This window comes from Lissotriton helveticus, chromosome 3_1 (genome assembly GCF_964261635.1).
Source record: "Lissotriton helveticus chromosome 3_1, aLisHel1.1, whole genome shotgun sequence".
NCBI lineage: Eukaryota > Metazoa > Chordata > Amphibia > Caudata > Salamandridae > Lissotriton > Lissotriton helveticus.
The window spans coordinates 885944431-886016519 of NC_136061.1; positions in this window are offsets into that span (position 1 = coordinate 885944431).

Below are 72089 nucleotides of genomic sequence, written 5' to 3' on the forward strand. Positions count from 1 at the left end.
TTCAATCAATTCAGTGCCGTTATAAAAAGTATATTGGTAAGAATCGAGCAACCATGTATGTTACTGTTCAGTTCTGAGTTCACAATACTGTCCACCCAGCTAGGGAATCAACCCATCCGCCGTCTGTGGGGTCATGGAGGGAAACATAGCTACGCTCCCATCCAATCCGATTTCTGAGTGTCCACTTCAGAAGTGGTCAAGTCGCCGATCTGCGCTGTAGTACGGCAGGAAGAAACCGTAAGGATCGCTGTCTCCTTGTCTGGGAGGCAGCCCACGACTGTCTCTCTGGCTCCATCACCTCCAGCCATTCCTCCGCGTCACCAGGACTTTCAAAGAAATATCTTTTCTGCTCATAAATGATCCTTAACCGTACCGAGAAGAAGATGGCATATTGCAGATTAATTTCCCGTAGTTTCCTTTCAACTGTCAGGAACGAGGAGCGTTGCTTCTGTACCATAAATGCATAGTCCGGGTACAACGAGACCTTGGTGTTCTCGAAGTTGATATAAGGCACCTCTCTTGATTTCTGTAGCAGTACGTCCCGGTCTCTGTAATTTAGCAGTTTCATTTTGAGAGGTCGCGGTGGTGCCCCCGGTTTTGGACGGCCTGCAGGAATTCTGTGTGCAAGTTCACTGCAAAATTGACCTGAAAGACCCTCCGAAGTGACGTGTTCCTTGAGCCATTCCTCCATATATCGGGCAGCATCAGCCCCCTCACTTCTATCCGGCAACCCAATCACGTGATATTGTTTCTGCACGCTCGCCCTTCTGCGTCCTACACACAGTCCTTAGGGTGGTGACTTGGGTCTGTAGTTGTTTGATATGGGTGGTGTTTTGGGTTTGCTGAGTGGACAAGACATCCAGCTCCACCGCGTGGTCCTTCACCTTGTCGGAGAGTTTGGCATGATCAGCCCGGAGCAGCGACAGACCAGTCGTGAGGGCGCCAATTCGGGTCTCTATAGCTTTCCTAGAGTCTCACACTTCTTGTAAGATTAAGTACAGCTTGTCCGTTGTCTCCACTGCGTTAGTTGGTGGTACACAGCTGGCCTGCTGGGAGACGGGAGCCCAAATGTTGCTCTGATGAACGGCACCAGTTCCGTTCTGCGGCGCCCGGTCTCAGTAGACGGCAAGCACTGCAGAATATGGCTGTTACACAGGAAATTTACTGCCCGGGTCCGGAGCTCCCTCAAGAGGCAACCGCCATGTCCAGCAGTTGGCCAAGCCCCCTTATTTCTTCACTTCTCTTGCCTCTTTCTGTGCCCCTCTTGCCTCTGTCTGCAATGCTGTTGCTTCCTTCTGTACTTCTCTTGCTTCGTTCTGCACCTCTCTTGCTTCTTTCTGCATCCTTTTTGCCTCTTTCTCCACTCCTCTACCCTCTTTCTGCACCTCCCTTGCCTTTTTCAGCACCTCTCTTGCCACCTTCTATAGCCCTCTTGCCTCTTTCCGTACCTCTGTTGCTCCTTCTGCACTTCTTTTGCCTGACAATAACTTTGGCGTAGTTTGACCAATCTTCATGACATTTTCCCAAAAAAGTGTCAAGGTATGTTCTGGTTAATGCAAAAACAACAGTTGATGGACCGAATGCAGAACAATGTCATACATTCACCCCTGTACAGAGATCTGGGCCTAAATCCATCGTTTTTTTGCTCACCACACCACCCCAGTTCAGACATGTACATATGCAAATCAGCCTTGATCCTGTGCCTCATGGGAACAGTCCAGCCCGAACTGCCAAGCCATATCTTCCCTGAACCGGAATCAAGCATCCTAGGCCCTGGTTTCCGGCTATCAGCTGTCATCAGCCAGGATAGCTTGACTCGAGTGGCGTGGAGAGCACGGGACTCACGTCTGAGCATACCCGTCCCACTCGGGGTGAAAAATGCAAAAACAACAGTTGATGGACAGAATGCAGAACAATGTCATATATTCACCCCAGTACAGAGTTCTGGGCCTAAATCCATCGTTCCTGTCGTCAATGCATCAGAGTCAGTGAAGGAGATCACAATTGCTCTACTTTTATCCCACCTTTTGGCGTGCTTAACTGCTCATGCTGAGATTTTTGGAAAATACAATTGTCACTTTCTCTTTTTAGAAACTCATGGCATGGCTATTCTCATGCTCTGTTTTGCACGGCTAGTAGAATACTAATATAATTTCAGGAAAAAGGGCGGTAATGATTTAAGTGGGCAGTATCCAGGAAGAGCTTCCACAACCTCCTGAGGCATTTTTTTCAATGTAATGTCAACATCATTACCATGAAACTGAAACAGAAATGAGCTGATCGGCTTATTTCAGTCTGACTTCTTTGGGGCACGTGGGGCTACCTCAGCACAGAAATCCATGGGAGGGGTATCATTGGGAGGAGAAGAATCTCCCCTTTCCAATGATATCCTTCCCTAGTGGATCCCTTCTTTGGAGATTTCTGAAGGAGGGCGATCCCCGTGAAGGGATCCACCACTAGACACCAGGAAGGGGTAGTGCCCCATCGACAAGGGCCTTTGCTACCCCCATTACTATATGGCCATATTCAGTCTTTCTGCCCCCCGGAGGCAGATGGGCGTTATTACCCACGATCTGCCCCCGGGGGGGAAGAAAGCCCACTAGACACCAGGGATTATTTTTTTTGTTAGTACTTAGGGGTGGCACTGCCCTAAATGGGCACTATAATGCCCCCACCCCTCTCCAAAATCACCACAGTATTTCTGCCCTCCGTGTGCAGATGGGGACAATAGCCCACTATCTGCCCCCAGGGGGGCAGAAAGCCCACTCAGCACCAAGGATGATTGTTTATTTTATTAAAGAGGGGTGGGGGCTGTTCACAATGGGCATACCAATGGCCTCACCACCAACACAAAAGGGACAGTATTTTTGCACCCCCCCAGGAGGCAGATGAGGGTTATTACCACTGATCTGCTCCCCGGGGCGAAGAAAGCCCACTAGACACCAGGGATTTGTTTTGGTACTCCGGGGTGGGGGCTGCACTAAATTGCACTACATAATCTTTCTGCACCCCCAGGGTGCAGATGGGGGCAGTAGCCCCCCTTCTGCCCCCTTAGCGGGGGAAGAAATCCCACTAACCACCAAGGATGATTGTTTTTTTTATAAAAGAGGGGTTGGGGCTGCCCATAATGGGAATGTTAATGCCCCCACACCAACACAAAAAGGACCATCTTTCTGCCCCCCCCCCTGGTGTTGTGGGCAGATGGCGAGGCAGAATGCCCACTAGGCACCAGAGATATGTTTATGAACATGTCAGGGAGCAGCCCCTTAGGCAAGGGTTGCTCCCCTTTTTTTTGTGAACACACTTTGGCTGCTTCTGCCCCCCCTTGGGGGAAGATCAGCGATGTTTTTAGGCACATCTGCTCCAAAGGAGGGAGCGGCAGAAAACCACTAGATACTAGCAAAAGTATGTGTGTTTGTGTGAACTGGAGTTCGGCTGACGGTCTGTGTTTACTTTTGTTTAGCTGGCCGTGTGTGAACCTGCATTTTGCTGGCAGCGTGTGTGGACTTGTGCTTAGCTGGCAGTGTGAGTGGATTGTCGCTTGGCTGGTGGTGTGTGTGGATGGCACTTGGCTCGCGTTGTGGCTTGCGTGGATCTTCAAGCATTTTATTACCCAGAATCCCCAGCAAATCTCAAATTTAGCTAACAATTAACTCTTTCCTCACATTTCTGTGTGGAAAATGTGTCGGATCACTGCGCTGGCACACAAAAGGGTCAAATTTCACTGAAAAAATGTGATGTGTTCACATTGCGTTTTGGGCATTTACTATTAAGAGCACTAGGCCTACCCACACATGTTAGGTACCATTTGTTTCATCAGCAGACTTTGGTAATGCTGGGTGGGTGAAAGTTTGTGTCTTCCCACAGATTCCAGAACTTTTCATCACAGAAATATGAGGAAAATGTGTTTTATATTTAACAAAGTTTGAGGTTTGCAAGTGATTCTGGGTAACAGAGGATGGTGAGAGCCATACAAGTCACCCCATCCTGGATTCCCCTGGGTGACTAGTTTTAAAAAATGTACAAGTCTGCTAGATTTCCCAAGGTGCCGACTGGGCTAGGCCTCAAAATCCACAGCTAGGCCATTAGCAAAAAAAGGGTCAGTTTTCACTGGAAAAAGTGTGATGTGTCCACGCTGCGTTTTGGGCCATTTTCTTTTGCGGGCACTAGGCCTACCCACACAAGTGAGGTACCCTATTTATAGGCAGACTTGGGCAAATGCTGGCTGGGTGGAAGTTTGTGACTCCCCACAGATTCCAGAACTTTCTGTCACAGAAATGTGTGGAGAATGTGTTTTTTTTTACAAAGTTTGAGATTTGCAGGGGATTCTGGGTAACAGAACCTGGTGAGAGTCGCAGACGTCACCCTATCCTGGATTCCCATGGGTGTGTAGTTTTTAAAAATGTACTGGTTTGCAAAGTTTCGCTAGGTGCTGGCTGAGTTAGGACCCAAAATCCACAGCGAGGCACATTACAAAAAAGGGGTCAGTTTTTAGAGGAAAAATGTGTTGTCCACAATGCGTTTTTGGACATTTCCTCTTGTGGGCACTAGGCCTACCCACATAAGTGAAGTCCCATTTTTATTGGTAGACTTGGGAAATGCTTGTTGAGTGAAGGTTTGTGGCTCCCCACAGATTCCAGAACTTTCCATCACAGAAATATGAAGAAAATCTGTTTTTTGACAAAGTTTGAGTTTTGCAAGTGATTCTGGGTAACAGAAGCTGGTGGGAGCCACACAAGTCACTCCATCCTGGATTCCCCTGGGTGACTAGTTTTAAAAAATGTATGAGTCTGCCATATTTCCCTGGGTGCTGGCTGAGCTAGGGCTCAAAATCCACAGCTAGGCCCATAGCAAAAAACAAAGGGTCAGATTTCACTGGAAAAATGCAATGTGTCCACGTCGCATTTTGGGCCGTTTACTATTGCGGGCACTAGGTCTACCCACAGCAGTGAAGTACCATTTTTATCATCGGACATAGGGGAATGCTGGGTGAGTTGAGGTTTGTGGCTCTTCACAGATTCCAGAACTTTCCATCACAGAAATGTGTGGAAAATGTGTTTTTTTTTTTTTTTTTTTTTTTGTCCTCATTAGCCATAAAGTCGATCCAACTATGCTCTTAGCCTCTCAGACACGAGGACCGTCCCCCCCATAGCACCAAGGAGCCCAATGCTGAGCCCCAGGTGCCCAGAGAGCCGGCCCCCATGCTTCCAGCAGAGCTTGAATAGACGTACTCCCTTCAGACCAGTTCGGCCAGATGTCCTGTTGCTGTACGATACCACCCTTTTGGACAGAGAGATTTTAGGCCTAATCATCGGACCCGGGGAAAAAAAAAAAAAAAAAAAAAAAAAAAACAAACCCCGGGTAGGCTAACTATCCCTCCTCCAATCGATCAAAAGGTGCCAAAATGTAAGAGATCAAGGGCTGCATGTTCTCATTAAGTCCATCTTTGAGGTTGCGTATAATGAAGACAGCCACTCTGCATGCGTTGGGGGATTTATGTTAATCCAGTTTCTACAGATCTCTCTTCTAGCCAGTAAGATGGCATAAAACAGAAAATCTCTCTCTGATCCCTTGATGTTATGATTTAATCCGAAGATGACCAAAGACCATGACCACGGGATAGTGACACTAAGAATAGATTCGAGTGTTGTTCTAACTTCATGCCAAAAGGTGGCAATACTCGGACAGTCACAGAACATATGCAGGTCTGACGCTGCCGGTAAGGAACATTTACTACAGCACTTCCCTGTTTGGAATTTCGACAACCGTTTAGGAGAGTAATATGCTCTATGAAGTGTGAAGAAATGATTGCGCCTCAGCCATGCTGGCTTGACGATTTTATAGAGGAGGATAAAAGATTCCTCCCAAATATCTCCCCTATCTGGTTCTCCCTCAGCACCCCAAAGTTTTTCCGGGAGGTTAAAGTCTCGCTCTCCATCCTCTATAATATGCCAATAGAAGAGCGCAACTTCTTTTTTCCCCGCCGGTCTATCCACTAGGATATTCTCGAGAGGGACCCAGCCGAATGTGGATCATATCGCCCAATCTCGCTTCTCAATAATGATTACAAGATTTTTACTTCAATTTTGGCTGCGAGATTGGGAAGCGAGATTGGTTCGATCATCCACCCTGATCAAAAGGGGTTTATCAGAGGTCGGCAATTGGCTGATTTAACCTATGATTTGGTGGGAGCCTCGGATATTGCCTCAACCTTCGGCCTACCCCTGGCTATCATGACCCTCGACGCCACCAAAGCGTTCGATAGGGTAAATTGGGCATACTTAAATTTAATAATGACCAAATTTCACTTGGGACCCAAATTTTGTAGGACTATAGGCTTACTATATAGCAACCCCAGAGCATCTCTACTAATAAACGGTACACGAACAGTTCCTTTTAAAATCAGCCGAGGAACAAGACAGGGTTGCCCCCTGTCCCCCCTTCTCTTTAATTTATATGTAGAACCGTTTGCACAATCCATTAGGGAGGATACCAACATCCCACATTTTAATTTTTCGGGCTGGGAAAAGAAGATTGGCCTCTATGCCGATGACATTCTCATATACACAACTGATCCTACATTGGCATTTCCCATCATTATAAAGAAAGCGGAAAATTTTGGGAAATTCTCTGGTTACGAAATCAACGCAGGAAAAACCGAAATTATGGTCTGGAACATTCACAATTCTCAACTTCCGACAAAATCCTCAATGAGGTACCTTGGCATCACAATAACTAAAGATCTGGATCACTTGGCTCAAAACAACTTAGCCCGTATTTCCCGAGAATCCCAAATTCTTATGAAAGCCTGGTCTTTTCTCCAGCTCAACATTTATGGGAGAACTAGCCTGAAAAAAATGAGTATTCTCCCGAAATTCACTTTTATTTTTAATTCCATTCCATTAATTTTTGACACCAAGCAGCTTGCAAAATGCCAGCAAAACATTAACTCATTCATTTGGGGATATAAATCCAGCAGATTAGCTTGGAAAAAGCTGAGAAGGAGAAGAGAAAAAGGGGGGCTCGCTTTGCCAGACCTAGAATATTATGCCTGGGCATTTCATCTGACCCACTCTAGGATGTTACTTAAGCTCCCCTGGGAAAATGCAAATGGGCTTATGTACAAGGCAATGTTATTGGGTTCGGACCTTCCAGTGAATGGTTTTCTCTTCAAGTTCGGCCACCAGAAGTTTTTAAAAAAAATTAGACTAAAGACACTATTGAGTAGCTTAAAAGAATGGTTCCAAATAAAATCTAAGATCGGGATAGGACACTTATCCGAACACGCCCCAATTTGGGACCTACCTGGACTAGCACCACAGGAAGCCAACACAGTCAAAAGAATCCTGCTGGACGCAGGGATCACAAAGTGGGGGGATCTGCTGATGGAAGGAACAATCTTGGGCTGGGATATCTTCAAGCTTAAAGTAACATCACCACTCTCCTGGATAGTATATCTACAAATAGGAAGTTGGATTCGAACTCAAATTAAGAAGAAAGGAATGATGGGACAGGAAAGCCCTCTCGAGAATATCCTAGTGGATAGACCGGCGGGGAAAATGTGTTTTTTACAAAGTTTGAGATTAGCAAGGGGTTCTGGGTAACAGATCTTGGTGAAAGTCACAGAAGTCACCCCATACTGGAGGCTTCTGTATGTGTAGTTTTACAAAATGTACAGGTTTGCTAGGTTTTTTCTTGGTGTCGGCTGAGCTAGGGCCCAAAATCCACATCTATGGAAGATTGCAGAAAAGTGGACAGTTTTCACTTGAAAAATGTGGAGAATGTGTTTTTGTTTTGCTAAGTTTGAGCTTTGCAAGGGGTTATGGGTAACAGAACCTGGTGAGAGCCACAAATGTCACGCCATTCTGGATTCCCAAGGGTGTCTAGTTTATAAAAATGTACAGGTTTGCTAGGTTTCCTTTGGTGCCGGCTGACCCACGGCCCAAAATCCACAGAAATGCACATTGCAAAAATAGGGTCTGTTTTCACAGGAAAAATGTGATGTGTCCACTTTGCGTTTTTGGCCATTTCCTGTCGTGGGCACTAGGCCTACCCACACATCTGAGGTGCCATTTTTATCAGCAGGCTTGGGGAAATTCTGGGTGGGTGAAAGTTTGAGGCTCCTCACAGATTCCAGAACTTTCCATCACAGAAATATGAGGAAAATGTGTTATGTTTTACAAAGATTGAGGTTTGCAAGGGATTCTGGGTAAATGAACCTGGTGAAAGCCACACAAGTCAGTCCATCCTGGATGCCCCTGGGTGTCTAGTTTTAAAAAAAAGTACAGGTTTGCTAGGTTTCCCTAGGTTCCGGCTGAGCTAGGGCCCAAAACCCAAAGCTAGGAACATTGCAAAAAAAGGGTCCATTTTCACTGGAAAATTGTGATCTGTCCAAGTTGCGTTTTGGGCTGTTTCCTATTGCGGCACTAGGCCTACCCACACAAGTTAGGTACCATTTTTATTGGTAGACTTGGGGGAGTGCTGGGTGTGTGGAAGTTTGAGGATTCCCACAGATTCCAGAACTTTCCATCACAGAAATATGAGGAAAATGTGTTTTGACAAAGTTTGAGGTTTGCAAGTGATTCTCTGTAACAAAAGCTGGTGAGAGCCACACAAGTCACCCCACCCTGGAATCCCTGGGTGACTAGTTTTAAGAATATACCAGTCTTCTAGATTTTCCTAGGTGCTGGCTGAGCTAGGGCTCAAAATCCCCAGCTAGGCCCATAAAAAAAAAAGGGTCAGTTTTCACTGGAAAAATGTGACGTGTCCACGCTGCGTTCTGGGCCATTTTCTTTTGCGGGAACTAGTCTACCCACACAAGTTAGGTACCATTTTTATTGGCAGATTTGGGAAGGTGCTGGGCTTGTGGAAGTTTGTAGCTCCCCACAGATTCCAGAACTTTCCATCACAGAAATATGAGGAGAAAGTGTTTATTTTACAAGATTTGAGGTTTGCAAGTTATTCTGGGTAACAGAAGCTGGTGAGAGCCACACAAGTCTCCCCATCGTGGATTTACCTGGGTGACTAGTTTATAAAATGTATAAGTCTGATAGATTTCCCTAGCTAGGGCTCAAACTCCACAACTAGGCCCATAACAAAAAAAAGGGTCAGTTTTCACTGGAAAAATGTGATGTTTCCACGCTGCGTTTTGGGCCATTTTCTTTTGCGAGCACTAGGTCTACCCACACAAGTTAGGTACCATTTTTATTGGCAGACTTGGGGGAGTACTGGGTTTGTGGAAGTATGTAGCTCCCCACAGATTCCAGAACTTTCCATCACAGAAATATGAGGAGAATGTGTTTTTTTACAAAGTTTGAGGTTTGCAAATGATTCTGGGTAACAGAACCTGGTAAAAGTCACAGAAGTCACACCATCCTGGATTCCCATGGGTGTGTAGTTTTTACAAATTTACCCCTTTGGTAGATTTCCATAGGTGCCGGCTGAGCTAGGGCCCAAAATCCAAAGCTAGGCACATTGCACAAAAGGGGTCAGTTTTTACTGGAAAAATGTGATGTGTCCACATTGTGTTTTTGTCCATTTCTTCTTGTGGGCACTAGGGCTACCCACATACGTGAATTATCATTTTTATTGGGAGATTTGGGGAAAAGCTTTGTGCGTGAAAGTGTGTGGCTCACCACAGATTCCAGAACTTTCCATCACAGAAATGTGAGTAAAATGTGTCTTGTTTGCCAAGGTTTGAGGTTTGCAAGAGATTCTGGGTAACAGAACCTGGTGAGAGCTATACTAGTCACCACATCCTGAATACCCCTGGCTGTCTAGTTTTAAAAACAGTACAGGTTTGCTAGGTTTCCACATGTCCTAGCTGAGCTAGGGCCTAAAATCCACAGCTAGACACATTGCAAAAAAAAGGGTCAGTTTTCACTGGAAAAATGTGATGTGTTCACATTGCATTATAGATCGTTTCCTGTAGCGGGCCCAAGGCCTATCCACACAAGTGAGGCACCATTTTTATCAGCAGACTTGGGGAAACACTGGGTGAGTGGAAGTTTGTGGCTCCTCACAGATTCCATAACTTTCCTTCACAGAAATGTGAAGACAATTTGGTTTTATTTTTAGACAATTTGAGGTTTATGAGGGATTCTGGGTAACAGAACCTGTTGATAGCCACACAAGTCCCTATCCTGGATTCTTCTGCTTATCTAGTTTTTAAAAATGTACAGGTTTGCTGGGTTTCCCCAGGTTCCGGCTGAGCTAGGGCCTAAAATCCAAAGCTAGGCACATTGCAAACAAATTGTCAGTTTTCACTGAAAAAAATGTGATTTGTCCACGATGCGTTTTGGGCCGTTTCCTCTTACGGGCATTAGGCCTACCCAAACAATTAAGGTACCATTGTTTTGCAGATCTGGAGGAATTCAGAGTGGTTGGAAGTTTGTGGATCCCTGCAGATTCCAGAACTTTTCTTCACAGAAATAAGAGGAAAATGTGTTATTTTGACAAACTTTGAGGTTTGTACTGGATTCTGGGTAACAGAATCTTGTAAGAGCCACACAAGTCACCCCATCCTGGATTTACCTGGGTGTTTAATTTTCAAAAATGTACAGGTTTTCTAGGTTTCTCTAGAGGCCAGCTGTTGAGCTAGGGCCCGAAATCCACAGCTAGGCACATAGTGAAACGGGTCTGCTTTCAGTGGAAAAATGTGCTGTGTCCACGTTGGGTTTTGGGCCATTTCATGTCACAGGCACAAGGCCTACCCACACAAGTGAGGTATCATTTTTTGTTTGGAGACTTATGGGAACACAGAATAGTAGAACAAATGTTAATACCATTAGGTCTTGCTGTGCATTTTATTCTTCCAAATGTAAGACAGTGTGTAAATAAAGAAGTCCTTTAGAACATACCTACTAAATTACATGATAAAATGGGTACACACAAATTCAGAGATGAACAAATACCCACTGCTTCTGAATTCCATACCTTGTTCCCAATTCAGATATACATAGGTTTCTTTGATACCTATTTTTCACTCTTTATATTTTACCAAATGAATTACTGTATAGCCGGTACACAATGAAAAACCATTGCAAGGTGCTAGTCATTTGTTGGTTCTGGGTACCTCAGGTTCTAGGTGAACCTACAAGCCTCATATATCTCCACAACCAGAAGGGTTCCATGGACGTGACAGTATATAGCTTTCAAAAATCTATCATACTTAGAGGAAGTTATAAGTGAAAATGTTGGCACAAATGGCTGTTTTTTTCAACTAAATTTCAATATTCTTTTATTTCAACTGTGCCGTTCTATAAGAAAACCTTGAAGGATCTACAGAAATGATGCCTTGCTGAATTTAGAATTTTGTCTGCTTTCCAGAAATGTGTAGATTACTGGGATCCATTATTGGTTTCACAACCATTTCAACCACTAACTGGAAGGAGGTTGAAAGCACACCAAACAGGAAAAATAGGCACTGTCCCAGTAAAATGCCAAAACTGAGTAGAAAATGTTGCTTTTCTGACAAAACGGTTTCCTGTCCTTGAAGGCAATTTTTGCACCACAAACCCTTCACTGATGCCATTTGCAGGGGAAAGAATGCTTTCTTCTGCAGAACTTTATACCCATTTTCACCCAAAAATCTCAGTTTCTTCAATATTTTGCTTAATTTTACAGTCTCCTCCAAGGGAATCCGCAAACCCTGGGTACCTTTAGAATTCTCAGCATGTTGAAAAAAAGGATGTATATTTGGCATGGATACCTTATGTGGAGAAAAATTCATGGGGGCCTAAGCACAAACTACCCAAATAGCCAAAAAAGTGTGTGGTACAGAGGGAGAAAGGCCAGTCGGCAACAGGATTAACAGTAGAATATGAGTGTAAAAGCAGATAACATACTCTATGAATATATTTCCAACAGTGATTCATCTTCCTCAACAAAGATGGCCACCATTGGTCTTGCCATAGTTCCAGCTAGCATGCAGTTTGTTTTATTTCTTTCCATTCTGCGTGATAAATGTATTCCATGCTGGGTGCCTTTCAACATGACCAACCTTCCCCCTATGGTAAAGCATGGCATGCTTTTAGCCCTCAGCTGGCATTGTTGGTCTGGTCCTACTGCCTTACCCCCAATAACTGGAGAAGAGATGGTACAGCAATGTCAATTGCAGATCAGCAGGTAGTCATCCTCTGGTCTAAGTGGGCAAGGAAAATCATTGTCAGTCACTCTACCCTTCAAAAGGTGAGATGACTGTCACTTTGACCTGGTGGCCCTTTGGCTGACAGGCCACCAGTTCAGAGGTTTGCACAAGCTGAGTCATTTGAAGCTCCACTGGTGTAAACAAAGCACTTTACCCAATTCTAAATCAAATGGGAAAACCACAAGTTCCGCAGAGTGGGGGCAATGCCAATTTACATGTGCGCTTGCTCCACCAAAATGTAAATGAGGCCCTAGTCTGTGAATGAGTGGCTATCCTGGAATCCTGCTTTGCTCTCTCTAGTGATTTTGTTCTGGAAGTGCTGCCAGCATGATTAAAGGACAGGATATAGTAGGACATTAGCAAGAGATGGCAATACATGATGAAGTGTGACTGAAGGTAAATTAATCTGTTTTGCACAGACGTGCATAGACGTGGTAGACTCAGTTTGGTTATTTAACAAAGTGGAAGCAGGTGTGTCAGTGATTGAATGTGTGTTTTTATCTATGTCTATGTATAAGTGTTACCTTGTATCGGTATCTGGTTTTGTATGTGCTTGCTTGTGTCTGTGTGTGTGTGGTTCTGTGTAGATGTGGTTTGGGTACTCTACTTGTATGTAAGTAAAAGGAGAGGATGTCCTGTTTCTCTCTTGAAGGTGGAGTGTGGTGATTTATCCAAGGCATTTGATATTTCTATTTGGCTGATGTGCAAGTATGCATATGAAGGGAATGCCTGGCACATACTGGGACAGTTGTTTCGCTGCTAATGTACATGCAATACTTCACCTTTGAGTACATAGATTATATGATGTGATTCCGGCAATATGGTTAGGGCGTTGACCAAGCCACTTGATGGAAATGCCTGACATTTGATTACGTCAGCAAAATAAGGCAATTATTGAATTAAGGTAGCAAAAACTACTCGAGAATATGATAGCAATACTTGGCACATGAATTCTGGTCTTAGCTGGGAACCCTGAACAAAATCACATAACAATGGGGGAGGAAGATATTCACAAAGGTAAATTTACATATGGGTAACTCAACATGTGCAAATTTACTCTTAAACTTTGTAGTAAATATACTACTTTTGGCTATGAACCATTTACAAGAGTACATTTACTAAAAAGTGTAGATTTACATGTATCCACCACATGAAACCAGAGTGTGGAGCCAAATTTAAAAGTGTAAAGTTATTGTTAGGAACCTTTCACATGTAGGCAGAAATCTCTGGCACTGTGGTGGAGATCTGCTTGTGGTAAAGTGTAGGTAAAAGTAAAGAACGTTTAATATACTTAAAAAACATATTAAACATATCTATTGTGATATATTATTATAAACTAAGTTTATATTTTTATCTAACAAGTAGAATACAATTTAAAAAATGCTACAGCAATATTAAGAATTTTGAAATAATTATTTAAGTAATTAAAATATATTAAATTAAAATTATTTTCCAAAACATTTTTTATAACACCTAAAGCAAAATGTTTATTTTAATTTATTATGTATTAAAATTACTAAAAGTTAATTATAGAATTAATTAACAATAATTAAATTATTTAAATAATAATAATAATAAAGGTGTGCTTATATATAAAATAATATTCATTTTTTATTGATCTATAATTTTTGTAACTGCAAATTAAATATATATATATATTTGTCAATTGTCAAAATGGATGCATTTATTGTTACATTATTTACAATGTGGTTGTTTGAAGTCACTAACTCCACTATTTTCTATGTGAAGGTGTTGCAGTATCATTGGTTGGCAAATGTGCAGTGCTGGACTTACTCCAGGTCTGAGATGAAGTGCATGTATGACTGTTTTGAGTCCTTTTTAGCTTTAGTAACTTTAGAATTGCTGTTTGTGATTAGTAATGGGATTACTTTTTTGTGGGTGGGTGCATGTTCTACGCTACACACATCCTTAACCCCCTTAAACCCCACCTTATTCCTCCCTAAATCCCCTCGCTTTTTGTAGTAAATATTCCCCATTTCCCAGGAACTCTCTCGTCCCTCACACATTACTACAGAAATGTAGGAAAATGTGTGTGGAGTTTTCAGCAGTCAAAACAGAGATTTCCACACAGAAATGGATGTATGTTAGTGAATATAATTTTATAGCACATGAATCATATTATTGTAATACTATTAATTGAATTATAAAATGCATTTTGTAACTAGATCGATGGCTGTTCAGGTGAGCTGATGAAAAACAGACACAGGAATATGGCAGATGTATAGCAATTTTGAGGGGGTATTATATAAGCTGGCGTCGGAGTGCATGCTTAACGGAGAAGAGGCAACATAAAAGTGGAATAGTAATTAGAAAAAGGTCTTCAAACTTTCTAGAGGAGTGTTGAAACAGGTATGCATCTGTGTACTTAACTTGAACAATATTACATTGTCATCGTTTCTTATGGGCAATGCAGAAACTTGCAGCACAATATATTTTTGACTGGGGTGATGAAAAACTGGGACAGTAGTATAAAGACTAGCCTGGCAATGCAAAATTTGAACAAATTACATATTACACACATCTGTGGCATATGTGAGCAGCGTCCCTGACACTGAACATCATATTAGTAATATCACCCTGAAATATCTCCAAATCACCCTGCAATACCTTGGAATATTCATATATACTGGAAGAGCATTAGCATGACAGCAGCAATCCGCTGGTGTTTTATTTGCTGGCACTTAAATTTTGGCGGTCGATTTGCTGGACTGAACACTGATTGTATAGTATATCGCCTCGCAATTGTAACGGTGGTGTAATCAGGGTCGTACTGGCCAATAGGCAATCAGAGAGTGCCCAATGGGCTAGTCTGTGGATGGGCTACATTTTTGACTGTTTGTGGGCCTGTTTTATGGTCAGTTGGGCCAGTTTTTATTGTTGATTTCCATGGCATTAAAAAACAAACATAGTGGGGATATCCGTGCCATTCGTCCACCACACACACCCCCCCACAAAGACACTTTACACGAACTTGGTGTTCACTGCGTAGCTTTTATTACTTGTCAATAACACCATCTTTATTTGTTATTAAACCGCCAACTTTTGACCAATTTTATTAACCATCAAAATACCATTACTGAACATAAGGAGGCGCTGTATCCATCTGCGCCACAGGTTACCATGTATTTACAATTCGTCAGCTCTAGATCCACGAGGCGTGTTGTACCAGCAGGACACAACCCAACCCCTTACCTCTTAATACCATTACTGAACATAAGGAGGCGCAGTATCCATCTGCACCACAGGTTACCATGTATTTACGATTCGTCAGCTCTAGATCCACTCGAGGCGTGTTGTACCAGCAGGACACAACCCAACCCCTTAACACTTCATCCCTATGAGATACCATGTTGCTTCATCCAAGCACCGGCTACTAGGGTAGGGCCGGAGAGTCCAGGACCACCAGCAGGACGGCTCCCTCTCCCGCCAGCCCAGAGCCCCAATGACTGCCTCCCTGTTGCAAGGTCAGGCAGTTTACGCATAAAGAAGTCCCCGGGCCTTTTCCTCTTGTCCGGGACCCCGCCAACTCTACTTAAAACTTAGGGATGGGTGGGTGGGCAACTGTTCCTGCTGCGCCTTTCCGGCTACTCCACGAGGCGAGAGGACAAAGAGGGCTACTCCCTTGATTCCGGCTATTTTATCACCTAAGGGGAGGGACCGCCAATGCACCTCCTTCTTTAATCGCATTTCCGGCGTCCCTCCCCTTGCCCACTTTCAAGGAAACTAAACCGTTCCCTCGGCACTAAAATCCCACTAAAGGCACCCCTCCCCTAGATGGGGGGGGTGCCTCTCATTACCTGCAGTATGCCCAGATCCACGCAGCCTTCTGCACCTTGTAAAACTCTTATATAGCATGCCTTTCCAAGTTCAAAACTGCCCCAATTTGTAAACATGGCCACTTTTTTAGCTGTCTAATTCACAAATGATGGCCACTTTTATTTTGGTGCCCATGCCTCGTTTCTGTCCCAGTCTGACCCTCGGCGTAATTTATACAGGCATGCCTTAGACGGTGTGTATGTATAACAGGGAAGTGACATGCTACATCAGACACTACTTTGTGGATGTGGCACAAATATTTGACTATTGCGTAGGTTTTTTTAAACGCACAATTTAATGACGAGCGAATAAATTATGTGCTTCTGCAGTGAAATAGTTTTCTCGTGTAATATGGTGTTCTTGAAACATTTTGTAAGTTCCATTTTTGGACTGTGTCAAGCCTATGACTTTTCATGTGATTTGGAAGATTGTTTTGGAAATACACATTTAACATATCAGTATCGTTTTTATCTAGTGTGCGCACTCCTTCTAATAACTTGTGAGTTTTTATGTCTGACCATGTGTGAAAAATCTGTATTTACCACTAATAATCGCAAAAAGAAAAAAAGATCCCCATTCTGGATTCAATTTGTGGTCGTTAAAAGACAATCAAAAATGCAACAGAGCGGTTAAATAATGCGAAACGGCACCTGCATGTATATCACTGCCAGGCTGTCTGACTTATTTCAGCAAAACCAACTAGTTCGCAACTTCTAATCAACTTTGATGCCTGGGTACTGTAAATTAAAGAATGAAAATAAGCAGGTGGCCCAAGTGACATCCATTAAAGGTAGGTGTCAGCGGGGGGCGTGGCGCGCGCACGCTTATTGATTTGAGAAATATTCCGTCCAGATCGTTTATTTTCATTAGGCGTCTGTCAACGTCTTCATGCGCCCGTCCCCTACGTAGGACGGCATCTGTCCCCAGGAATCCTCTAATTGCATTTCCCTCACTTTGCACAGCTCTTAGCTAATGCTTTCTGGCTCCATTAGATTACAAATCCTATTGTCCTGGGATGATGTCGTGTCTGAAAAAAGGGCCTTCAATCAGGTAGCTTGCAAGCGCCGTCCATTTCCAAAGACTATAAAAATGAAACGTGATTCAGCCAGGTTATTTGACACGCGCTTTTCACTCTCCGTCCTATGTAGGCCCCCGTCCCCCTAGGTACAAGAAGACCACATGCACCGACATTGAATGTGAGATGGCTGACATCTTGCGGGATATTGACATCACGCAATTAACAGACGACTCTCTACGGCATCTCCTGCACTGCTCCTTACTGGGCAACAAGAATACACTGGCGGCAGTAAAATCATTTACTGTTGACATACTATTTTTAACTTAATGAAAAGCGCATTACTGCCATAGAAGGTAGATTCCTGGCTTTGCGCCCTTCCTCCACTCAAGGAGCCAGATTTAATTCTCTTTGTGCTGGTATAAAAATGAAATGAATGCTCTTTTACTCCTGTGTTGCTGCTCGTGTAAAGAGGAGTGTCACAAATTGATTCTGCTTTAAAAAACTGGAGGTAGACAGAGGCTCTTCAAAGGTATGACACGACCTCAAATAAGAGTGCAGAATCAATCCCTCAAGTCCAGCATTAAATTGCAAAGTAGAGCTTGCGTTTGGGGGACTTATGTTTTCCATCAGCATCCATAAGTAGGTGATAGAGAATGTTCTTTTTTTTTTTAAAACTAAGTTTTTATTTTCTCAAATCAAAATGGTCAATAGGAGCCAACATGTGTTTCACGACGCACGTCGCTTCATCAGGGCCAATTCATGACTATGTACTATGTACTGCTCTTCGATCAGTAGCAGCACACCCCTCCCCCACCACCTCCTTGAGACCTTCACAGGTATATAGTGCGCTTTACAAGTGCCTTCATTGCTTGATTGATTGATAACACATGCAATATCAACACTAATGTGCACTTTCACAAACAAGTTTCTCAATATCACTTTGGACGCAATTTATCACTATTGCTGTTATCATGCAGAGAATATCAAATCTAATTTTGATGTATTGAACACACTTTGAATTATACTACTTAACTACATACGTTGTAGTAATGTTCGCACTATATGGTCTTTGGAATCGAGAAACTTGTTTTTCAAAGTGCACATTAGTGGTGATATCGCATATGTTATCCTGTATGTAGTCACAAATTGACCTTAATGAAGCGACATGTGTCGTGAAACACATATTGGTTCCTGGTATCCATTGTGATTAAAAAAATAAAACCTCAATGTGAAAATTCCCTATCACCTACCGATGGATGATTATTGAACCATAAAACTTCCAAACCCCCTCTCTTCTTTAGATTTCGCTTCAGTTCTTCTAGAAAAGGGGAGCCCTATTAGTGATTAATGACATTCCTCTGGTTACACATGTTTGGACTATCACAGTGATAGTCTAATTTAGGCCCTCAGTTTGGTGCAGGGATACCAGGGGGCTGGAGTCTTCGATACCTGCCAGGATCCTTACACCAAATTCCAGTGATAATGAGTTTTCTTCCTGGAATGGGTGATAGCCACATGGACCCGAGACACTTCCCCCTTTACTATGTGGCTTTGATTGCTTTGATTCTGTTTTATTTTGATTGGTTTTGTTTAATTATTAACACAAGCACACAGTGGCGAGATTAACTTGTGTGCAATGTTTTCGAATGTAGTATTTGTTCGACTTAACTTGTCACATGAACACTTTAAAAACGCATCCAATATCGCGTATCGGCTATGTGATAAAGGCGGAGTTTCCCGGTCAAACATGTAATGGTGGAATGATTCTCGCTGAATAATAAATTAATCTGAGTCTGAGTCTGGTTCTTTTTTTTTTTACAGATATACAGGAGGATAATAGCCAATAGTTAGTTTTAGTTAGGACCAAAGTTTCTGTAGGAAAAGCATTGTTTGTTTTTGCCAACAACTGGTGCCGATTGATGAATCTTCACAGAATTTTCAAAAATCTTCCTCTTTTTGGTTCAGCTGCTGCGTTGAAAGTTTTGGGGTGACCCGTTATGTGGGGGCCAAGAAAAAAGGGGAGTCCAAAAACAAGTTTTCCCCATGTTATGTCCATGGGGATATTTTATTTTTTTAACACGAGTATAGCCAGAAACGCAAGAATTACATGAAATTTGGCAGATTGTTAGATGTTGGTTCGGAAAGTGTGCTTTTTGTGATTTGGTGTAAATCCATTCAGTAGTTTCAGATAAATGTAAGTTAAAAAAATATAGATATCTGGGGACGCGTATCTTTGCACTGGAATCGCGGATCCTATTGAAATTTGATTGACTGCCAAGACTTCAACCAGGAAAAGTTAGTAGCCATCTTGGTAAAAATATAAAAAACAAAGAAAAGGGTACAGGGTAGGAATACCCTGACCCCCCCAGATATGGTGGGGGAAGTATTTTTTAAATTAAATTTTGCTGTGAATTCACGAGTGTACCTGCAGATCCACTGCAAAAATTGAAAAAAAAAGACACGTGGACTCCACCATATTTTTTAAAGCAGTCCCCAGGTGGACCAGATCCCGGGGGCAGTGTTTTATAACTATGAGGGGAGTTCCTTAGAGCACCCCTGTGCTCCCCCGGGGACCACCACCTAACCGGGGCAAACATTAATAAACTGATGTGGATGGCTCACACTGCCCCCCTGAAGCCCTGGACCCGCCACCTCCCAGGGGGTTCTGTTAAATTAGTGCAGGGGGCCCCATATGACCTCCATCACAGGTCCAGCTACTGCCACCTCCCTGGGATTTATTTATAAACAAAGTGGGATGCCCACACAGACACACCCACAGTCCCAGGGTCCACCACCTCCCCAGGGCTTTAAATTTGAACAATGGGCCACCCAGACCCCCCAGCAGCCCTAGGGACCACTACCTCTCCGTGGCTTTAGCCTAAACAAATGCATTGACTTTAACATTAATTGATGGGTGTGCTGACCCCCAAGCACCGGGGACTGCCACCTCATCAATTAACATAGAATTGCAGGTGGCCGGTCAGCCCCCTGCAGCCCAGAAACCACCACAAAGATTGGAGGGTGTCGCGCTGACACCCTCCTAAAGTCAAACCAGGGCCAGCTCCTGCTATGTCCTGGGTTGCCCACCTCCAGGACATAGCTGTTTGCTATGACCTGGTGGCAGCTTTACTGCTTCTGCCAAGTCATCGCATACTGTGCTCGCTTTCAGCAAGTGAGAGCTCAAAAATGCTCTAGCTTGCTGCAAGCGAGCACAACTGCTTTGACAGAGAGGGAGCTGTTTGTTCAGCAGCTCCCTTTGTGTCAAAGCAATGCTGACTTCTGCAGGAGGTAAGTAGCCAGCAGTGACCACTGGGGCTTTGAGGCTGCCGCCACATTCCCCGACATTGCTAAGTGGGTGCCCCAGGTGGGACTAGAGCACCCACACTAGAGGCTGGGCCCCAGGGAATAGGGTATCTGGAGTCCAAACTGTTCTACGAGGAGGGCAGCAAGGCCCCTCCCCCATTTAAAAAAAGCCTGGCACAGGGGGATGGGGTCCCCGGGACAACATTGGCCCAGGGAAGGGGGGCCATGTTACCTCCTCCCCATAAAAATAAAATAAATAAGAGAGGACTTCAGAGGCCATATCCCCTTTCTCCACCACTATTGAAAATGCACTTCCTAGGGTACTTCTGGTTTGGGGATGAAGTCCTCTTGGATGCTGAGGTTCCTTGGGGACCAACAAGCCCTCCTGTTACCTTCTGTAAGTCTCCCAGAGTGTGATTGCTGAGAGAACTTCAGAAACCATTCCCCCTTTCTCCACTCCTCTGAAAACACTCCTCCTGGCACACTGCTGGTGGGGGGATGAATTCCCTTGGCTGCTGAGGGTCCTTGGCGGCCAACTACCAATCCTGTTACCTCCAGTTAGTACCATAGGGTATGATTTCTTTGAGGACTTCAGAGGCCATGGCCCCTTTCTCCAGCACTCTGCAAATGTGCCTCCTGGCACAATTCTGCTTAGGGGATGAAGTCCTCTTGGATGCTAAGAGACCCTGGGGGCCAAGAAAACCTCCTGTTACATCCAATAATTTCCTTACACCAGCATTCCTTAGAGCTGGTCAGAGGCCCTGCCTCCTTTCTCTACCACTCTGCAAAGGCAACTACCAGTTAAAAAAAACATCGAAATTAATTTAAAAAGTCAAAGGTTACAAGGACGTTATAATTAGAAAATAGAATATAAAAAAATTAGAAATTCACTGAAAACAATAAAAGCTACAGGGCTGGTATAGTCAGGCTTAGATTTCCCTTATACAAAACCGGCAAAACTTAGCAGTAATAGTTACCTGAGCTAATTATAACTTAAGCCTCCACAATGCACTGCTTATGACCTCACATATAACATCACTCATGACATTGTCAGTGGCATTACTGATGATTTCTCAAATGACATCACTGATGACATCATCAATAGAACCACTCACACACCCATTCACACCTCTATACAACCTCTTGTACAGCCTCTCACATATCCACACAACCACTCACATAACCATTCACAGACTCATACAAGTACTAACAAACTTACACACTCCTCCAAAGAGCCACTCACATACCCTCTCACTCACTTGCATAGCCACTCACTCAACCATTCACTCACCCATACAGCTACTCATACAACCAGTCACTCACCCATACAGCTTCTCAACATCCACTTATTTTCCTACACACTCATACACACCCACTCACTCACATATACAGCCTCTCAACACAGCCACTCACTCATCCATACAAGCACTCACACACTCACTTACACACCCACACAACTTACATACCCATACATACATACATGTAAGCACTCACACATCTGCTCTCTCAGCCATTCACACAGACATTTACTCTCCAATACAGCCATTCACACACCAACTCATATAACCAAATACCTTCCTCTTACCTGATTCTAGAGACTCTGTTATTTTTCTGCCACTGCCGCCATAGTAATTTGTGAGCATACATGGCCCCGGTCCTGTGAGGGAGAACAGCAGTGGACCACAAGCCCCAGCAGCCTTAGGAGCGAGCACGCCACCGATGCCACAAGAAAGTGCCAGAAGGCGCTTAAAAAGAAGACAGGGCTCCCACAGCAGAAGAGATGCGCGGGCATGCCCAGGCCAAGGGCGGGCCCGTCTGAGCCCATCAAAGGCCGAAAGAGGCTGGGCTGGGCCCGGTTATTGACATTTACAGGACTAGTGGATGCCCATGGACGTTTGTTGAATTGCTACATTAAGGTACTGGGGTTTAACATACCACTCACAATTAAAGCTTGTACTACATTGTATTGAGTGGGTGACAGGGGAGCAAACCATGAGTAAGCGTAAATCACTAACGGGGCAAAGAGTAGTAGGGGCTTTAGATGCTTTCCTACTAAGGGCTGAATTGGCTCTAATACATGAAATGCCCTCACTGAGCGTAGATTATCATTATAGCCAAGCTGCCCCCAAGTTATAAATGTCCCCGCTGAAGACATCAACTCTAAACCTAACTCTCCTACATCTAATGATTTGCACTTATCACACTTACCTGCTTCTGAATTAGAATCTGCTGATGTTAGTGATACATCTGACAAACGAGGCTGAATGTAGTAACTAGGGCACACAAAGTTAAAATCAGCCAAGGGAGCAACTCTGCACCACCACCACTAAAGAAAAGAAAGGGGCAGGGTCCTAATAAGCAAAATTACACCCCCCCCCAAAGATGTTGGGACGTAAACAAAAGATTGTTGAGAGGGAGCCTAGCCCAGGACATAATTTGTCCGAAAGGGATTCTGCTCAAAAAGCCTCAAGCCTAACCGATGACATTGATAACGTGAAATTCTGGAAAAAGCTGGAAATTACTTTTTTAGCCCTCTTGAATCCATTGGTGCATAAATTATTCCACTTGGAGGCGAGCCTAAGCAAAATGGAAAGTATCATCAGCAGTTCCTCCCTATCTCTGCCCGAGACGTGTCAATGCAGAACTGAGGTTTCCTTGCCTAGTGGGAATGTGGGCTTAATAGCAAGTGACGGGACTGGGCTCGCACCCCAGCAACCTCTGCACGATATTTCACATAAAACTAACAACTCGGATTGCGCAGGGGTGTGTTGAACTTAAGAGAAGTACCCACCACTAACAAGCAATTAGAGCCTGTACATGGTATAATCGGAGGGCATGACCACAGGCCATATACCCAGAAAGATATTTTCTCTGTTAGGGTTAACTATAAGCGTAGTGAGGAAGATCAGCCCCTAAGTGACTCACGATGCCCGAATCGACCCAGGGGCAAGCTGTTAAGCCCAAGTAACCTGCATCTTCCTCCGGAAGCAACTCCGTTCACAATTGTGTTGCGCAATGTCTCCCCCGTCACCTGGGGACATGGAACACTGGTCAACACTGAGGAATAAGTCACTACACTTACTAAGTGACAGGACAGGATCACAAGTATGTTATTTACAGAGTTCAAAATGGCGCTGCGGATTTGTTGGGTAGGAAGCTCTAATAAGACTTTAGCTGGAGACTGTGTAGTCTTAACATTTAGATCACCAGATTTGATTCGAACTATATTAGATAAGGGGGACAACTGGCCAGTTAGAATCACAGGGATAAACATCCTACCACTTCTTTTAACAACCGCAAAGAATCCCGCAGTATATCCCAGAGGAAGCTAGGTTGTTTGGGATAAGGCATATTAGGTATACTGTTCCAGTCAGCAATCATTATGATATTTTTAGCACCTTAGAGGACAACGATTGACTTGCACCATCAAGGAGGTATTCAAACCAAGACGAGGGCCTAATGAGGGATCGTGGTTATGTAACATCATTAAATAGTAGTACCTCAGATCATCAACACCCAGGGTCTAGGCTACGTCCTGCAACAAGTGAGAGGGTAACGTGCAAGAGAGAGATTAGCACTAGAAGTTCCCCCCACACACTGAACTGTGTGAGCCCTTAACTCAAGTAGTATCTAGTACGGGAATAACCAATCCCACTCCTCCTATTAAAGCCCCAACTAGACCCCTGTCTAACTTTGAGCGTTCCCTTTGTAAAATTATTACCTGGAATATAGCAAGATTGCTCAATAAGATAAATAATCAAACTTAGTGTGATTTCAATTTAAACCATGATATATTCTGTTTCCAGGAAACATGGACTAAAGAACCAACTCACATCAATAGATATAGAACATTTCACACGCCAGCAGTGAAGGGACTAAAGGGAAGAGCAAAGGGAGGGCTTTGCACATATATATATAAAATAAATTAGCAATAGAAAAAATTGAATCAAAGTTGGGGTACAGTTATTATCAACTGATCAAACTACATGAAAGTTTAACTCATTGTATCATTCTGGTTAATTTTTACAATAACATTTTACCAGAGGAGTTTGAAAAGGTTGTAAAAAATATGGGCAGTGACCTTAATTACGTCTGTAATTCTAGTGCAAAAGACACAATGATACTCCTTCTGTGTGATTTCAACTGCTCCATATGCCCATACAAGGACAGTAGAATCTGTGGTTTTAAAGACGATGGGGGCATATGTAATACTAATTTTGTCACACATTGGCGGGGCAACTGTTTAATGACTTGATTTCGAGCTCTGAGCTGGGTTTTGTGAATGATATACTGGCCAGTCCCATCCATATGCCCTATACATTTAATGGAAGAGGTTTAGCCTCAACCATAGATTACATACTGGTATCCCGTAACTATGCATCCAGGCTGCACTCTTTCAATGTTGCCGATAACCCAATGAGTGATTATTTTCCCCTATGACTAAAGATTAGTTTGTCACCAATAAGGTCTGATAGGGTGGATGACACTACAAAAGCCACAGGAAGTGTAAAACTTGATAAAATCAATGGTTATACATTATGGTGGTCAAAGGTGGACCCCAATGCAGTTACAAAACAACTAGTTACGAAGTACAAATCCGCCTTTGATACTTGTTTAAGCGCTTTAGCCTCCCACGACAGCATTTTATTATCCTTTAGGATATTATCAACAGGGGTCATGACGTTATTATTTGTTCAAATTCGTAATAAAATTAAGAGACAGGGGTGGTTTGATTGTAAATGTACACGAGCATACACTAACCTTAAAATGAGTTACATAGGAACCCAGAATCCCCAATAATGTCAGGCAAGCAAGAACGGATTATAGGCTGGCCCTTAAGGAAAGAGGAAGGGCAATGAGAATGGAAGCCTGGGAATCCCTTCATAGTGAGGCACTACAGAAAGACAGTGCTGCTTTTTGGAGAGCGGTGAAAACACAGTTTTTAAAACCTGTGGGCGATCCTGCTGTAGAAATTCCTATACCTGAGGAGTCCTGGGTCAGACATTTTTCAAAGCTGTACAACGGGCAGGAGTCCCTCAATTTACCAGTTAGTGATATGTTAGAGGATAATATTGATAGTGTAGACTTGAGGTTCACGCTGGAAGAGGTGGATGGAGCTCTCTCAGTGAGCCAGGGAGGCAAACCTCCCGACCTGACGGAGTTCCAGTGGACCTGTTCAAGTAAAATATTCCTCTCTGGGGGCCCATAGTTACCCAAGTTATCAACATCAGGTGTTTGGAATTTATGCCAAAGACTTGGGTGGAATCTATCATCATCCCAATCTTTAAGAAAGTGGACCATAATGATCCGGGGTGCTGTAGGCCCATCTTGCTATTGGACTCCATGGTAAAAGTAGCTGAGTTATATTGGAGCACCTACAAGCATGGGTAGAAGATAATCAAATACTATCAGACATACAGTATGGCTTCCGAGAGGGGTTGGGAACGATAGAGCGGAGTGTAAACCTGGCCTTACTAGTGGGGAAATACACGAGAGCTAAGAAGGGAAGCCATTTGTTGGCATTTGTGGACCTCACGGAGGCCTTCAATTCTGTAAGACATTGCAGATTGTGGTAGGTTTTAGAAATTGCAGGTGTTGATCCCTATATTATTCTCTTTTTACGGTGTCTGTACAGTGGCTCAACAGCAAATGTGCGTTATGGACTAGGTGGTAAATGCACAGCTCCCTTTCCCATTAGAAGGGGGGCAAGCAAGGTTGTGTTCTTGGCCCCCTTTCTTTTCAATCTTTACATTAATGGACTGGACCAAGCACTGCTTTGCAATAATCAAGATTTTCCTTTAGTGGGGGGACATCCCACATCGGCTCTCCTCTATGTGGAGGATGCAGTTTTAATGTCTAGAACACAAATTGGTCTCCAGAGGGTTCTGGACAGTTTTGCTGATTTTATGAAGGAGTTAGGTCTCTCTATTAGTATATCGAAGACTTATACAATGAGCTGTGGTTGTGGAAGTCAGAGGTCAAGAGGTATGTTTGTGGATAGGCAAATGTTAGCACAGACAAAGAGTTTCTCATACCTCAGCATTTTATTTAACCAAGGCGATTCATGGGCTCAAGCTATATCTCCGAAAAAACTGGTGTTTACTAGGACAACAGCTGCTCTGGCTTCTTTCTATGGGAAGCTAGGCAGGAAACCCCCAGATGAGCTCATCCAAATTTATAAAGCCAAATGCATTACAACTGCAATGTATGGGGTGGGGCTCTGGGGTTTTGCAAATACCCACTCTCTCCAAGTTGTAGAAAACTCTTTTTTAAGATATATTGTATCAGTCCCAGCCAGTATCTCTTCTTATGCCTGCCACGATGAGTTGGGCCTTCCCTTCATCTTTGACCTTTTTAAACTGGAACCCATTCTCCTGTGGCACAGGATATGGTTAAAAGAGCAACCCAAGTTAAATAAGGAGATCTTATTGGATTGTTCTAAAATTGGAGGAGGTTCTGAAGATTCCCTGGATTCGGTATGTGCGTGATTTCATGAATGACTTAGGGCACGCAGAATACTTCTCTGACCCAAGATCTAAGCAGGTAATTACTAGAAAGGATCTAAAAAAGGAGGGACTCCAGTTACTGGTCGCAATAACAAAGTCAGAAGAGATTTTAAAGCCTAGTGTTAAACAACACCAACTAATTTTAACAACTTTTGGCATGGAATCATATTTAACATCTATACTGGTGGGCTTGACAGGCGGCTAGTAACCAGATGTAGGCTGGGTACTATCCATAAACTTGTGACCTTACCAAAAATGAATGACTGTTCACTGAACCTGCAATTATGTCCGTGTGACAATCATTCTGACCAGTCCACCAGTCACTTAGTTTTATTTTGTAAATTTTTTACAGAGTTAACAAAAGTATGGATTCTTCTTCCTTTAAGATATCAAGGGTTGAGGCAAGGCCGTCCTTCACTGATTAAACCATAGTTATTGGAGAATGAACATGTAGCTTGGCGTCTAGCAATGTTTTTGAAGAAAGTACTTCATCAAAGAAAAAGTATTATAAATGCTGAACTCTAATTGTATGGGCATTTTTAGATGGTTTTATCAACGACGCTTGAATTTTAATGTAATTTAAATTTGTGTGATTCTGATGGTGTGTAATTTTATGAATTGTTTGAAATGTTATGAATTTTTGAGCTTGTATAATCATTAAAAAATGTAGTTGAATAAAGCTTTCCAAAAAAACAAAACCAAATACCCACTGAAACAACCACACACTCACCCATACAGCCATTTATACACCTGTCTGCTTACTCATACAGCCATTCAGACACCCACTCACTTACCCATACAGTCACTACACACCCACCCACCCATAGTGCCACTCACTAACCCATAAAGCTACTGACACACCCACTCACTCACCAATACAGCCACTTACATAGCATCTCACTCACTCACACAGCTTATCACAAACCTGCCTATACATCGATATAACCAATCACACACTCATACACACAAGGATACATACAGTCACACAGGCACTCACATAATATATGTTTACACGCAGTATCACTTAGTAATAGTGCACCTAGTATAGTGATTTAACTTTTGTAGTAGGGTAGTATATATATTTAACAATCATAAACTCTTAGAACATACGTAAACTCACAGGATGATATCATAAGTGATGGTATTGACCATGTCATGAGTGATGTAATATTTGAGGTCATTTGCAGTGCATTGTGGGGTCACAACTTATAGTTAGTTCAGGTAACTATAACTGCTGATTTTCAATGGTTTTGTACAAGAACAATCTGAGCTTAACTATAATGCTCCTGTGACCTTTGATTTATCAGTGAAAATATATATATATATATTCACCGTTATAGTTAGTTCAGCCAACTATAACTCGCGCGCCCGTAATGCACTGCTGATGACGTCACATATTACATCACTAATGACGTGATCAGTGACATCACTCATGACATCAGCAGTGCATTGCGGGCGCGCGAGTTATAGTTAGCTGAACTAACTATAACGGTGGAATTTCAATGGTTTTGTATGAGTGAAATGTCCAGCTAACTATAACACCCCTGAAACTTATGTTTTATTCACTGAATTTCTATGGTTTTTTAACCCCTTCAATGCTGTTGACGGCCCCCGGCCGTCATGCACCACGGTGGGTGTGTGCTGATGATGGCTGGGGGCCGTCATGAACCCGCCCACTCATTAAAAGGGCCGCACAGGCGCAGAATGGCGGCCGTGCCCAAGGGGTTAAATGATAATTCCTAACTATAACCTGTCTGAAACCTATGTTTTTTTCAGTGAATTTCAAAGGTTTTTTAAAAGATAATTCCTTAGTATAACCTGCCTGAAACCTATTTTTTTTCCTGTGGTTTTGAAAGATTTTTTCAATGACAATTTTTAAATGTAATAATTGTTATATTTATTTCTTTGATACTGATTTACTACATTTTTTTAATCTATTTATTTTTAGATATATTATTTTTTAGATTAATTACACATTTTTCTTATGAAAAAATATATATATAATATATATATTATATTTTGTAAAATATTGTTATAATATATTATTTTTTTTTTTTTTTTTGAAGAGTCGGGCATGCAAAATGCACCTTTCTCAACTACTGCACGAAATTTAGCCGCCATTTTACAATTGCTCTGCAGGATCCGCGTAGGGTGGGCGACAGGTGCATATTTTCATGTGCAATCGCTATGCGACCCGTACCTGACTACAAGCGCATATGCAACATATACGTATCACACCACGTGCAAACGTTTCTGCATGACGTCATCTACGTGTTCAACGTGGTGGGCGCGCGACTTCCGCAACATTTTTCGACATACAAAAAGATATATATCTATGTGTTTAATAAAAATATTAAGGCAAGAAAAAAATATTCTTTTAGTTTTAATAAACTTATATTACTTTTAAATGCAATTTCGCGAAGTCGTGCTAGGTTCGTGCTGCGTGGGCTGCGTGTACGCACCCAACGCGGAACCCATGTGACCAAAAAAAGAGATTTGATTGGTTTATAACACTTACTATTTTAACTTTTGAAGAACCCTACCCATTTTAATTACTGTTCTTAGACCTTCCTTAGAAGAAGACCTGTCCTGAAAAAAGTCACTTTTTCTTCATTGTAAACCTGAATTCCTTTTTTGGAGACAAAAATGGCTACACCACTGCAAGAATCATCTGATTCTGATGATTTTGTTGATGAACAATTTCTACCAGAACCTCCCCCTCCCGAAAGATACACATCCATCATATGGAAATGTTTTACTTACAAGATTTGCCAGGCAGTACTGTCCAGAGGAGATGCAAACAAGAAATACTCCTGTGGCACTGCTAGTATGCACAAGCACCTCAAATCCATGCATCCTGTGAACTATGCTCACGAAGAATGTAGAAGACTGCGCCAAAATTAAGTATGGGGCGAAAATCCGTTCCGCTCACAGAATTTGTGGATTTTCGGCAATTTCACGATCCCCGACTCTCGCGAAATTGCCCAAAAATCCGCAAATCCGCTTGTGGGCGGATTTTTTTTACATACATTTATTAACCCAACAAGGTGGCACTTACTGATTAGCCAGTAGAAAGTACTCCAGTTGAGTAGAGGTATGGCACAACACGGTGGCATCTTCGTGAATAAATATGCAGGCAGGATTTATTCTGGCACGATGCTCCTGTCACAAAAATTAAACCTCAACAGGAAGCACTTACAGATATAAATAAAGCAGGTGCCGGAGATGAAGCTCAAATTCAGTAACGCATTATAATCAGCCCAAAAAACTAGTGAGCACGGTCGAGGCTAGGCAGGTGTGCTTTCTCCCCAGATCTAACCGTCTACAATTAGCTGTAATCCTTGATGGTGGTCTTTGCATCCACGAGTTTCTCGAGCACAATCTGTGACCAGGACCAGGAGGCTACTTTCTCCTCATCTGCTGCTCGGATCGGCCTCTGACCCTTTATAAACATGAGGCATGTGAACTCGCATAGAAGCCCCGCCTGTTTGGCCCCGCATCACACACACTAGGGTATGCAACATCTTCCCGCCCTTTCCCCCACTGTGATGGACAGCTCACTCGAGGGACCTCGGCGCCTATCGGCACGGTGGCAAAGGTACAGGTTATCTCATTACAGCGTATTTGACATTCACATGATATTGGAGTAGCCAGTAGGTGGTGCTATGAGACTCTTATATAAATAAATAATAATTCGAACTGGAAAGCAGATGTCAGAGATGGAAGTGAGCCGGAGGTGATTGATTGCTGTCTCAGAATCAGAATTAAGTCGTTTTCAGGATTCTTCTTTCTTAAAATACCGCAATAGGAAGGCTATACCACCATAAATTGTTACCAATCGAAATGCAAAAACTAGGTAAAAGAGTCGTACAACAGTTCAAATATAGAGGTTGCAAAACACATAAAAAGCACAGTTAAACCTAGCATGGCACTTTCCAAGCAAAGAGAGACAGCAACTGATGATCCAATTTACAGAAGATTTTCTTCGTTGCAAACATGCAGCTTCCTTACTTTTGGATGTTGTTGAATGAGAAGAGCGTGCTTGTGATACACTGCTAGTAATTTTCATTTTACGATCATTAGGCCATAAATTGTCAGCACAAGCTTGTGGAATCACCAAGTAAATGGAACCGAATATACAGACACACGTGGTCACTGGAGACAACTCTTCTGGCCCTTTATGCAGCTGTAGTGTAGGAAAAGCACTATACATTCACCCAATTTGTGGAAATCCGCGAGTTCGCGATTTTTTTCGCGAACTCGTGTTTTTTTTTGCGATTTCACGAGATTTCGCGGACCGCAAATCCTCAAAATTCGCTCATACTTAGCCAAAATGCACCTCCACCACTGACAATACTAAGTACCTCTGGGGCATCACCTTCAACATCACCACCAGACATACTTCCCCAATTTGTGGAAGTTAGAATGCACTGTGCAAAGTGCAATAGTTTAATTTGTTATGGGGAGCAATCAGTAGACCTAGTTTGCAGAGCAATTGATAACCATCGATGCTAGTTTTTTTTTTTATTCCCTCAAAGTTCATGTTTTTTTCTTCCTGTTGACTTTTTTTTCTTTTTAAAAAAAACAAAAAAAAGAAAAAAACATTGGTTTGGATTTTGAAAGACAGAGCAATGAAATCTGTTCTCACTTTCGAAATCCAAACCAGATTGCTTTTCCACATGCAAGTTAGCATCTCCCCATGTGGAAAAGCAATGCCGGCTCCCGAAGGACGCGGTGTGCCGGCGGGACCGTAGGGGCATTGTGGCTCCCCCTACGGTCCCCAACATTTTTTATAAGACCCGGGGATAGGGTCCCCAGGGATATTGGAAATTATTGATAGGGGCTATCTTTTTACGGTAAAATTAGAAGTCGCACCCAAGGTGGCCGGGTGGAAGAAAGGAATGGACTTTTGCATGGGACTAGAGCGGCCGGTGTTTGAGGCCAGAGGCTGTCCCACAAAACATTATAAAATATGGAAAAGATGGGCAGACGACAGGGGATTGTGGCTGGAGCCTCCACCGCCGCCAAGGGGCGAGGATGGGCAGTTGTAGTGGGCATGTTGAGGCACAGTTATTTATACGGACAATTGTATGCTTACCTTAAACAGTGTTGTGAGACGGAGTGTTGCAGGAGGAGGGGAGGGCTGGGTAGTTGGGGGGGCGGTGGGGAGTAGAGGGTATGTTACTTAAATGCATCGCACAATTTGAACAATGATTGTTGTCACAGCCCCTCCGGGGTTCGGAGCACTGTGGATGTTTATTTCAGCGATCTCAATAAAAACAGTTTTGGAAAAAAAAAATTAGAAGTCACGCACCAAACGCAGCACTCAGTGTGGCCCCCTGGTGTGCACGCGGGATGCAAGACTCATAATCTGTACGGTGCGTGACTCCAGCGCCTTTGGTGCACAACTTCTATGCGTTTGGGAGCCGGCATTACTTTTCCACATGGGAATCTACTTACATGCAGCTCCCCATGTGGAAAAGCACTCTGATTTAGATTTTGAAAGAGAGAATAGATTTCCTTGCTGTGGGAGAGCGGGATGGACACCCCGGGACACTGCAGGAGCCGGCCTTCCCACAATACATAAAGCCCTGGGGAGTGGTGGTCCCTGGGGCTTTGGAGACCTTGCAGCCCTCCAACCATTTTTTTTGTAGCCCCGGGGGATAATTTACAGCAGAGTCCACGCGCCCTCCATGCACCTGCTGGATCTTTTTAAAAAATGAATAAATAATTTTGTGGGCCCTTGGGGTCCTTCTGGAACCCCCTAAGCAGGTCTAGAGGGTAAAAATATTTCTACCCTGCCTCCTTTCTACGTTTTGCACACATATTCCACTGACTTCTTCAGCCTCGCTTCTACCGAGGCACAAAATGGCTGCCAACAGTTCCTGGTTTCGAATGTTAACAGCCACTTGACAGCCAATTAGCATTCAGCGCGTGATCAGAAGGGTGCACTTATGGTGTGCTCATGGTGCGCTCAAATTGCAAAAGGCACAAGTCTGAACTGAGGACTACACCTTTGCCAAATTTGGCGTAATACCGTTCAGCAGTTCGGGCTGTAGCTGTGACTAAAGGTCCTATGGGAAATTGCATGGGGAAAACGTGTTTTGGGACCCCCTTTTTTCTCGGACCCCGCTTAACGAATTATCCCAAACTTTCAGGATAGGAGCAGACAAAAGCTGGCCAACAGTTTGGAAAATTTCACAACGATTCATCGTTCGCAGCCAAAGTTAGTGGGAATAGAATGTTGCGGATTTCCTATGGATAATAGGTCCTAACTATAACTACCTACTGGAGACCTCCAGTAGGATATATATATATATATATATATTATATGTATATATATATATATATATATATATATATATATATATATATATATATATATATATATATATATATATATATATATATATATATATATATATATATATATATATATATATATATTACCTACTGGCGGTCGCCAGTAGGTATATATAGTTAGGATTTTTTCTCTATGGGTTTTTTGAAAATTCTATGTCTAATAACTTTGGCGTTTGTGGACGGAATCGGCTGAAATTTTCAGGAAAATGGCACATTTTGTTTCTGAGCAGCCCTTGAAAATTTGGGGGGGGTTCGTCCAGTGGGGGCCGAGAAAAAAGGGGGGTCCCAAAACGTGTTTTTAACATTGAGTTTTCCATAGGGCGGTTGGCCTCACTTTTAGCCCGAACGGCTGAATGGATTTGCACGAAACTTGGCAAAATTGTAGGGACTGGTAGCCCGATGTGCCTTTTGTAGGTCTCAATATATGTGCTCCAGTGGATTTTGAGAAATTAACGTTTAAAAAAAGATATATATCTGTAACAGCGGACCGGTTAGCGCTCTGGTTCGCGGACTTTTCGCGCAACGGAGCTTTGTGAAGCGAAGCTGATTGGTTCTCCGGCGTCTGTCAACATTCCAAACAGTCCGTAGCGGCCGCCATCTTGTCTCTCGGTAGGATCGAGAGACAAGAGGAGGTCAAAACAAAGGGGGAAATAACTATAAGGGGGCATAGTAGATCCTCGCTGACCCCCTAGGTTTGATGTGGAGGTTTTAAAAGGGCCCCGCGGGGCAAAAAAAAAACAAAATAATAATAATCGAACGGCTGAATGGATTTGCACGAAACTTGGCAAAATATTAGGGACTGGTAGCCCGATGTGCCTTTGCTAGGTCTCAATATATGTGCTCCAGTGGATTTTGAGAAATTAACGTTGAAAAAAAGATATATATCTGTAACAGCGCTCCGCTTCGCGTACTTTTCGCGTTACGGAGCTTTGCGAAGCTGATTGGTTCTCCGGCGTCTGTCAACATTCCAAACAGTCCGTAGCGGCCGCCATCTTGTCCCTCGGTAGGATTGAGAGACAAGAGGAGGCCAAAGCGAAGGGGGAAATGACCATAAGGGGGCATAGTAGATCCTTCCTGACCTCTTAGGTTTGATGTACCATTTTGCCAAGTTTGGTGTAATTCCGTTCAGCCATTCAGGCTGTAGACGTATGTAAATGTCCTATGGAAAATTGCATGGGGAAAACACATTTGAAAGTGTTGAAATTTAGAACCAATTAAAATGTTACTTTGGTTTTGTATTTGTGTGTGATGAAAGTTAATTGGTTATGTATATATGTCAAATGAGAGGAAACCACAGCCATTTTGTGATACTACTGTCTGAGGTACATTTGTGAGGAATTTTTGGTGGTGAATTTCTGGTGTTTGATTTACACAGTACTAACACTTCTGCTACTTTTAAAAAGGTGAGTTGTTAATTTGTATGGGGAACTATGTTGTACACTTGAAGATAATTTGAAAAATGTTTTCTGTTATTTATTTGCAGTCCTTCTGTTATACTAAATACTTGATAAAGTTAGTTTTATATTATGTATTACTAAAGACGATAAATGAAAGTGATTATTTTTTTCTGCAATTTACAGCAAGCAATTTCAAAATAAAATGGCTCACAATGAAGAGACCGTGGCAATTTCTTTTGAATTGTCCAACACATTGATTGAAATTGAGAGCACCAATAATGAAATATTGTCACAAGGAGGACATGACTTGTATGATTCCATTAGATTGATTGAAATGGACAGCACCAAGAATGAAATATTGTCACAAGGAGATGACTTGAATGATTCCACTACATTGATTGAAATTGAGAGCACCAATAATGAAAAATTGTCACAAGGAGGAGATGGCTTGTATGATTCCATTAGATTGATTGAAATGGACAGCACCAATAATGAAATATTGTCACAAGGAGGAGATGACTTGAATGATTCCACTACATTGATTGAAATTGAGAGCACCAATAATGAAATATTGTCACGAGGAGATGACTTGAATGATTCCACTACATTGATTGAAATTGACAGCACCAATAATGAAATATTGTCAGAAGGAGGAGATGACTTGAATGATTTTTTTGATCAATCTCTTGATGGCGAATTTATCGAGTGTTTGGAGACCATAGAGTTACAAGAATCATCATTGGAGACTTTTAATGAGGACATTGCTGATGAGGACATGTTACTAGTTCTTTCAAATTTAGAAAATTCTGAAGAATAAATTTATATTTAGAAATCAAAAATTGTTTGAGACATTATTCATTTTTATTTTTAATTTATGAGGTTGTAGCGAAGTGATTGTAGTATAAAATGAGACTTATAGTATAGAGTGCAACATTTTTATGTTACATGGTAAGTTTACTCATATTTACTTCCCTTCTGCCACTATATTATCTCCAATGTGTATTTGACATGTCTTCTTCATCTCCGGCCTCCTTTCTCTCACTGTGTGTCTCCGATGCATCTTATCGCTGCTATTTTGTGTAATTACAGAAGAGAGTAAAATAAAATAGTTCGGAACGTGAAAAGGGGGCAAAGTAGAGTACTCCTCACCCCCTAGGCCTTTTTAGGCGGTCCCAAAAGGATCAGTTTCTGCTTTCCTGAGAGATTATGGTATGAGTTCCATATACCACAATAACTTGCATTACAACATGCAAGATATCTATCTCCTATTACCAACTTTTGGAGATATTCGCGCTAAGCGCGAATATCTCCAAAAAGTAACACCTGCCCTGAGCAGTTCTTAGCCATGTTATCCAATGGGAGGTGGATAACATGGCTAAGAGTATTAGCTCGGTAATGCATGAATATCGCTGAGTTTTTAGCGATATTCATGCATTGCGGCCGTTTATTATCGCATTTGCGATAAACCTTGATAATAGTAAGGTTTATCTTCGATAATTTCTGACGATGCTTAGTGGTAAAAAATTGGTTGGTAAGCATCGTTAGCGATAAATATCGCTTAACTTTGGTAATATGCCCCAACGTCTGTTAACGTTCGATTCGAAGGAAATGAGGAAGTATTGAAAAACATTGTCTGCGCCATCTTGCCTTTTTTGAAATGCCACACTTTTGTCATGCACGGCAGCCATTTTAGATGTCTTGACCAGACCCACTCTCTGCACGCTGTCGATTCGTAGCATGGCTCCTCACCCTCGTAAGCATCTCCCCCAGGCACTGGTCACCACCGCTCTCTGTCTTATGCATGGGCAATAAACCTTCCCCCATCTGCGCTGCTCTTCCCTGAGAATCACACTCTGTGCCCGCCCGACACCTCCCTTTCGCCCTATTCACTACCGCACCCTCTGACACTCCTCTTCCTCTGTGTCCGAATGTCCAGGCCGGTCCTAGGCTATCAGCTAGCCCTGCAGATGTAGTTTATGGCCCCAGCTGTAAAGAATCACCCCTCTTCAAAGGAGTTATAGTAGATCAAGGCCCACACCCGATGTGATCCGTCACAGCACACGCGTTCCTACTATCTGAAAACCATCCTGTATTGTGATTGGGGAGGGGACCGAGCCTGAAGCGGAAGATTCCAGGAATGACTCTTTGTACATCACAGTTTTTACAATTATGTGTCACATTAAAAATATATAGCACTCCAACAAAGTAGTAGGAATATAAAACTTTAATAACATATAAATATATACAACAAAACAAAAACAGTAAAAACATTTAAACAACGAAGAGACCGTGGCAATTTCTTTTTAATTATCCAATAGATTTATTGAAATTGACAGCACCAATAATGAAATATTCTTGTCAGTAGCGGTCTGTTGTGCGAATAGTTCCAAGGCAGCAGAACGCGCTGAAATCTAGATGGCACGAAAGTGATGTCTAGTAAGTTGCCGCCCAGCAAAAAACGGCGTGGGGCGCCGCGGGGGTGAGTGAGTCCAGTAGGCACCACAGCTATTCTTACCGGCATTGCAGAATTACTGCTGGGGACAATGCCTGTGCTGTAGCAGGGTCACAGCAGAAACAAAAAGGATTCTGTTGAAGATGTTGTTGGTTTTCAATTTGAAAACAGTTCTGGTGTCAACTGCTATGCTAATGTAGTGGTTAATGTTTTGTTTTCTCTAGAAAATGTAAAAGAGGGGGAGGCAGTCCAAAGTTCCGTTAAAAGGGCAAAGGAAAGGATCGGTGGTTTGAACTATCAGTCAAAAAGGGGAGGGGGTGCAATAATTTTTCCTACCGGGTCACACTGTGCTTTCACCGGAAGTGAGGTCTGCAGGATTGTAGTAATTCAAAGTGAGGCTGGCGCCAGCATGGGAGCGCCGACGTCCCGCGGATACAGTTTCGTCACTCCACGGGCGATCATGGCAGTCATTCCCCATCGGGGGTCGGAGACTCCCGCGGCTCCTCTAGAATCTTCAAGGTCGTGGAGGACTACGGTGGTGGAGTCAACCAGTGACCGGGCCATTTCTTTATGTTGGGCCCGCTCTTGCCAGGTCGACCGCCATTTTGAGAGTTCGGCAGCTACCGGCGATCGCGGGGTCACATGAGCGGACGGGCTCCACCCTGCCGGGCGAGACGTTGCAGCATGGCCACAGTGGAAGAACCGTTATCTAGGTCGTTCCGAAACTGTGCAGCACTGTAGTTGTTAGGATGCCACCGCCTGGAGCGCTGAGGGTGCAGCTGGGAAGCCTCCACCTGGGGAGGCGGGAGAGGCCTGTTCGCACCGTCTCTCCCTCCCAGTGCACCCCACGGCGTCTCGCTTGAGATTTGTTATGGCCGGACCAGGCGATGAGGACGAGGGGGGGGTCGGAGGCATGTGCAAGACATCCCCCTCCAGTGTTGTCGCAGCCATTATAAAAGAAAGAAGTGTCCCGTCCGTCTTCGGGCCGGGCTTCCGGTGGATGTCGGCCGGACGCCCCTGGCTCTGGCCCCATGAACGGGTTTCTTGGTTTATCGGCTGCAGCCGGATCCCGTCGGCCTCGGCCCCCCGACCGTTGGTGGTCGGACCGGAAGAGCATGTGGCGGGACTACCTGCAACTCTCAAGGGCCACCGCGGCCGGACTGGGAGAGAGAGGGGAGGGTCGAGGAGACATTCCCCCCCCCTGCAACTGTTCAGCGTTGTAAAGGCAATCCCCTGGCCGGGTCCCGCTGGTCTCGGCCTCTCCTCCGGCTACACCCTACGTTAGGATCTCCTGGCCGAGGCGTGGCAGCAGGACCTGCCTTATATGGGCTGCTCCCGGCTGGGCGTAGCCGGAACCCTGCCCCACCTTGGAAGTTTCCAGAGTGGGGGTGGATGTTCTACTGACTTGCATTTTCCCTAGTCTATCGATTTTTTTGGCGTGGCAGGCGGTGGGACAGCGAGGGGTGATTTGGTTTCTCTTACTGTTTTTCTGGTCTCTCACCACTGGCATATTTTAACGTTTTCTTGTTTCTAGGACATTAATAGGTTTTATCATTACGTTATGTTATCGTTTCTTTGTTCGTTGTTTAATAAAAGTTCATGTTCATCAGTGGCCTACTGATTTTCGTTTTCCTATTTCTTTCTTTCCAGGTTGTTTCATGGTAAAGTTTCTGTTAACAGGTAACAGTGATCACTTCGTTATTATTGCATATGTCCTTTTCACTAGGGGTGCTCTCTGGTCGGGCCAGATGACGTATCTCTAGTAAATGGTCCGGGTGAAAAAGGTGCATCAATCAGTGGGGAGTAGATAGGCATGACAGATTACAACGGGGGAGAACGGTCCGCATTACGTACCCTTTCACTACTTGCAAAGATTTTCCTACGTTTATTTGCAAACAGGGAATACCTCCAAAAAGAACTAATTCCCAAACAGTCAATGTTCGGACAATCAATCAATCAATGAGGAATGAAATAGGTACGACGTGTTAAAGGCTTGCGTTACCTACCCTTCACTATCTGCAAAGGGAGATAGAATATTCCTATTCTTCCTCGTTTGCAGGTAGAGAAGATCGTTAAGAGAATTAACTTCGAACAATTCAATGCTCGATTGAAACAATCAACAAGGGGTACTGTGAACACAAATGAACGCCGCTTATATACATACGCATTGCTATTTTCAACAGGTTGTTCCTAATGTTTCTATTTTAGCGAGGTCAAAAGAGATCCCATTAGTGGCCTACTGATTTTGCTCGATTCCTTTTGTTTTTTTACACGATTTTTCGCTATCTGCAAAGACTAAACAGAGTATTGCGACTCTGTGCTTGTTTGTAAATAGAGAATGAACCAAAGAGAACAATCAATCAAATGGAGAGAGAAGCAGGCACGACGGATTACAAAGGGGGAAAGGGCTGCGTTAACTACCCTTCACTATCTGCAAAGAGAGAGTACTCCTAATAGAAATGAGGGGTGGGGGGCAGCAATCAAAGCAGATCAGTGTGCATAAACACGAAAAAAAAAATTCTTACCACGTACTTGACATTCGACAGCTTATGATATTTGCTATTAAAAAACCATTGAAATTCACTGAAAAAACCATAGGTTATAGACCATATATAGTTAGGAATTAGCATTTACAAAACCTTGAAAATTCACTGAAAAAACCATAGGTTATAGACCATATATAGTTAGGAATTAGCATTTAAAAAACCTTATTTTACTCACACAAAACCATTGAAATTCCATATATAGTTAGTTGCACTAACTATATATTGCGCACCCGCAATCCACTGCTGATGATGTCACATATTACATCATTCATGACATGGTCAGTGACATCACTGATGACATCACTGATGACATCTCAAATGACATCACTGATGACATCACTGATGACATCTCATTTGACATCAATGACCACATCACTGATGATATCATTCGTGTGACAATACAATGCATCTCCTCACATTTTAATATAACCTCTGTTTCACCCAGTGTTAAAAACAGAGTATAATTTTTGAAACCATTGACACACCAATACTAGTTACTACATACGTACTCACTGATTCCTACGTCTACACACACATTCACTCATTCACCCATACAATCATTCATACATACAATCACTCATGTTTACAACACAATCATATGCACTCATACACCTATACAGACACTCACACTCTGCCACTCATCCATGGAGTTACTCACACACCTAGTCAGTCCTGTAAAGAATCAATCACACTTCCATTTTCTACTCTATACAGTTAAACATAGAGCACCTTACGTTTTCAACCATATACTAACACATACTTACTCTCTTATACAATCATTGATACAAGTACACATTGATCTGTACAGAGTCACACACCTCCCAGCCAGCCACACACACACTCAGTCTCCCATGCAAATACTTGGGCAATCAATCAATAACCCATATAGTTACTCATATAGCTACTGATCAACACATGCAGCAGTTTACAGAACAACAGACATAATGATGCACAAATTAAGACAGTTTAGTCACTAACCCATGCACTCAGTGAGACACATTTAATCACTCACTCATACATTCAGTCATGCACCTACTAAATCCTTCGTCCAGACACTTATACATCCACTCATTCTTCAATATGTAAGACATATTTTAACTTTACAGAAACATAGTCACTGGATGTTGTCATCAGTGATGTCATCAGTGATGTCATTTGAGATGTCATCAGTGATGTCATCAGTGATGTCACTGACCATGTCATGAATGATGTAATATGTGACATCATCAGCAGTGGATTGCGGGTGCGCAATATATAGTTAGTGCAACTAACTATATATGGAATTTCAATGGTTTTGTGTGAGTAAAATAAGGTTTTTTAAATGCTAATTCCTAACTATATATGGTCTATAACCTATGGTTTTTTCAGTGAATATATATATATATATCTGGAAAACGCTTTTTGGGAGCCCCCTTTTTTCCAGCCCTTGCTTGATGAACTTTCAGGATAGGAGCTGACCTGGATAGACCTTTTTTTGGGAGAATTTTGTGAAGATTCATCAAACGACACCAAAGTTATTAGCAAATCAAAAAATGCTTTTCCGATGGAAACTAGGTTTTAACTATAACTACCTACTGGCGACCGCCAGTAGGTACTAAATAAATATATATATATATATCCTCTCTGAATTACCTCTCACATCAAGAAGTTGACCTGGACACTCAGCGTTTGCAGTTAATCCTTTATTCTTAACAGGAAAATGTCACGACGCGTTTCACCCTTACGGCTTGTTCACGCTCGTCAGGCCGATAACAACGGCCATTTTTAAAATCCCAAAACACACCCTACGTGCAGGTCATGTGACAAACAAAGTAAATGAGGAGGACATTTTAATCTAGTCAAATACCTCAGCTGAACAATATACTAGCTTGCCATATATTGTATGTGGAATGCATATAACTCAATATATACTCCAAGAGTATTTGTGCACGAATGTAACATTAAATGCGTCCCGTATATTAGCAAAATTAATTTCACAGCACATACTCGTAAATTTCATTATACATATGTTATTCGATATATGACCATTGCAAGTTCCCAGTAGCTCACAATTAGGCACAGTGACCATCTGAAATCGATCAGTTCGATGATGACATAAACCACAATGGGTCATGTGACATAACCAACTTAAACTGAAACCAGTGTTCTCATTGGTTGCTGTTTCGTCAGCACAGGTTGCGCCCTAGTGGGAAAATTCAAAATAACCTGTAAAATACTCTTCAATAATCTCATAATATATCAAAGGACCTAGTTCCATAATTGATAATGTCAATACGATTGTTTCCAACAAATCCTTGTTCCTCTGGACTCATTGTTCCATCAGTAGTCACTGTACTGCCATGACATAAAATTGTCATTTAGTCCTCCCAGTTCATCTGAAAAAATTAAAATGTTAAAATCAAAAACAGAAACAGAAGGCTGATAACTATAGATATCACACAATGTACATTGCTTATTCATATAAATGAACCTTCATTTCTTCACTCATGTTCAGTCCCATCGGAGACAAGCATTGGAAATCTATGATGTACTTAGATTCAAGTTTTCTTAAAGATAACTCATAGTTACCACCTCGCACTCCTAAATCGACAGAGTCTATTACCACCATGCGTAGCAGGGTTTCATCCTGCATATGTGTTTGAAAAAAATGTCTAGCAACGTGATACAGTTTATTGTGGGAGCGTATGGCCCGCAAATGCTCCAGCACTCTTTTCTTGGCCTCATGTTTGGTACTTCCCACATACCACTTGTTACACGGGCATATAAGTACGTACACACTGTATGTAGTATTACAAGTGAAATGTTTGCGAATAGTACATTCTCTGTTGGTATCAGGAATGGTCAGAGTTTTGCAGCTCTGACTATTCCTGCACGCTTTGCACTTCTCACAGCATGTAAAGCCTACACGGGTACCTTTTCCTTTTTTACCACATTTGGTGACATAGTTCTGGCTAAGTTCATCACGCAGGGTTCTCCCCTTACGGAAAGTGATCTGTGGATTCTCCTGGAGATATTGTCTCAGGTGTTCGTCTGTATTCAGAACATGCCAATGTTTTTTAAGGATTTTACGAACTTCATGAGATTGGCCTGTGAATGTGGTTATGAATCTGACTGTATCTGATTCTTCTTTAGTCTCTCTAGGGTGCAACAGTTCTTCCCTGGTTTTAATACTGACACGTTGTGTCGCTCTATCAATCACCTGCTTACTGTATCCTTGGCTCAAAAATCGCTGACACATAATAACCTTCTCCTCTTCAAACCCCTCCAAGGTACTGCAATTCCGCTTAGCGCGCAACAGCTCGCCATACGGAATGCTGTACACTAGATTCTTTGGATGGCAGCTTGAAGCTCTGAGGATGCTGTTGCCTGCTGTGCTTTTTCTGAAGAGTTTCGTGGTCAGTGTATCATTTCTCACTTCCACTTTTACATCTAAAAACTCCATACTTGTCTGACTACATATACATATACATATACAATATTTATATTTATATATATATATATATATATATATTCACTGAAAAAAACATAGGTTTTACAGTCGTTATAGTTAGGAATTAGCATTTAAAAAAGCTTAGAAATTCACTAAAAAACATAGGTTTCAGGGACGTTATAGTTAGTTGAACATTTGACTCATATAGAACCAGAGAAATTCCATGTTAGTTGAGCTAACTATAACTCGCGCGCCCGCAATGCACTGGTGATGAAGTCACATATTACATCACTCATGACATGGTCAGTAACATCACTGATGACATCTCAAGTGACATCATGTACGTATGGTGTCGCGCCCGCTGCGCGTTGTGTATGCGTCGAGTGCACGCCGCCAGGCCCTGTGTTACGTCACAGACGTATTGTGTCGCGCCGGGTACACAGATTCCTTTTTTTTTGTCTCAAAAGTATATCTAAATAACTTTAAACAGTATATGAGAGCACGCAATAATCTAAAATATTTTAAACATTTATATATTTCTAACTGTAATAAACTTATATTATGATAAATATATTTTTTCAAAATCGCGTCAGGTGCGGCCTCCTTATACGCTCGGTGCGTGATTGCCATGTGACCTTAAAAAAAAGCATTTGATTGCTTCATAACATTTCCCATTGTAACAGTTGGACAACCCCACGCATTTTAGTCTCTACAGCGTTTGATGAGAGACACCTTTTCTGCTTAAAGAGATTTTTTGAATTTTTTTTTGCTGTATACACATATCTTATACTGCACACACATGCAACAATCATCTTGATCAATATTCATGGTCTGTACATTAGCCTTCCACATGTGATGGCCATGCATCTCAAACGTTACATCAAAAAACAAATGTGTGTTACACGATGCCCCTGATATGCGTGTGTGTGCACATTATTGTGCGGCCTTTCGGCCTGGGTATTGGAGGCTCTAAGAAGTATCATCATTCACAGGCAGAGTGCACATCCTAGATCACATGTGACAAACAGTAAACAGTAATGTGTAGATTTGTTTTGCTGTATGCTCTGTTGTCAGGTTTTACCAATATAGTAGTGTGTTATATGTGAGACTTTCAGATTCATATTTGACATACATTGCTTGACTGTAATGAGCATTATTACTGTGTATGACGTAGCCTCACTGCGGATCCTCCCTCCATCCAAGCACATTCGCATGTGTGCGCTTCGTGATAGCAACACTTTCAATAATACCGCACACCATTGACATGCGTGTCTGCGCATATCCACAAGCTTGACAACGACATGTGATAGTGGCCATTCAATGCTTTCGAACAGCATCTCATTTGCGATAGTTGCTGCCCTCCCGGTACATGCTACATGAGAAATCAGAAATCCTGCTTTTTGGAGGCGCCAATTTAATCTGGGATGCCACATGGTGGCCGCAAACCCTTGGCACCACCCCAACCCCCAAGCAATGTGCAAGAAACCTGGGCATCGCCATTGACAATGCCCTCTCCTTGCGGGCCCTCTGTGGAAAGGGCTTTGCAACCTTGAAACTGCTGACCACACTCTTCCCTTGGATCCCGCTGGACTGTAAACAAACAGTCACGCATGCCCTGCTCATTAGCCAGCTCGATAACGGAAACGCCCTATTTGTGGGCATGAACGAGCTTCTCTTCACAAGGCTACAAGTGCTGCAAAACACTGCAGCCAGGCTGGTGTGCAACACAAGCAGATTTAGCTCTGTATCAATGTGCATGAAAAACCTGCATTGGCTACCTATGCGACAGAGAGCAGTATTCAAGCTGCTGAGTCATGCACACAAAGTACTGCATCAAAATGGCCCCAGAATATTGCAGGGAATAATCGAGTTCTATGTTCCCATGAGGTGCCTTAGGTCACTCCACCAAGCATTGGCCAGAACCAAACAAATCAAGAAAGTGAGGACAGGAGGGCGCTCCTTCTCATATCTGGCGGCTAGGAAATTGAATGAACTCCCCCAGGACCTACGCCTCACAACCAATTACCTATTATTTCAGAAAAAACTAAAAACCTATCTGTTCCCCAAAGAATAACATCCATTCGTTCTACCTCATCTGTAGCCTGACCTTCTTGTTTCGCTTTATCGACTTGATGTCCCTCGGGGTGAATGCTGCGCTTTACAAATAATTAAATAAATTAATGAATTAATGTAAATTGTGCATTCTGTGACGTCAAAACTGCAAAAGAAACACACATGAGTACACTTCCCGGCCAGGCAGGAACTGAACAACGCCCACATCCCCAGAACAATTATTCACACCCCTAAGCTGGCGTACATAAGCCCAGCCCACTTTGCGTACTTATAAAAAGGATAAAGACAATGCCACATGTCCCAGTTCTTCCATACTGCCTCAGGTGATAGGGCTGCATTCACCTCGCATATCACAAAGCACAAAAAAAAGGGATCCATGAGGTGTATGTACACCATCCTGACAATCAACACTTGCTCTAAATTGTGAACCCTAATGCCCGTCGTGTTTCTAACGGGACCCATGAGGTGTACACCATCCTGCAATCAACACTGCAACTGAATTGTGAACACTGCTGCCCGTAGTGTTTGCACACACAACAATGACAACAGGTGAGTAGTGGAGCCTGGGTGCACAGTGGCTCAAATTGAGCACGTTGCTACGGGAGGGGTGGGCTGCATCAGCCTGAGTGCGCAGGTGCGAACAAGCGAAGTTGCCCTGCGTATTGATGTGATCTGAGACCTCATTCAGTCACATCTCTGTCTCATTTTAAAGACCTGCTGGACCATACTGTAGGCATGAGCTAGCGGACAGCACTGCCCTACAGACATGTGGCGTTGGCTTTTAGTGCACTGAAGTGAGCTCATTACTAAGTGTACATGCTCACAGGCTAACGCCACTGCATTAAACGCGCACACTATGCTTCTAGCATGCGCTCTGTTCCTTTGTATGTGAACGTTAGTATAAGATATTAATATTTAACCTTGTGTATCATTGTGCACTCCAACTCCTCTTTGAACCACGAGTACCACTAACAATTTGTAGATCGTACTTCAAAAACGAAGGATGCACTCAACTGGTGTTTTCTATTAAGCCTGAAATAAACCTTCATTTACCTCCACACGTTTCCACCATTAAATAATTTCTCCCTTTTCAGACACTGAATTAATTAACCCAAAATGGGCAGAGCGGGTGCTCACCTCATAATGATGCTCTGGGCATTCTGACACCTTCCATTGTGGTATCAAGACACCGTCCCCAACCAGAGACCTGCTCTCCCAACCTACAAAGGTACCCGGACTCGGAGCTTGAACCAACAAGTCATTGGACACACCGATGGTGGCAGGTGAGCAGTGAAGCCTGGGTGCGCAGGATATACAATTGAGCACAGTGCAGGGGAAGGTCCGGGGGTGCATGACCCTGGGTACCCAGGTGCAGGCAAGCAATATTCCCATAGCTAATTATGTAATCTCTGACCTCATTCATATTTTTCATTTTAAGGACTTGAGGGACCACACTCTTTCTTGCGGACCCCAGCGTCCTAGACAAACGGGTGAAAGGAGGTAAACACTGAGGGCTGGGTGCAGCATGCAGACGCACTGTCTCCTCCTCCCTCTGTTCTTTTGACTCCTACTCCCCTTCTCCCTTCCACCCACTCCATCTCCCTCCCATTCTCACTATCTTCCTTTCATTCGGACTACCGTTCTTTTCCTCTTCCACATGGCACACATACTTATGTTATACAAAAAAAGGGTATGCAGTTCCTCAAGGGGGAGAGCAAGAGAGAGAGAGAGAGGGAGACAGGAAAAAGAGGAAAACGAGGTGAGGAATTCCTCTTGTCGGAACTAGGGTCCTCACACACCCAGCAAGCTATGTGTCATGCTTCATCATATGGACCTGCTCCTCGTCGGGTTGGCGCTGCAATACCCGACGGGCACCCATAAAGGGGCTCTTTAGCGGAGATCTTTTTTCCTGGCCGTATGGTGCAGTGCGTGTGAGGGGCCTAGTGGTGTAGATGTGAGTGAGTGGAAGTGATTTTAAAAGAGGTAGGATAGTCCAAAATATAACTTTAGGCTAGCTATCCCCCTGACTAAAAGCAAACAAAGAGTGGCAGCCTGCTGAATTTAAGCTTCAGCTTAGCTCTGCTCATCTCTGTAGGTCAACATGTTTCATGCCTCGCGGTCCTAGTGATCCTCTGCAATTCTTCAGGACCTAGTGTGAAGGACAAACTATCTACACATAAAAGGTGGGTGCAGATGCTACCTACCCCGTCAATTACTTTGGGACAGTCTCTCCAAGTAAGTCGGGTAACCTAAGAAAAATATAAAAAAAAGGTAACCACAACAGAGTCATTGCAGGGTACTGAGTTCTCTCTCCAATATTCAATCACCTATGTTCTCTCCCAGTGATGGGTCATACGAAATTAAGTGGTTATCAATGGGGGGGATATCTATACATGATAGCCAGTGTGTAGGTAAAACCTAACTAGATTGTGAGATAAAACCATAGTAAAAACTCCGCTTTACAAAAGAATTAAAATAAGAAGACTAGCGGACCTCGTGTAAGTCAAGTACATGTGTACAAACTAAACAAGAGTGGGTAGATTCTCCACAAGCACACTGTTTATTTAGGTGGAGGTGACACTCACCTAAACCAGTATTTCCACCTGCTCCAGTCCGTGTTCGGAACAGGACCGGGACACCTAGATTGGGTGTTCTGTGGGTGACAGAAATACACATCCGACACAAGGAGCCGTGGACAGACAGAACGTGGTACTTGATGGGGTTACTGCCTCATCGTTATAATTACATGCAAGGTATGAGGTCTCCGGCGAGGAAACCAACTGTTATAGGCCATCCCCACCAGAACCAGACCCGCCAAGCTTGTCAGAGCCCTAGAGATTGAACTAGCTAGTGTTAGCGCTCACCACGGTGGTCCAGTCAATCGCTAGGGTCTCCGGACCACTGGCCCGCAGATCGGCCCCAAACAGTGATTGTAACAGGAATAGTCAGCCTGGCGGTGCACCATAGAGTAAGGTGACCCCCAGATTGGGGTATGAGTACAACCCTTAACCTTACACAAAATTAATACCCAGGCACAATACCTTTGCGTTACTTATGAGTAGTGTGTCGCTGGATTGGGCTGGAACACCTGTCCCTTGCCGCTTGAACTGGGGAGTCCTGCACCAAAGTGGGGTCATGCTAAAGTACTATCCGGCATTAACGGGCTGGCTTCCGGGTATCATCTCACGTGTATTAGTCACATACATTTTTTTCTTTCAGGTTTTGTACACTGCTTCCGGAGGAGTCCCACCAGTGTATTTCATGTTATACTGTTGTTTGTTCTAATAAACTTGCGTTTCCATTTATCTGCGTTGTTTTAATAAAGTTGTTTTTTTCCAATACATAAGTGAGTGTATAGGTCTTTTTTTTCTGTACAATTGTCTGTAGTTTATTGTGAAAATTGTCTGTTTATAGGAGGGTTTGATGGAAAACATTTGTAATTTTGCGGTGCACCTGCCAAATATAAACCAACAGACTATTACATAAATGAAGCCTGCATAATTCTACAACTGCAAGGGTTCTATGCGTGTATCATTTTATAACACCATGAATACTGCCTGTGTGATTACAGAACCTATAAGGCACTGCCTAGGACCACTGAGGCTTCAGGGGCTGCCGAGGCCCACCCTGCATATTTAAGTTAAGCCCCGGAGGGTGGCTATCCTCAGACTTCAGTTGGCCTCGAAGCCCCCCGAACAATTAGTAGACAATACCCGGAATTGTGGCGATCCCCTAGGCTGCAAAACGTCTCTGTGCCCTCCAGCGCCTAATTTACATCTGACATTAAGATCCCCAGTCCTACAGAGACCCTGCAATATAATAATAGGATTGGCCACGGAACGTTACCCACCAGGGGCCTCATTTAAATGAACCGGTGAGATCCCGCTTCTCTTTTTTTATTTTTTATTGTTACCATCTGCATCCACTCTATTAAAGCGATACGCTTCAACTAGTCAAACAAGGATTTGCTATTTCACCCGCCCTCTAATAGCAAACATAAATGTCCCATGGATGCACACCCCTGGACATTGTATGAACTGCGCCTGGGAGGTCGCGCTCCCTAGGACCATGATGCATTGGTTAGTATAAAGACATACTAACACTTCTTACACACGAGTAGTACAACAACCAGAGTGTAGTGAAGAGGCAGAGGAAGCGCAAAGTCAAAAAATATAAATCCTACCAGAGGTCGAATTACATAGTTCAATGAGCCTACGACCCTAGGATGAGTAGAAACAGCTATACGAAGAAAACGGATCTTTAGCACAACGCAAACAACTTTGAAATATTGGTGAGTGCTGCCTTCTTTTCACCTTCTCATGCTTGTCGCCAATTTATGTAGTGAAGAGGCGGACAGGAGTGGATCCGATAAGTAGATTTATTGCAGGAAAACAAAACACCTTAAACACCCACCAACAGGAGCAGACAGCAAGGCAACCGTCTTCTTCAGCACCGTGTACAAACTCCTCAGGGTTCCGCTCATGTCAGCCCTACATTCTAACATAACATACTTACGTTCTAGTAGAATTACATATTAACATTCTACTATGACTTACATTGGAATACTACACAGAGCACATGACTTTACAGCAATGAGCTCATGCTTTCATCCAGAAGTCTTGAGACCGGTAGGGGTGAGTAGTTTGAGTAGTTCGCTTCCCACTCCCTGTGTTATATAAATGCAAACTAACACTACTTCCACAGGTATACTACATCACCCAGAGCACATCACTTTACAGCAATGAGCTCATGATTTAGGCTCAAGGTTTAATCCCTGAGTCATCAGACCAGTAGGAGAAAGTAGTTCGCTACCCACTCCCTATATACTATACACGCATACTAACACTACTTACACAGTTATACTACAGCGGCTAGTATCCTACAGTGCCCAGAGCCCATCACTTTACAGCAATCAGCTTGCTTTGATCCCCGAGTCTTCACACCGGTAGGCGTGAGTACTTCCCTTCCCGCTTCCGGTATAGTATAAAAGCACATTAGCAGTCAGTTGTTTGCTTCCCACTCCCTGTAAGGTATAAACGCCTACTAACACTACTTGCACACTTATGCTACAAAGACCAGAGCACATGACTTTACTGCAATGAGCTCACAGTTTAGGCTCTCGGTTTCATACCCAAGTGTAGCAGCATATCATCTTAGCACCATTTCACTCTGAGCAACACCGCACTTTCAGACCTGTAGGAGTGACTACTTGGCTTCGCACTCCCTCACAGAGGTTACAGTGCTCCTACCCTCCTATCCTACTTTTTCGCCCTTTTTTCCCCTCACCCGCTTCAACGGAATCACAAAATGGCAGCCAACACTTCTGAGTTGCAAACGCTCGCAGCGCTTGCAACCAATAAGCAGCAAGCTCGTTCTTGTAACACCTCAGCCAATCAGATGGCAGAATTCCTAAATATCTATATCTGTAAATTTCATTATTTCTCCAAAACCACTGAATCAATATACACCAAATCAACAAAAGCGCGCTTTCTAGACCAAGACCCTTCTCCCTGACAAATTTGGGGTAATTCCGTTCATCCGTTCGACCTGTAGCCTTGTCTTTAGTTTCCTATGGAAATTAACATGGAGAAAACATGTTTTGGGACCCCCCTTTTATCTCGGCCCCCTCCTTGACCAATCACCCCCAAACTCCCAACATAGGAGCTGATATGACAAAGAATTGGTTTTGAAAATTTCATCAAGATTCATCAAATGACACCAAAGTTATAAGCAAAACAAAAAATGCTCTTCCTATGGAAACTTGGTCCTAACTATAACTACCTACTGGTGACCGCCAGTAGGTATTATATATATATATATATATATATATATCTATATCTATATATATAGATATAGATATATATATATATATAGATATATATATATATATCTATATCTATATATATATATATATAGATATATATAGATAGATAGATATATAGTATGGGTTTCACTTACCTTAAATATACATGCGTTGTAAATGCATGCATGATAAAGGCATATTCATGGTAAAGGCTTGCGTGGTCAAGGCATGCGTTTTAACATCATATAACCAAAGATGTGAAAGGCTCTGATTTCTCCAGTCCCAGAATTGTCAGGCCTGGAGTTTGCAGCCCCAATAAATCCAAACACAGAAACACTTGGAGTTGCGAGTTGGGGTATTTCAGTCCAAGATATCACATTGAGAAAAATACCCCAGCCCGCAATAAGGGCCATCATGAATTGATGCTTGTGTTAAAGTGGTGTTTCTTGTGCTTTCGTTGTTTCAATGCAGATGGCCACCAATTGTAACAAAATGAAAAAACAGGCATTGGCAAGGCCAATAGGTTTTGTCTACTAGACCCATTAAATTTGCCAATCTTTTTTAGCCATGCTATACAGAATCACAGGTGCCGTACGGCATAGTTATTTTAAAAAAAAGCACAATGCCTCATCCGCCATATAATTTTGTAGGTATGCCCTATAATTTTGTAGGTGCTCGCATGCATTCAACATGCTTGTGCATTCCTTCAAATTGACGTGCGCTTTTCCTTTCCTTTGTATTTACCGATTCGAGATTAAAAAAGAAAGTGCAAAAATGTTGTTTTAAAATCTAGCTCAACGTACCGGATCCACAGGAGTCAATGAGAAAATACCAGCGGTAATGGTAAACATTAATGTAAAAAGAGAGGCATATCAGTACAGCCGGAATCACAGGTAAAAAAAAAATCACAAAACAGGCACAGATTCAGATTGCAATCAGCATATATAGTCTCACATTTTTACCTTTTCCGTTTTTGGTTAAAATATATTTATTTCTTACATGCATATATTTGGAGAAGTTCTGTATGTGCTGCATCCAGAGTCTTTACAGTAGCTGCTATTTTGAATGTTTCAGACATGAAAGAGTGGGTTATTTTTAAATAGAATGTATCCAGTCTTTACAAACCACGTGAAGCATCAAAGTGACCTTTTCGAGAGTCCACTTACACAAATCGAAAATATAATGCAAGAGTCCATTACAAGACCCAAACGTAATATTAGAGTCTACTACAAGACTCAAACACGCAATGCAAGAGTCCAAGACTCAAACAAGTAATCCAAGAGTCCAAGACTCAAACAGGTAACACAACAGACCTTAAAACAATAGTCCACCACAAGACTCACAAAAGTCATACAAGAGTCCGCTACAAGAACCAAATACATAATGCAAGAGTCCAACACAATATTCAAATACATAGTAAGAGACATGTGAGACTCCATTAAAGTATATTTCCTCTTTACTGATCACAAAGAACAGGTCTATATACATCTCTGTGCCAAGAGCTACACTATTCCCCTTACATGCTTCACAGCATAAAGTTGAGACAGACAAAGGCCTTGATAAAGACCTCTCAGGCAACTCAAAGCATGACACCATTTGTTTTAAAATGTTGCCATGTGTACCACAAGGCCCACCATTCACAATGTTGGCATGTGTTGTACTCTAGATCTGACTTGTAAAGATATGATTCCTTAATTGTGGATGTTGTTTTGTGATCATTGTATTCTCTCGTGGAAACTATATGGAAATAAATCTATACAGTTGCAAAGGTGTGAAAAAATAACAAAATCTTCCTTTGCAAGCAGCAATAATAACAGCATGCAAAGACATACAAACACACTAAAAACTGTAAAACCAATAACCAATCAGGGCTTTATTATAATAGTAGATGGTCCTACCGGCGCCAACAGTTGCCACGGTGAGGACACCACCCGACAAGGATGCATCAGTCCAACTGCTGCATTAGGATTTGCCCACTGTGCTGGTTGTAGGAAAGTGCTCCATAGCACAGCGGCTTGTGCTGTGGTCAGGGTGTAGTGTGTTTTATCTAGGTACCTGAATCAATATTCCTATTCTTTGCCCTTGTCCGGTTATAAATCAATAATATCCCTGCAACGGCATAGAAACCCTTTTCATAATTCGGTCATAGCGCATGCTGTCACATTAAGCAAGCCTACTCCTCCAGCCCCCTAGAAAGCACACAAGTTCTTAAACAAATCCAAGCCTACAGCAACCTGGGAAATCCCCGCTGCCGTTGTTTTGATTTCGTCCGAGAACTCCTGTACAGCACTGTAAGAACGACCAGTTCTTAGTGACATAATTATTGACGTCTTATGTCCAGCCTTACGTCAAACCCGGCACCTTTCAGGTATAAATATACCAACGTTGCCTTAAGCAAACACACGGTGGTAATCCTGGAGCAGTGCAGCTATCTACTTGCGAAGAGCCCAGCTGATGCGAGAGCCCACGGACGCAGCCCCTCCTCCCTGACGCGCTGAGAAAGACGCTGTCTTTTCTCCTGCCGAGAAATCCAGCTCCGGCGTTTCCAGCCTACCTTTGCGGGTGACTGGGATACCGAGTCCTGAGAGAGAGATACCAGACCTCCTGCCTTCTAATACCCAGGTACTGAACTGACTAAACCCTTATAGAGAATTCTTGAGTCAGATTCTTGGCAAAACAAAACTTAACTTAAACTGCTACTTACTTACTCCCTCCCATGTATTAGGCTTAGGTCAGTTACACCGGGGTAGGCGTAGTTAGAAGCACCAGTTGAGTACGATTAGTCAATGTATATATGTATGTATCTATTTTATCCATTTTAAAGTATCATACGGCTAAGAAACCATACCAATGCTTTTACAGTATTATTTCATAATCCTGCTTTTACTGTATGCACTTTACTTAACTACAAGTATTGCATTTGTAGCAATTCATTTCTCTTGTATGAGGAAAGAGACTGCTCAATAAATAACACCTTTTATTGAAAACGCCCGTCTCTCTTTTTCTCTGCAATCTGGTGAAACTAAGTACGCACCTTTGACTGAGTGAAATAGCTGTCTTTTGTTTTCACACAACTCTAGAGATATACTCTTATTCAGAGAGAGCAAAGTTGTCATGTTTTATGGTTGTCAGAAACTAAATCCCTTCTTGTCTATCCAGGGAGGTTAAACTCCTCCTCGCTTATTCGAGAAGGTTTCTAGTGAACTCTGAGCTAGCTGGCACAAAACTTAAGTCTAATATAGTCAGTAGAGACCTAGTTAACCTCAGTCCTACGTCTACACTACTGATGATATTATTCCAATGCGCAGAGCCTATTGGGACTATAGGAACTACACTACAAGGGAAAAGGGCCGCAGCACAAGCTGCTGTGGTATGGAGCCCCTCCTGCACCTGCTCGAACAGTGTATTATTCACCATGTGGTGCATGACAAACATTGCATGCAGGTTAGTAGGGGCACTACAAGTGTCACCAGGGCCACTTTACAGTGGCCCGCAATGGACAGGGGCCCTGCCTGGGGACACCAAATTCCACTTCCGACAGCCTTTTCATGGTGTTCTCCCTGACATGAAAAGGCTGTCTGAAAGGGACATCGTAATCCTGACAGTGGTGCCTGCCTCAGCACCACCTCAATTAAGGACCACGATTCTGATCACTGATCTTGTCAGGGTGGTGGTTTTCCTCCCGACCTCTGTGGGTCCGACTTTCAGGGTGGTAGTCCGGTAGTCAGATTGAAAGGGCTGTAGGCGGTCGGATCACCACTGATGACTCTTAATAAAATAGAAATTAGTCAATAATGCCTGCTGCTTTATTCAGTCTTGAATCCTTGCTTCACTGTAGTTTACTCCCAACTAATTCTTCACAAACATGGCTTACACAGTGTCTGGCAATCACTAACAAACAATGTAAGAGGAATTTGATTTAAATGTTTTTATTCCATAAGTAAAATGTTCATCAAAATTGCATAATACATTCATCCCTATTGTTACACTAGAATTTATGTCCATTTATAAAGTATAGTTTTTCAAGCCAATAAATGACCATTCTGTTTGTGCATAAACATTCATCTCTCAAATACCTTTCTATTTCTGTGTGGTAATCTGAAAACATCCACTTGCTTCTCTGGATATAGGCACTCTATATCATAGGAGCTTTAGAACCAGTGATCTCTGTAAAGGGCCACTGGAAATATGCGATCTGCTGCTGTCGCATTTCCATTTAGTTGTGGTTTTACTGATTGCCACATAATCCATCATCCGCTGCAAACTTTGATTTCAACAAAATTGATTGATGTTTCAAACTCAATCACATCAAAACTTACTAAAAGCCTACACATTTTGCAGTGCAGTGGAAAGGCCTTTGCATATGTTAACTGGGCACTTTTCCGTTGTTCATTGTTGTACTTAGGTGTTAAACTTTATATTTATGTGATGAAACATCTTCTCACAAAATGTTAACATGTTTATACAGGGCAATACAAAAAAGTTATATTGTCACAAATAGTGCCACATTACGCAAACATTTTTTGATGCTTAATTTACTCACTCTTTGTAGTTTGGTCTTCCCCTGCCACTTATCTCAAGTGCCTCTGAACATAATATCATAACATAATATAACATAACATGACATGACAAGACATGAGATAATATAACATTCTTTTCTTGGAGCTATGCAATGCTTGGTGTGGTATTCTGAAACAGGTTAGTCAGGCTTTGCCATTTATGCAGCGTTAAGATGGAGACTCCACAGCACATTACTGAATGCCCTTCTTTGCCATGTATGAGACATAGGCTCAGTTGGACTTGGCTCTTTTAGCGGGGTTATCCCCTAACTTTTTGCTTCTTCCTCCGATTTCTTTCTGGCTTGTTTTTGTTGGCTTTAGGACTCTGGGCACTTTACCACTGCTGATCAGTGCTAAAGTGCATATGCTGTCAGTGTAAATTGTGTTTATGGATTGGTGTTTCTATGATTGGATATTTGATTCACTGGTAAGTCCCTAGTAAAGTGCATTGAGTGTGCCAGGGCCTGTAAATCAAATGCTAACAGTGGGCCTGCAGCAGTGATTGTGCCACCCACATGAGTAGCCCTGAAAAAGTATCTCAGACCTGCCACTGCAGTGTCTGTGCTTAGTTTGTTAACTACCATGTTGACCTGGCAAGTGCACCCACCTGCCTGTCCCTAACCTTCCCTTTTCTTAGATGTAAGACACCTTCCCTTTTCTTAGATGTAAGACACCACTATGGTAGGCCCAAGGTACCCCCATGGGAAGGGTGCGAATGTATGATGCTACCTCGCATCCCATCTCTCCGCATACCATTACCCCGCAATTTTAACAATGCAAATGCCATAACTCCGCATTATATTATAACGAAACCAACATAACTGCAATTAAACAGTAAAATGTACATCTTCTACGCATGTTTCCACAACGCTGTCATTGCCACGTAAATACAGAATTTCTTTTTCTAATTAGTACGTTAACACTGTCACACGATTTCATGAAAAAACACACATCTTACACTACTAATCCAAGCCTAAAATATTTGCTCTTTCTTAAATGCATACGATTTTCCTAAAAAAGTCATTTAAAAATATTTCAATCCCCTAACGCATTGTACTTTCAATGGTATATTTAAATTGTTTATGGCCGACACCTACCCACGCTCTGAGCCCTAAAACACCCCCACGCCAAAATTCTTCCTCGACCCCAGCCCCCGCCCTGAAATTCATACTTACCTTCCAGCATATTTCTCCTGCATCCGTCCCCGTTTAAGAAGCTCTGTAAAGTTAAAATAATAAAAGCTTTACCGCTTTCGTCAATAAGAGTAATAAAGATAAAAAAGAGACTAATGTAATTGTTCATTAGCCTACGCATACCTTCAAACGCATTTCATCATGGATAATACTCTTGTGCAACGCTGGAGCATCGCGCCGTCCAGTGTATACAAGGAAGGAAGAGTCTTCAATAAATGTCTTCAATGTTTTTGACACCTTGACTCAGGGTATCAACATTTTTAAGGTCTCCTGTGCACGTTCACCGTGTTAACATTATCGGGTCTTCCTGAAATTCTACTGCAGTGCAGGTAAGCTACAATTGCTTTTCTTTTCCGTTTTTTCTGCACCATTTTTTATATATCGCTACTCCGTTTCATGTGCTTTTATTGTATTTTCGTTGTCATAGTAACGAGTGGTTTCATTGTCATCTGAATAGGGGGGGTGTAATTATGACAGCTTTTCGTTATCATGGTTTACGGAGTGAAAGTATATGCGGGATAAAAGTATGCGGAGTTAAAGTTTGCGTAATAGTGTCGGATGCGTTATAAAGGAATGCGGGGTAAAATACTTTGTTGTAACGGATTCGTTGTGAAGGACATTTACCAAGGGTGCAGTGTATGTGAAAGGTAGGACATGTACTGGTGTGTGTAACATGTCCTGTTAGTGAAATACTGCCAATTTTGTTTTTAGTTATTGAAAGGCTATCTGTCCCATATGATAGAATTGGTAATACTTTGTGACATATTTCAAGTATAACTTCCCATTTGGACAAGAAAGAGAAATAAAGTTTAGGCTCTATGAACTAAGAATTTTTAAACATATCTTTTAGTAAAGATAGTTTTTAAATTGTGTGTTTGAAAATGCCACTTTTAGAAAGTATGCATTTTCTTGTTGAACAATTCTGTGTGTCTCTGCCTGTTTGTGTATTGACTGTCTGGTTTTGGAGTGACGGGGGCTGGGGATGTGCATTCACTGTAGACAGCCAATGGTGGGGTTGAGGTGTGCCTGGCCCTACCTGGATGACTCAGAGCTGAGCCTCATAGAGCTTGGCTGCATTTAGAGTAGTGGGAGGTGATTTCTTGCACCTGAATAGGGCCTGTCTCCCTTGCACAATGCTATCTCCATCCCATGTGGTCACACGGCACCAGTGAGGACAGAACTGGTTTGGACTGGGCTCAGAGACCCCTGCATAAAGAGAACAAAGACATTTTGGGGTATAAGTGTTACACCTAAAACCCCAGAACTTTAGATTACTTCTGCACTGCGAGGAACCTTTGCCAAGGAGAAGAGCTGAAGAGCTGTGAGGAGGAGTGCTGCCCCTTTGCTGTGTGCTTTGAGGGGTTGGTCTGCAGTTGCTGTTTCTGCCAAGGAGAGGACAAAGACTGGAACTTTGCTTTGAACCTGCTTGAAGAAGATCTCCAAGCGCCTGTGTGTGCTGGCGTCCGGTTCTGAAGTGTCAGGGACCCAAAGAGGTCACCCCCATTTCCCCTGAACTCAATGCTGAGAGTTCTGACCTGCCAGGATGTGCCTGTTCCAGTTCTGGACCTCTGGAGGTTTTCCTGCTGTTGGGAGATGGAAGAAATGTAAAGAACTGAAGAAATCGACACATCGCTCTTCTTGCGGCTGTTTTTCCGACACAACACCGCTGTGCGAGAAGAATCTCCACGCATCAGTGCACCACTGCCAAACTGACGCAGCACCTTCACTGGTGCATGAGCCCACACACCGAGGGATTATGCCTGAAGAAACGGACGCACCGATGCTCTATGCCACAGCATCGATCGCCGACGCATCCCATGTTTCCATGAATTGCACCTGTGCAGCAAGTTGATCAGAATCGTCTTGGAGTCGACGCATCACTTCCCCCTGCAGACCGGATTCGACGTTTTACTTCTCCTGCTTGCAGCAGAACTGTCGCATCGCCTCTCCATGGTCTCAGAAACTGACGCATCTCTTTGTTTATCAACGCTTCCTATCTCTGCGACTGTTTGGCCCTGTGAATTTTTACGCATCTACAGATTCTTTGTGAGAAATTACGCATCCATAGTTTTCTATGGACCCAGTTACTTTAAACCGTTGAAAAGTCATAATCTTATTACACGTATGTTAGTTTTTGTTGTTTTGATCTTGTTGAGTTTAGTTAAAGATACTTTGTTTTCCAAAACTGGTGTGATGTCCATTTGTGGTGTTGTCACTGAATTACTATGTGTTTTAGGTACAAATACTTTACACATTGCCTTTGGGATAAGTCTGTCTGCTCATGCCAAGCTTCCAGGGGGTAAGCAGGGGTTATCTAAAGTGTCTATCCCCCCTACCCTGACTAGAAACAATTGTCCCTATTTGGATGAACTCTGCCAACTAGAAACCCCATTTCTAACAGGCTCTAATTTAGCTATTCCACCGACATCCAAGGTTTCAAAACTGACTGCCGTATTACAATGATGGTGGTCGGATTTGAAACTGTGAATGAGCCCCTCGGCCAGTCAGAATCGCACCATAATCCCTTATGGACAACGTTTTCACCATCTGGATTATGATGTTGGTTTCCGACAAGCTTTCCATGTTAGGCTAACCAAAAATCGAAATTGGATTTTGGCCACAAATTCTTAACACATACCTTAAGGAATTGGTATTTGGAAGGGACGCCTGTTGTAAGCCCCTTCCAAATACTGATTCTTCATGGTTTTTTAAACCCATTTGATGATTCACAAAGCCTATTCCAAATGGGCATTGTACATTTGTAAAAGGGTAACCCTCTGATGGACCGAACCAGAGGGTTAGCGAATGCTAAAACAGTTTGAACATGAGGCCCAATCAATCTATATACTACAGATTATATGTACATGTTAGTTCATTCCACAAATTGAGAGAACAAAGTAGCCTGAATAACACAGAAAACTTCTATCAGAAGGAGACAGGTCCTCAGAGATCTCACCAATCCTTACTACTGACTAGGTAAGAGGAAATGTCTTACAGCTGCTATTTTGAAGGCCAGTTCTTTGTGCTACCGCTGTCCTATGATCCATCCTGCCTGTGTTAGGGCCAGAGTGGATGGTCCTTGCTGTGATAAATTAGTAAAATGATGCAGGAGACATGCTTCAGGCTCTTCTGTCTTGAATGATCTGTCTCTTAGGTAGTGGCGTTGGAAGGTTGTGGAACTCCTTTGTGTTCTGCACTGCTTTGGTGGCACACGCAATCCTTGCTGTCATAAAGCACACAGTGGCTAAGTGTGGCTATGCACCTGTGGTGTCAATCCAACCAGCAGATGCTGAGACTCCATGAAATCAACTGACACCAGCAGGTTGAACCACTCACCTGCAATACTCTGCGCTCTCAATGCACAAGAAAGCACACTATCTCTTGTGATTAAAAGGAATATGCGGTTCAAAGTCTAGACGGTTCCTCTGGGGCCTAATTGGGGGCTGTGATATTGAGGTAAAGGAAAGGGGACTTGGGCTGTGACTGTCAGATATTTGGGACCAGAAGGACAACAAGGGAAGGCTTTTTTGTGGGGGGGAAGGAATTGGTGTAGAAATCATGATGTGTTAGCCTGCTGCTAACACATTGGAAGGCAATGGGCAGAGGATAAGGAATATGTGCTTTTTTTTTTATCTCCAGTGTGAGCCGTCATAAAAATGGCCATATATTGTTGTGGCAATGGAGTTCTTCCCATCAATGAATGAATGTAAATAAATGTAAGTATATTAAGGAATCAGCTGGTGGCTACATTTTAAAAGATTTTACAAATGTTTTAAATATGGCCTTGAGAACGAAATACGGTACAAAAGGGGGTGGTGATGGACGGAGCATCTGAATCAATCAAACACACCCAGTCAAAAGATCTGGGTTTAATCCATCACCGTTCTTTAGCCCACTCTGCCACCCGAGTTCAGACATGTCTATATGCAAATCAGTCTGACCCTGTGCCTAATGGGAACAGTCCAGCCTGAACTGCCAAGCCATGTCTTCCCTGGACCGGAAAGAAGCTTCCGAGGACCGGTTTCTGGCCTTCCAGCCGTCTTCAGCCCGGCTTGCTTGAATCCAGTGGCAAAGTGAGCAAGGGACTCGTGGCTGAGCATACCCTGCCACACTTATGGCGGCCAAAAGCGGTACAAAAGGGGGTGGTGATGGACGGAGCATCTGAATCAATCAAGCAATCACACCCAGTCAAAAGATCTGGGTTTAATCCATCACCGTTCTTTAGCCCACTCTGCCACCCCAGTTCAGACATGGCTATATGCAAATCAGTCTGACCCTGTGCCTCATGGGAACAGTCCAGCCTGAACTGCCAAGCCATGTCTTCCCTGGACCGGAAACCAGCTTCAGCTAGACTGATTTGCATATAGCCATGTCTGAACTGGGGTGGCAGAGTGGGCTAAAGAACGGTGATGGATTAAACCCAGATCTTTTGACTGGGTGTGAGTGTTTGATTGATTCAGATGCTCCGTCCATCACCACCCCCTTTTGTACCACTTTTGGCCACCATAAGTGTGGCAGGGTATGCCCAGACGTGAGTCCCTTGCTCACTTTGTCACTGGATTCAAGCAAGCCAGGCTGAAGACGGCGGGAATGCCAGAAACTGGTCCTCGGAAGCTTGTTTCCGGTCCAGGGAAGACATGGCTTGGTAGTTCAGGCTGGACTGTTCCCATGAGGCACAGGGTTAGACTGATTTGCATATAGCCATGTCTGAACTGGGGTGGCAGAGTGGGCTAAAGAACGGTGATGGATTAAACCCAGATCTTTTGACTGGGTGTGAGTGTTTGATTGATTCAGATGCTCCGTCCATCACCACCCCCTTTTGTACCACTTTTGGCCACCATAAGTGTGGCAGGGTATGCTCAGACGTGAGTCCCTTGCTCACTTTGCCACTGGATTCAAGCAAGCCAGGCTGAAGACGGCTGGAATGCCAGAAACCGGTCCTCGGAAGCTTGTTTCCGGTCCAGGGAAGACATGGCTTGGTAGTTCGGGCTGGACTGTTCCCATGAGGCACAGGGTTAGACAGATTTGCCTATAGCCATGTCTGAACTGGGGTGACAGAGTGGGCTAAAGAACGGTGATGGATTAAACCCAGATCTTTTGACTGGGTGTGAGTGTTTGATTGATTCAGATGCTCAGTCCATCACCACCCCTTTTTGTACCACTTTTGGCCTCCATAAGTGTGGCAGGGTATGCTCAGACGTGAGTCCCTTGCTCACTTTGCCACTGGATTCAAGCAAGCGAGGCTGAAGACGGCTGGAATGCCAGAAACCGGTCCTCGGAAGCTTGTTTCTGGTCCAGGGAAGACATGGCTTGGTAGTTCGGGCTGGATTGTTCCCATGAGGCACAGGGTTAGACTGATTTGCATATAGCCTTATCTGAACTGGGGTGGCAGAGTGGGCTAAAGAACGGTGATGGATTAAACCCAGATCTTTTGACTGGGTGTGAGTGTTTGATTGATTCAGATGCTCCGCCCATCACCACCCCCTTTTGTACCACTTTTGGCCACCATAAGTGTGGCAGGGTATGCTCAGACGTGAGTCCCTTGCTCACTTTGCCACTGGATTCAAGCAAGCCAGGCTGAAGACGGCTGGAATGCCAGAAACCGGTCCTCGCAAGCTTGTTTCCGGTCCAGGGAAGACATGGCTTGGTAGTTCGGGCTGGACTGTTCCCATGAGGCACAGGGTTAGACTGATTTGCATATAGCCATGTCTGAACTGGGGTGGCAGAGTGGGCTAAAGAACAGTGATGGATTAAACCCAGATCTTTTGACTGGGTGTGAGTGTTTGATTGATTCAGATGCTCCGTCCATCACCACCCCCTTTTGTACCACTTTTGGCCACGATAAGTGTGGCAGGGTATGCTCAGACGTGACTCCCTTGCTCACTTTGCCACTGGATTCAAGCAAGCCAGGCTGAAGACGGCTGGAATGCCAGAAACCGGTCCTCGGAAGCTTGTTTCCGGTCCAGGGAAGACATGGCATGGTAGTTCGGGCTGGACTGTTCCCATGAGGCACAGGGTTAGACTGATTTGCATATAGCCATGTCTGAACTGGGGTGGCAGATTGGGCTAAAGAACGGTGATGGATTAAACCCAGATCTTTTGACTGGGTGTGAGTGTTTGATTGATTCAGATGCTCCGTCCATCACCACCCCCTTTTATACCACTTTTGGCCACCATAAGTGTGGCAGAGTATACTCAGACGTGAGTCCCTTGCTCACTTTGCCACTGGATTCAAGCAAGCCAGGCTGAAGACGGCTGGAATGCCAGAAACCGGTCCTCGGAAGCTTGTTTACGGTCCAGGGAAGACATGGCTTGGTAGTTCGGGCTGGACTGTTCCCATGAGGCACAGGGTTAGACTGATTTGCATATAGCCATGTCTGAACTGGGGGTGCAGAGTGGGCTAAAGAACGGTGATGGATTAAACCCAGATCTTTTGACTGGGTGTGAGTGTTTGATTGATTCAGATGCTCCGTCCATTACCACCCCCTTTTGTACCACTTGAGAACGAAATATACACAACCACACACGCACAAAACATTTTCACTCTAAAACGATGAGACACAGATAGACACAAGCCGATCCCATTTGCAGGTTCATAACTATAAATGACCAGACGAAGATGTATATAAATGAGGCACTGTGTACAGTTGTGCATGACAGGGCAAAAAGTTCACATATAGTGATACATCTTAACATACACCAACATTTACAATTATATTTAGACTTAAGTGCATGTCTGGTCTCTCTCACAAGCACACACACGCCTGCACGCATGCACACATACACATTTACATCTAGCCAGACACACAAACTCAGACTCAAAGGCAGATACCAGAACACACCCTCAGTCACTCAAATACAGACACAACTACTGCACACTTTTGGCAAAATAGACACACATGGAAACACTCCTACTCACAGGCAAACACACACCACCATTCCCCCAGATGCAAACACAACGAGTTTCTCAGAGATGCAGTCAAATACACGCATACAGTGAAGGGATAGAATAGAGAAAAAGGCCTGCATTTATATACAGCCTCGGCCCGTGTAGGTAAGAGCGTGGGATGGTAGACCATGTTGGGGGGGATTTGTGAGAGGACCATGAGGGGAAATTAAATAAATAATTAATTCTCACTTGTCGTCGTCTGTCAAAATCCCCTCCCCCACCCGGCCCCACCGCCTTTACCTGCACGGGTTGCAGCTGTTTCTGTATCGCTTGCTACCTTTGATTAGGTGGTGAAGCCCTTTTTTGGTGAGTAGCACGCTACTCCGGAACCCATAAAGGATTAGTGGTGAATTAGTATAGTGAAATTGGAAGGCAATTTGAGTGGTGAATACGTTGGTCAGTTATTTGGATTGAGAAGGTTAGTGGAGGGATAGAATAGAGAAAAAGGCTTGCATTTATATAGCGCTTGCTACCCCTGATGATGTGTTGAAGCGCTTTTTCAGCGTGTAGCACGCTACTACGGAACCCATAAAGGAATAGTGGTGAATTAGTATAGTGAAATATGACAGTAATTTAAATGGTGAATATGTTAGTCAGTTATTTAGATTGGGAGGGTAGAGGAAAGGGTCTAGAATTATTATTATTTTTTGGGGAGTTTATAGCCGTAAGAAGGGGTTTGGTGTGAGTAAAGGGGAGGTGGAGGAAGGAGGGATAAAAGAGAGGAAGGGGTCTGAAATCTTTTTTTTCTTTTCCTTTTTTGTTATGGCATTGCAATGTGTAGTAGACTATCAGAGCCTCATTGTAAAGTCCCATAGTTAGACACATGAAGTCCATCCAGCTGGAGTTATCGTACCGGAGGTCACAGTAACTCTGTGGAACAGAGGTAACAGAAATTACTGGCAAAACATCGAGGTTCTCCCGAGGAATAAGGGATTATTGGGGGATATCCGAACTACTGGGTGATTTCAGATGTGATGCCCCCATTAGCTTCTCCTTTTACCCCAGAGTTTCATCCAGGTATTTCGGTGGCTTACCCTTGGTGAAAGTAAAGAGATCCACAGTGTTTCCACGTTTCTCATAATTCTATTAGAGCTTGTAACTGCTGTTGCCTGCCTGTTCAGAATTACAGTGTCCACTCAAAATGAGGGTCTAACAGTCTAAGAGTATGGTATAGTTTGCCAACTTCCTAATGCCATAGAGCATACTGACACGGCCCGATAAACAAAGGTAAACTTACCGCCAAAGTCTAAGTTTAGACCTGAAAGTTCAAGGGGCCAATTCCGAATGGTAAACTTAGGCTACAGGCATCTAAACTTGGTCTTCAGGTATGAACTTAGACTTCCGGCCTAAGTTTACCTTTGTGAACTGGGCCTTAGTGACTAAGGTAAAACTAAATACAGGAAACAGCCCTCCTGCTAAATTGCCTCCTCTATATAGCGTTGTAGCCGACATTCAGTCAGTAAATTCTATGCTGAGAAATTTGATATCACATCGAACTCGAAAACAGGCAAGATCTCACCTGAGACACTGGGGATGAGAGGACCTTGTGGCTCAATAGTCCCAGGTCACTGATATTAACTACTAGACGTATTCTGCTATCATACCAGATATATAAAAACCTTGAGCCCATCGATCACAATGCAAGATTGTGATTGCACCAAGGCAGTGAAAATAATTGCAATACTGACAACAGCACAGACAAGGCTGGAGAAGATGAGCAACGGGGAGGGCAGGAGGTACTGGAAAGAGTTAACTTAAACACAGCCATCTGGCAGAAATAGAATGGTCGCTTTCTCTTCCCCAGAAGTTGAAGGAAGGAGGTAATTAACACATGAGAGAAATAATTAGACTGTAAGTATAATGTTGATGAGAAAAGCTTCCTTAAAAGAATTGCCAGGTGCACGTTCTGAAAGGTCACCTGGCATGGAATTACCCTTTTTTTAATTGTCCACGCGCAAGACGAATTGTTTAGGAGGAAAAATCAATGCAGACTGCAGGGATTCTGCAACAATACCTTACAACAGAGTAAACTGCCAGCCGTACTATTTTGTAGCGCAGGCTTACATGCCAATGACATATAAAACTGAACAACTATTTGTAAACCACCAACCTATATATTAGGTAATTGAGACAACAATTACATCTCAGTACAATGCTGAAATATTATATATAATAATATACTTTATTTTCCAAGCCTGAGTTCGCCATTCGAGGAATGGCAGACAAGGGCAGGGCAGTGGTCCGCTGCTATGGTGGAGGAACGTCGCCAGTGGGAAGCAGAAACATAAAATAATAATAACTTTGTGCTATTATCATTTTATGTTGCTTCCTGCTGTTTTGCAGGCATGCGGGTGGGCAGGGCTGCTCTGCTCTTGGGGCAGGGGAGGAGTGGTTTGCCCACTCCTAAGTGCGCAATGACTGTTTGGTTGGCTCTCTTGGGCCGCCCAAACCAGACATACGCACTTTCCCCATTCTCCAGCAAGCTGAATTATAGTCTGTGTGGAGAAAATGCCCAGGCCCCCACTCCCTTTTTGAACGTCGTTCAAAGATGCTCAAAACCAGTCAAAACACTGCTCTGCTCTGCAGTGTTGTGATTGGTCAGGGGAGCCTGGGTGCTTACAAATCACAACGCTACATTGCAGCGTTGTGATTGGTCAGTGGAGCATTCTTCCTGTTCCTCAATGTGTAAGAGGAGATCAGGAGCAGAGACGCGGGACCCGGCTGGCGGCAAGGTAAGTTAATTTTTTTATTTTATTATTGCACCAAGCGCAATCCCCCCTCAATCCCCCTCCTGCACAATCACCCCATGCCCACCCCATCACCCACGAGCCATGCCAGTCGCCACTTGGGCAGTGAAATATAGAATGGCCTTATACCACAAGAACTTTCTTTTTGCGCATATTTTTTTTGTCATGAGAAAATTAATTCCTGCTTTGCAAGTTTTTTTTCTGATTGGGCACTTTAACCATGGCGTTCTCTCGGCAAACCTAAGTGTTGTCAAGGGAGCCACCACAGCCCCAGATCACTTAACAGCACAGAGATCCCTGCCATGCCGCGTAAGATCTCTTAGGGGCCGATTATGATGGCGGACGGACCTGAGTCCGTCCGCCACCATAGAGTAGGAGGGACCGTCCGCAGGGGCAGCGGCGGTCCCTCCGTGCAAATTAGGATGTGACCGCCACCCTGGCGGTCACATCCTATATTTTTATTATTGCGGCGGGTGCTGCTTGAAGCAGCACCCGCCGCAATGATAAAAATGTAAGTTGTGCATTTGCATGCACAAAGCGGCAGGCACCGCGCGGTGCCTGCCGCTTTGCGCAGGCAAATGCAGGGGGGTACCATAGGTACCCCCCATGTGCACCCCCCACCCCCTTCACCCCTGGGGGCCCGCAACGGGCCCCCAAACAAAAATCCGTATGCCTTTGCACGGCGGAAATGCCGCCGTGTAAAGGCATGTTCCTCCAGACATCCTAATATGAGTGGCGGTGTCTGATAGACACCGCCAGCCATGTTAGTGCTTTTCCGCCGCGGACGGGAGGCGACCGCGGCGGGTAAGCTGCGGACTGAAAAACGATCCCCCAGCCATCCTAATCTGGCGGGGGGTCTTTTTCAGTCCGCTGCGGTTTTCCCGCATCCTCCGGGCCGGCGGAAGCCACCGCCGGCCCGGAGGATGCGGGAAAACCACCATCGTAATCGGGCCCTATGTACAGCATTGCCTAATATATTGTGTACTATTAGGTTACAACCTGGAATGATGTAAGCACACTGTGACAACGCTGTCTAAGCACAACTTCAGAGGTGGTGGGCAGTAGGGGCCATTACCCACAAGTCAATGTGCCATGTTATGATGTGCAGTTGTGTTCTAACCTTTCGGATGGTGATTGTTCCGTCAACCAATGCTCATATCACACGGCAAAAATACAATGGTGTGCAAGAATGCACCAATGGGCTTTGTAATCGTATCTATATGGATCTATAAAGCTCGAATTTAGCAACGATGCAAGGTAGCACTGTACAGTACGGGGAGGGGAATTGGCATTTTTCACCAGAGCTTGGAGGCAGAGGGTCAAGGTACTAAGAAAAGGGCAGCATGGAGGAAGAAAGGGTTGTGAGCATTCAGCAGCCGGCGGAGGGACTCGTGCATATTTTTGAAATTTAAAAAAATCCATGATCTTTTTCGAGTTTATTGAATCTTTTCTTTCTTCCACTCAACCCTGCTTTGAATGGAGGAAATGTAATGCTTATTTACACATTAGATATTGAAAAACATAATTTAATATGAACGCCTCGATGCAAGACAGGACCCGGTTTGACAGCGCCGGAAGTGACATTCAGGTGAACTTTACAATAAATCCTCCGGTTCCCAACAACCGTGAGTTTGCTACTGTATTGCTTCCTCGCGCCTAATCCTGGGTTTAAGCATGCCCTTTTATTTACTTCATTTAAGAGTGAAATTTATTGCCCCCAGCGTGCTCATTAGCTGATAATTGCTCTACTTAATTACATGCTGGTGGACTGCAGCTCACACTGTGAAAAATAACATCTTCAATATAAATGGTGTCAATTATTTATTCTCAAGTTTAGAACCGCCCTGGGACTCTATATTGCCTTGATAGTTTGCCACCGGAACTCTGAGAATTTTGCACTTTTTCTGTTAAGTATGAAAATGCTATTGCCAAGAAATAATATTTCAGTTAGAGTGTTAAACTGCCTTCCTAAAAATATGAATGTCTAGCGAAAAATGGTAAGTTGTGAGCAGCAAACATGTTGCCTGTGAGCGAGAGTGATTATTGTTTGGCAATAAAAACATGTATTAATAACATAGCTGTAGAACTAAAAAAAAATGCAAATTACATACCTAGTTGTTTTAAATACGATGTGTAAACATTATGACATATAGGTAGCAAGAATGTTCACAATATTCCACTCAAATGTTGATCAAACCACTTATGGTGATCCTTAAGCCGAATTAAGCGTGGCATTATGGAAACCTTTGATTAACGCTTATGGGGTACATTTACAGGAAACCTATTTGTTAAGATATGAGCCAGTGATCCTGCTGTCCTGATGTTAGCTTTAGGTGAGTTTAGCTCCCTAAAAAGAAAAAAAACACACTCCTACTAGGGAAACAGATTTCGGTGCGGAGTGTCAAATTTGTCCTTACTTAAATTGCACAAGCAGCTTGTCTTTTCTCTGAGAAAAACGAATAGAGTTAAGAAATAAAGGATGGGCAATCTCCACATCAAATGACATAAAAGAGCTATATTTAATATGTGAAAATGAAAGATAATTTTTGACAACTGAAAGTAGAGTTCTGAAGTTACAGCCAAAAACAAAAGCAGCGTAGGCAAAAATAAAAATCCACAAATCAAATTAGTCTATAGGGTTCTTTAGATCAGGACATCTCTGATTAACTCGCAGATAATCCAGTAAATGTTAGCAGTTCAATCCAGCTAAAAAATTGCATTCTGATGGTTTGCTAAGGTCAACAATCTTGAGAGGGACAACGCTGGAAGATGTAGCATGCAGAGCTCCAGATGTTTGTCTATTGCATTTTCACATTCCTGTAGTTAGCCTTCACCTTAATGGCCAAATGGTGAGAATGGGAGAGCTGCTAACTTTTTCTTACCTTCTTTGTTGGTCTCTGAAGAGTCCAAACGTACAGGAGAAGATCTATGGAACCCAGCCCATGATTTTAAGTTTCAGGAACACCTACAGAACTCCATTTCGGGTTAACAGCATAATGCCCTGTTACAGTTTATTCCTAGAATTCATAAGAAGCAGCAGCAACTTCCTGGGGGCACAAGGCCTACTTCACTCCCCTGAGAGTAGTTGGGAAATAACATGTGCAATATCCTACAAAAACGTGACTACTGAATACTTATCTTCTTTGGTTTCCATCCCTTCTGCACTGTCCAGTTTCAAGAGAGAATCTGCACAGTGCATGCAGACTTTCTGAAATGATCTGTACCCACATATAGTTTAGGGCCAGCAAGTGTATATCTCCACTAGCCTTGAAAAAATGTACTGCATCCAGAGATTCAAGTCCAAAAGCCAAGGCATTGCGCTCTACTTAGAGAACGAAGCAATTATTCTTAAGAGCAAAATCAGGAAAACTTGCTTATCCTCATTTGTTCCATGCAGTTCTCTCCTCAGAATGGGTCGACCAAAAGAAGGTAATCAAATAAACCACCTTTGACAAGCTTGTATTCCCATGATCAGGAAACCGTGAAACCAGGCCGAATTATATAACTAAGTGGTTCAATAAAATTGTGACTGAAATTAATCAAACCAGCTGCAGCTTCTAATGCCAACAAAACAAATCAATGACAAAGTCAGATGAAACAATGCAAGAGCTGTCTAAATTCTATCAAATAACTAAAAGTGCTACCTGTCCAAGCACATAATTCAACAAATGAGATAATTCAACTCTACTAGGAGACGCTATCGAATAACAAAAAATCATACCCATCCAAGCACATAATTCAGCAAGTGAGATTATTCATATCTACCAGGCGACGATCATTCCAAACACTATTAATAACAGCACTGGGGTACTGCAGGTGTACTGTGAGAACTTCCACTACAAAAACTTGAAAATCCAGTATTCAATCTCCTGCAATTTATCAGCTTTTCTTGCATTCCCCTGTGATTGCACCACTGCTTCATTCTGTATCCTCAACATCCATAGCAATGACCCAGGAGGAACAAACATACCTTGCACACAAAACGTAGGCTTCCTGTATGCCCTTTTAACATATTCATCTGCTGAATTGAAGTAATTCCTTTGCTTGGCATCCATGATCAATGGCTTCTTTTAGGCTGAAATATCCCAAAATCCCTGAGGCATGCTAATCAACTTCCCTGCAGGACATTGTCAGTGACCAAAGTGAGATTGTTAACTATCATGCTGTATTTAATCTCCACTTCCTTAACAAGATTTTGGAAAGAGAGGCAATGGGACAACTGTAAGGTCAGGTTGTACTGAAGTATATCATCCTGCACTATCAATCAGACTTCAGGCCTTTAAGGATCCAGAATCATCCTCGATCCACTTTAGAGAGAAAATAGTTGTTTTTGTGGATGAAAATGAGAATTCAGCTCTCATCCTCTTCAGTCTTTCAGCATCTTATGACACCAAAGTTCACACAGTTCCTTTTATTATGCTTGAGGAATATGTGGGATTGTCTAGAGCCTTCTTGGAATGGATTAGATGCTTGTTAGCCAACCGAATCAAGCATGTCATAATAGGAGCATTTGATTTATTCCACTAGATCCTACCACATTGGGTTCCTTAAGGTTCTCCTTATCTTGCTTTCCCCCCCAAAATATATACATATGCCCTTTGGCTTCTCTTTTAATGCAATGTGAGTCAAATATACAAAGGATTGTGAATGACCTGAAAATGTATTTCTTACTGAAAATGGATTTTCAAACCACGACACTGTCACAACATGACAAAATTATGCATTCTTCTGCATGAAAAAGAGCTTCCTGTGCATAAATAGAGGCAAGACTAAGATTGTATGACTAGGAGGAACACCACCAGTCCAACTTTGATTCACTTGACCTGCAACCTTAGTCCACGCATCTGTATCACTGAGAAAAGGAGGAACTAGGGAGCGCATTGACCATGTGTTCTCTTTCACTGCTCAGTGAAAATATGGCATTTTGCAGCTCAAACTAATATGACAAATTCTCCCACCTCTCCAAATGAAGATATTTGTCAAGCTGACAAGAGTCCTAGTTCTGGTGCACCTAGATTATTTCAACATTATGTAGACTGTCCTCCCAAAAAACTAATTATTAGGTTGTAAAGGTTCAAACACGCTGCTAGAATTTCCTTGAACAAAGAAAAGGGGGTTCACATTAACCCCTCCTTTGAAGGGTCAAATTGGCACCCTTTGGATGTGTGAATCCAATTCAAGAGCTATGTAAAATGGACAAAACATAGTCGCTAAAGGGTCATGTTTACTAATAAATTCTTGACTCTTAGTATGTTCCACATAAGCGTTTACCATACTGTCCACCAGAGAACCCAAAGAGTCTTCTTATCACTGAAAGATGGAGGGCAGGCCTATGGGGTCCAGTGCCCTCGATGGCGTAATGCAGTGATTCCATGATTGAGGGCTGAACCAAAGGCACATGCTTCATGAAGAAGCTGAAAAGTTACATTTTTCAGCCATCCTATAACTGAACTCAGCTTATCGTGAGACAGTGATGAGGAATGTTAAACTGTATCCTTTCTAACCCTGGGCATTAAAATCCGCTCCACTCGCGGAGTTTGAGTATTGTTTGCAACTCCACGTACCGAGTAGAACACGGAGTTACCGTAAACTCCATGCTCCGCAGCGGAGCGGAGTTTTTTCTTGTTCGCGCTTTCAAAATGCGTTTTCGCGCACGCGGTGGTGACTTACCAGGATCCCTGTGTTCGGCGAAGAGATTTACTATCCATTCGCGTGCGCCATGAGATTTGGTAGCCGGACGCACGGTCCCGTGAGTGTGTGCAATC